The 72,089-nt window shown below is 40.8% G+C and overlaps 1 protein-coding gene and 1 non-coding gene across 2 annotated transcripts; both read left to right on the plus strand.

Moving 5' to 3' along the window:
• Positions 1-5,566: 5,566 nt before the first annotated feature.
• On the plus strand, positions 5,567-57,262 carry LANCL2 (LanC like glutathione S-transferase 2). Its single transcript, XM_059397208.1, has 9 exons — positions 5,567-5,775; positions 12,668-12,785; positions 36,823-37,030; positions 38,117-38,264; positions 39,322-39,468; positions 42,962-43,144; positions 49,949-50,125; positions 50,413-50,485; positions 55,025-57,262. The coding sequence occupies exons 1-9, from the start codon at positions 5,572-5,574 to the stop codon at positions 55,126-55,128; spliced, it is 1,362 nt and encodes a 453-aa protein (XP_059253191.1). The 5' UTR covers positions 5,567-5,571; the 3' UTR covers positions 55,129-57,262.
• On the plus strand, positions 28,399-28,506 carry LOC132017022 (U6 spliceosomal RNA). Its single transcript, XR_009404109.1, has one exon. It is a non-coding gene; the product is annotated as a U6 spliceosomal RNA (small nuclear RNA).
• Positions 57,263-72,089: the final 14,827 nt, after the last annotated feature.

A 72,089-nucleotide genomic window follows, 5' to 3' on the forward strand; every position in this document is an offset into this window, starting at 1 on the left:
CACAGTTTGGCTATTGTGGACACGGTTGTTATGAACATTGTGGTGCATGTGCCCTTTGCATAACCATTTTATGTGCATTCTTTGGATAAGTACCCAGTAGTGCAATTGCTGGGTCATAAGTTAGCTCTACTTTTCACTTTTTGAACAACATCCATACTGTTTTCCAGAGTGGCTGAACCAATTTACATCCCCATCAACAGTGCAAGAGGTTTCCCCTTTCTCCTCATCCTTGCCAATATCTGTTGTCGCCTGTGTTATTAATTTTAGCCATTCTGACAGGTATGAGGTGGTATCTCATTGTGGTTTTGATTTGTATTTCCTTGCTGCTGACTGATATTGAACATTTTTTCAAGTGTCTTGTTGCCATTTGTATGTCTTCTCTGGAGAATGACTGTTTATGACTTTTGCCCATTTCTTCACTGGCTTATTTGTTTTTGGGTGTTACGTTTGAGAAGTTCTTGATAGATCTTGGATGCCAGCCCTTTATCTTTATGTCATTTGCAAATATCTTCCATTCCATAGGTTTGAAGGCATCAATTCTTAAATTTTTTATCTTAGAATCCCTTTACACTTAAAATTTACTGAGAATCCCAAAGAAATTTTGTGTGGACAACATCTATTAATAGGTACCAATTTAGAAATTAATACTAAAAAATTTTAACTATTAATTTGGTAACATAATGTAAATTACATGCAATAGGTTAACGTAAACAACATATTTTTATGAAAGGTAACTATTTTCAAAACCGAAATAATACACATGAGGAAAGTGGCATTGTTTTACATTTTTACAAAATTTCTTTACACCTGGCTAAGAGAAGATAGCTCAACTCTCATATTTGCTTCTCTATTAAATCTGCGATGACATCTTATACCATGTTGCCTCTAGAAAACCCCACTGTATGCTCATGGGAGAATGGTAGTGAGAAAAGCAAATAATGTGTTGAGAACTCCTCTCACACCTTGACGGCACTGTCTACACAAGTCCATTTGTGCTCAGTGTCCTGGGCACATGCCTTGTAAGCAAAGAGTGACTTCCCGAGCTCCAGCTGAGTGGATTCCAGCAGTCACCAGTGGTACTAGAACAGCTGCAATTGCTTATCTAGTTTACAGAGACTTTATGTTGAAGATCATTGCGGTAAATCTACAGTAAACATCCACATCCAGAAACGTGAACCCCAGCGTGTGCTGCCGTTGGTGTTGGTCCAAAAATTCCCACTCTATGATGGATTTCACACAAAACACAATGAAGAAACTGGAGACGATAGGAGACCTCTGATGGTTAAGAGGAAAGAAATCTAAGTGGACAGTTTGATACTGCAAACCAGTTTTTCATGATGTTACCTAATTGATGTGTTGTTATTGTTGTTTTAGTTTTTATTATTTAGGTATAGTAGACACACAATGCTATAGTTGAGTTTCAGGTGCACAAAATACTGATTTGACAATTGTATATATTGTGTAATACTTAGCATGGTAAGTACAGTCACCATCTGTCACCATACAGTTATTACAATATTATCGACTCTATTCTTTATGCTATCCTGATGACTACCACTTCTGTCTACTGCACCTGCCCTGGGTTCTAGATGGGTATAGTGCAAACTGCTGCTTTCCTTCATGGCGTTTACTTTATTTGTTATATCATGGTACAAATTTGTTTAAATTTAAAGAAAAGGACAAGGGAAAAAACAACCTCGTGGCCGATGAGTTATTTTAGTTCTGTGAGCATCAGTTTCTTTATATTTCAAATAATGACATTAGAATATAGTTGTATGTTTACGTTAACATACTAAATTACTCTCAAAATTAAAAAAAAGAAAAGAAAAGAAAGAAAGAGGTAGGAAGGAAGGAAAAGAAAAAAAGAAAAACATTTTTAGCTTTACAGCTGCTCCCCAAAAGTCCCTGATGATACTTTGAGAACCAGTCATGAGCTTAAGGGATCAAATTTGTCAGTTCGAGCTGTATGGCATATATGGCTTGAAGCTGGAAGGAACCATCCTCCAAATCAACAGAGAATGGGGGTAAAGCAAATCTCCCCTCCGTATCCCTGCACCAGCCTGTTTTCCCCCAGCAAGCCAACAACCTGGACCCTGCTGGAGGGACAGAGTGTAGGGCAATCTCAAAAGCGAATTGCTGTGTAAGAAGAAGGGAATTTATTGGTCTGCCTGTTGGGGCTTCCCCTTGCACTATGCAAAGGAAAAGTCTTCATTGGGGGGTCTTGGGCAGCTCTGGAAAACACAGAAAGGACTGGAGGACTCACTCAGTGGCTTAGGAACGCAGAAAAATCTAAAAGCTTGTCATATGACACACATCTGGAGAATAAATAAAAAGATATTTACTAATCAAAATACAAGCAAACAAACAAAACCTCAGGCCTTCACATGGACTCAAGAGGTGCTCCTTCACCTGACCCTTCTGCCAGCATTCATGCTACCTAGAAGATTCTGCCATGCAGCCCTGCTCACCTTCTCAGGAAAACCTGTCTCCTACAGGAGGAAGATTCACTCCCCGTGATGTGGTTTTGGAATACAGGTGAGGTTTGTTCGGGTGAGGTCTGGAGCCGACAAGCAAGAATTCCCGATGCATCTTTGGTGCAAAATAGTGGTTTATTAAAGCATGGGGACAGGACCCAGGGGCAGAAGAGCTGCTGTCCCAGCATTGTGAGGGGTGGTTGATTAGATATTATGGGATGGGGGAATTAAGGGAAAAGGGAGGTTTCAAAAGAATTTTCCTCAAAACGCTGCTAAGGGTTTTGTAAATTGAGGTAGACTCAAGTCTTCTAGGATTTTGGTCTCTATAGGTTAACTATTTGTTTTTCATTTAGGGCAGCCGGGAGTACATGAGGAGTGTCACATATCCCATGGTGTGTGCGTGTGTGTGTGTGGGGGGGGGGGGGTTGTGCTTCTGCTTTGTCCTTAGCTTGTCTTCTTTCCCCTCATCACCTGGACCCTCTGAGTTCCCAGTCTTGAGTGATGTCCTAGTTCCAGCCAGGTCAACACAGGTGTTCCCCTCTCCCAGTTAGATTCCTTTGTTAGGAATTGCCAGTTGTCCTCACCAAGCCCAGGTATTGGTTTTTTACATCAATCCTTATAACTGTCCCCCCCTTACTTGCATAGACGAGTAGGAAAGGACACCCTAAGAATCTGGTCTGGCCTTAAGTGAATAGAAAGTTGTAACTTCAAGGCACTGACCTAAGTCTTTGCTACTAAAGAGTGGCTACTGGAGGAAGATGGTCCTTCAGCTTGACAGGGCAGCAGAAGGGATCCCCACATCTTCTGTATTAAAAAGCCTCCAGGGAACAGGAGTGTGAAGAAAGAACTGTTTACTCCCCTGCAAACTGGTGTAAGTAAAATTTCCACTAACAGCAGACCTGACAGTATTTAGCAAAATATGCCAATTCCTTAAATTGATTTTAAATTTTCCAGCCTTCGAAAATATTGGCTGTCCTTCTTTCGTGTACTTGCCATCAGTTGTCTGCAGGTAGCCACCAAATTTTAAGAATGAGAAAAAAAATGATCTTCCCTTCACAGCGAGGGCAAATGGTCACCAGACTTCCATAGCAAAGCCAGCTGTGGCTGTCTCTGCCACACCTGCCTGTGGTGTCCTATATAACACAGGCTTGCGTGAACATCTGCTGTGTAATTTTGTCTAGTGAAGTCCCTGGAAGGGGGCGAGGGCTGGTTTCTGAGGCAGCTGAACATCAGTAGTCAGGGAATTCAATATCCTTCAGGTGAACGCATGAAAACTGGGAGCAATAAGAAAATTTTCGAAAATTTCCTTTACTGAGGGTTGGAAATGAAGCAGAAAGTGGAGCCGGCCCTCAAGGGACACAGCTATACAGGCACACTGTTGTACAGCTGTTTCCTTGAACTCTGAGGATACTTGTGCTGAGTAATCCCTTTAAAATTATTTCCTCCTACATGGTTATCACGGGTGGCCATCCCATCAGCAGGGGCTGTTTTACATGCACAGCCCTGTGCACCTGGGGGAGACAACCCTACAGGCAGTCCTGGGAGGCAGACCACAGGCAAGATTTATCCCTTCCTGTCTGATACCTGTTTTCCTCTGTCATGTCAATTTTGTTATACTAATGCATCCTGCTTGGTTCCAGGGGGGTAAAAAATCTTTCTCTCCCTATGCCATAATCCTTACCTTTTTCATCCATTAACTTTAGGAACCTGAAGGGCAAAAACTATCTTTTTAATGTCAATTTTTCATCACCTAGCATCACCTGGCATTCAGTCAATACTTAAATGGGGGAGGGGAAGAGAAGATATTTTCCTCAAGGAAAAATCATTATGTGTTTGGTGCCAAATAATTAAGGTAACAAGAACAAAGAGAACCAATAAAGACTGTTGTTAACCATATTGTGATTACATAAATGGCAAGATTTATTTGCTTGTCCTTTAACTATGCATGTTACTTTCCCTGGCAATTAAGTTAATCCTGGAGAAATCTTTCAGGTCAATTAAATAGTTGGATGATTAAGTATGCTTAACATTACCTCTTGTTACCAAAGATATGTTTATTCAAACAAAGGGTCTGAAATAAAACGTGAAGAGGAAAAAAAAAAAAAAAAAAAGGCCTGTGGCTCCTCCTCCAGACACCCCCCCTCCCAACTGTGATGAATAGGAGGGACTGTTTCCCCCTGCCCCTGGGAGACACTATCCTTGCAGTGTTGTAGGCTGTTTTGAAATTCTTTTCTTTAGAAATTTTTTTCCTTAATATCAAGGAGCCGCTGCTGCTCGCGTGGCTGGCGCACCGGGGGCCGAGGACAGCGGCGGAACCTCCCGGCTGGTGAAAATGCAGATTGATGATGGCGCGTCTAGGGACGCGCTTTCCCTGGTCTGCAAATCGCACACACCTTGAATGACAGCGATTATTCTCTACAGGCTTCTCCTGCGGGAAGAGCCACGCGCGGTCCTTCGGCTTTCTCTAGAAAATCCCGAGAGGGTCTCGGACGCAGAAGAGGAGCCGGGCGCGGCGACCCCGGGAGCGATTCCAGAGCCCGGGGACTCCGGCACCTGCCGTGCGCGTCGCCGCGGACGAGCTGTGCCAGCCGCGGGTCCCTGTCCCCGCGAGGCCGCTGCCCGAGAGCCGGCGGCGGCAGCGAAGGGGCGACGCGGAGAGGCGTGAGCGGACTCTGACCTGCCCGGCGCAGCGGAGGGTCCGGCCTGAGCGCTCCCCGCGGAGCCTGCTCGCTCCCGGCTGGGCAGCTTGACCCGAGCCGGCGCCACCGGGGATCGGCGGCCCAGTCGGCGTCCGGGCGGGGCCGGGGCACCACGTGGAGCACAGCAGCTGCCGCCAGATGTGCCAGCCACCCGCCGCGAGGCAGGCCCCCCGGAGAGGCTCCCACCAGCTCCGAAGCCCCGCTCGTCCTCGCAGCTGGCGGCCTTCGTAAAGGGAGCCCTCGGCCCCCGCCGGGCAGGGTCCCGGAGAGAGGCGGCGGCGCGACACCCTCGGGCTCGCAGAGCGTTGCTCGAATCGGGGCGCCTCGGCAGGAGGTTTGTCCCCGCCCGCCCGCCGTGCTGCGCGGCCCCCGTGAAAGGGAAAGAGCGCGCGGCTGAGATGGGCGAGACCATGTCAAAGAGACTGAAGTTCCATCTGGGCGGGGAAGCAGAGATGGAGGAGCGGGCGTTCGCCAATCCCTTCCCGGACTACGAGGCCGCTGCCTCCGCGGTGTTCGCCGCCGGAGCGGCCGAGGAGACGGGCTGTACTCGCCCCCCGCCCACCACCGACGAGCTTGGCCTCCCTTTCCACAACGACGGAAAGGTGAGTCGGCGGTGGGCGCTAGCCGGGCCTTGGGCCGCGCCAGGTGAGGGGGGGTGGTGGCGATGGTAGCGTCCACCAGTCCCGCCCCGCCCCTAAGGCTCGCTGACGTCACCTCTCCGCGCCCGGTGTCGAGAGCGGGTCCCACCCTGGGAGCTGGAGGGAATCGGAGAGAGAGGGATGGCTTCTGGGCGCGCTTTCTCCGTTAGCAAGCTGCCCGCTTCCGGGAGGAAGGGTTATGGATTTCTGTTTTGTTAACAACGTGCGTTTTGATAGGCGCCTCCTGGCCTCTTGTGCCTTTGAAACACATTGATGAAGCTTCTGTTTCTTGGCACGTGGAGTGAATATCAGGGCTGTGGTGGCGGTCGACGTGCAGGTGTATTTTCTGTCACGGGCCCTTGCACGCCCTCCAGCCTCTGGAGCTGCACACGTGCCCCCTGACGATCTGTTCCTAGTCTCCCTGAGGCCGAGTTTAATCGGGTCTGGCCCCTGGTCCCTGCCCTTGGTATTTACAGCAGAGGAACACCAACCAAAATATTGTTCATAAACAGTAGCGTCATTTGAATGGGTCTTGTCTGAGTGCCCAGGACTTGCTTATTTGAACAAATGTTCACTTCGCAGGGGAAAGTAGAAATAAAGGAAGATGTGAATATCAGCATAGCTGCTCACGTTTGCTAAACCCAGACGCTTACCAGTTAACCCCTCCTCCCTCAACTGATCTAAATGTTCCAAGCCCCACTTCACCTCCCTGGTTCCCCATGTATTTTGTATTCTTATTGCCTGTCACAAATAGCTTAAGAGTGGAGAGAAGAGGTTTTCTTATATCTGGAGGAAAAATTAAGGGTCCACTGATGTTTCAAAGAAAAAGTTCTAATTCTCATCAGCTCAATAAGTCCCATGTTGTTAATTCTTGTTCTGCTCCAATCCAGTTTTTTTATTAGTTCTGGAAATTATTACATAGTTCAGTTTTATGATCCTAAAGCTAGGTGAAATCTGTATTCTAGACTATTTGTCAGAATTTTTAGCGTTGTGTATCTCTCTGAAGATGAAGCACATTTGCAAAAGCATCAGAGTAAGACAATGACTATAAATGAGCAAAGACTTAAAACAATGGCCATGGTTAAAGATGCGATGAAAGTTCATTTGATAAGGAAATGTAGTAATTTCTGTGGTGTGAAACAGTTTAAGATAATTGGACATATTGGAACAGACATCTGTACACATACACCTGTTGGGGTGGAAGACCTTGCTTTGCCCTATGGTCCTTCTAGCTGGACTTAGAATCAGATCGACATAAGAGAGGTGGGGGGACCTCTGAGGACAGAAAGGGGGAGAAAGACCTTTAGCAAGGAGGTGAAAGGGGATGTTCGGAAAAAACAAGGTTACCATATTACACAGATGAGTTCCTTAAGTAAAGGGGAGTCTCTTTTACTAGCTCTCCTATTGCAGTCTGTCCTTTCCAATGTAAATTTAGGCAGTTGTGGGGGAGACAGAGAGCTCTTCCTGCCTCTGCTGGGTTTTGATTACTTTTTTTTTTTTTTTTTTTAAGATTTATTTTAGAGCAGGGGGGAGGGGAGGCAGAGGGAGAAGGAGAAGCAGATTCCTTGCTGAGCAGGAAGCCCAATGTGGGGTTCCATCCCAGGGCCCTGAGATGGTGATCTGAGCCACCCAGCCACCCCTGGATTTTGGTTACTTTTAATTCAAAATAGTGTTCATGCAAAAGTGGCCCATCTTGACTTGGGGCTGCCTCCTCTTGACCCCTACCTACCCTGGGAAAGTTTATCATCACTTATTTGTCAATGATCCCCATGTAATTTAACATACCAAATAAACGTATTTCGTTTTTTATCTCTGCTTTACAAGGTTAAGAGACAAATCCTTTGAGATCTTCCAGGGACCCTCAGAAGAATCAGGTTGTTTTAATGTCAAACATACAATTTAGAATTTGATTTTTGGCAAGTTGCCAAAATGCCAACTCTTTGGAGCATTTGACTAAATAGGATCATAGATCATGATGAAATAATACTTAGCCATTCACATAACCACAGTGGCCACACAAGGTTTTAAAGGCAAATTCACAAGGTTGCGGATTTGAGAACAAAACTCAACTCTTATAATATTGAAGACTCAGTGCTCCGAAGTAATCAAAATCTTGATAGAGACAACATTAAGCACAGAAAATTACTTTAATAAGATATACAATCTTTGCTTTCTGGGCCGATTACTTAAAAAGTAAAGACAAACCTTTCACAGCCTCTTCATAGACCAATAGTCCAAGAAAAGTTCCTTTTAGCAGGGAGAAAACCAAATTCTAATCTTGCGCATGTCCATTTGATATTCAAACTCATTCTTTAAAAACTTGAATTCATTCCAATCTTAGCTTGCTTGCTGACACAGAAAATTCCTTTCCCAAGACTCCTTTTCCACAACCTTCCCATCCATTCAGGTTTTATCTCTTTCTTATCCTGGAACAACCAGTCATTTTACTAGGACACAGTTCCACTTCTTTTCTTTAACAAAAAAACATATCTTTCCTTATCCAAAATATTGTACTTTTTCTTAGCCTACTTTTAATACAGTTGTTTCCTTTTAGTCTTGTTATTTCTTTTAGTTTTAATTTTAGTCTTGGTATTTCTTTTAGTTTTAATGATGTGTATTGATTAGGATTCTTAACCCTTAGGGACCTTAATTTCTAATGAAGACTAAGAAGTAAACAATTATGGATTGTCTGTTCCACAAGCATTCTGTGAATTGGCTACTTAATGAATACATTTTACAATTTCTAGAAGTATATTCTTCCACATGGTAGCTTTTTCAATGGGGCAGACCTGTTTACCAGTGGCTCCACATGTCTTTCGTTCCTTTGTAATAAGCCAAAAGTAGATGAACTTAATTAATTAACTTCATTAATCATGTGTCAGTATTCCAGCACTTTGAATAAGCCATCCTAGTCTCTCTTAGCCTGTAAGATTTCTGCTGAGAAATTCCATTGGACGTTCCTTTGTAGGTTTTAATCTTTTCTCTTACTATCTTTAGGTTTCTCTCTTTATGTTGTTTTAGAAGGTAGGAGAGGGACAGTAAAGTATCTCCTGATGAGGGAAACAGAGACAGAAGAAAAGAAAATAAATTATTAAATATCATTATTACTTACAGCCCACTGACAAGTCCTTGAAACAGGCAGAGTGACATTCCTCTAGGGACTCAACTGCCCCAATGCCAACACCTTGCTAAGGGCAAAAGGCCCACTTAGCCCAACCCCCCTCCCCATCCTGTAAGTCTGCTTTAACATATAAAAATTTCTTCAGAAATTTTCCTTTATCTCTAAATCCCATAAGATATGTGTTGGCAATCATCCCCTAAATGTATGGCCCCCTGATATGCATTTGAAGGATCTCATGACTAAGGTTTTATTAAACGGTAATAAATGACCTTTTCCCAACAATGGCTAAGTGCCTTTAAGGTCCTGAAAACCTTGTTTTCTTTTTTTTGTTTTGTTTTGTTTTCTTTTTTGAAAACTTTGTTTTCAAAATTCCTTAGAGACTTATGCTATCCCTAAGCCCCCTCCCAACTTGTAGGTATATAATCACCACCCCTCATGACCTCATTGCAACTTTTTCCACCCACGGGTCCTGTCCCCACAAAACCACCTCTCTGCACCTGTGATGTCTCAAGAATCCTTTTTTGGCCCTTGGCTTCGAACCCTACCATCTTTCCTACATCATCCCCCAAATGGAGAAGGACTTTGAGACTGGGAAACAAAGCAGGCAACTTCATACAGTTTACAAGAGTTTTATTCAGGGGAACTTACTGATGGGGAATCAGGTAGAGGATGATCCAGTCACTTTGTAGTCATTCTCTGCAAAGTCCAGACATTAGTTCAGAGATTTTATAGAGGGTGGGGACACAGAAGGGCCCTGTAGAGAGACCAAAGGGTTCGCATGCATTTCACAGGACCTGCATGTATCTGATTGGCAGTTAATCTTTAATTACCTCTTATGGCATCACCTGAGCCTCAGGAAGGGGTGAGACTATGGTATCTCTATCAGATTCATGGGAAGCCAGAGCAAGCCTCCCCCCATCCTGGCCCTGATGGGCATTTCTAAGGTGTGTGTATTGATCTCCAAGGGGCCCAGAGCATGTAGCCTCGAGAGGTCATCAGGTGAACAGGAAGAACAAGATGGAGGGCCAGAGATGGAGTCAGTGTTGTCAGCACTCCTCCAGCCTGATCTTTGATAGTTTTATTATAATGTGTCTTAGACAAGGACATTTCAGATTAAATTAATGTGGTGATCTCTTTATTATGTCCCAATGTTTTCCCAGGTTTGGAAAGTTCTCTGCTATCATTTCTTTAAATAAGGTTTCTGCCCCCTTCTCTTTGTGGAACTGATTCAGATATTGTTGTTTTGTTTTGAAGATGTCCTAGAGATCACATAGGCTTTCTTCACTCTTTTTGATTTTTTTTTCTCTTTTGTCTTCAGACTGTGTTGTTTCAAATTTCCTATCCTCTCACTGATTTTATCTTATATTTGGTCTACTATGTTTTGATTCTCTGTGCTGTGTCTTCTATTTCATTAAGTTCTTTAGCTCTAGAATTTATCTTTGATTCTTTTCTATGATTTCCATCTCCTTGTTAAATTTCTTATATTGTTCATGTATTTCATTTTCTGATTTCATTGAGTTTTCTTTCTGCATTTTCTTGTAGTTCATTGAGTTTCCTTAAAACAGCTATTTTGAATTCTTTATTGGGTGAATCATACATTTTCATGTCTTTGGGTTTGGTTAGTGGAAGATTATTGTGACTTTTGGGTATGTCATGTTTCCTTAACTTTTCATTAACCTATGTCTGAGTCAGAACACATCTGCAGGAACTTTGTCCCTTTCATGCACTCTGCTCTGAGAATCTTACATGCTACTGCCTGATTTTCTTCTCCCCACTTGTAGAGCTCTGTCAGCAATGCTCTGGATGCCATGAGAGAGTGAGTCTTTTCAGCAGAGTCCCACACAGATTTGAAAACTAGGCACTTGAGGGCTCTCCCTTTCCCTTTGGGAGAAAACATGGGCATCTATTTCGCCCTATGCTGTTCCACCTTCGGGAAGGAGTGATGCTGATAAAGAAAAGCTCTTACCCGATTTAATGCACACGAACTCATTTTATTTTCCTCTATTGGACTGTTGGAACTTTTGCTCTGAAACCCTGGACTTCTGCAGAGGTTTTCAGATCTGATCTGATTGTTCAGTTCGGGTTCTGCATGCGCTTTCGATCACAGCTTGGGGGCAAGGGCGACAACTAGTTCCCAGTCTCCTGTAGGTTCCACAGCCAGTATCAAAGCCTCTGCTTATTACCTGATAGACTGGTGGGCTGGACTGCCCATGGGTCCTTGGTGTAAGGTGCTGGGTTCCACAACTCACACAAAAGCACTTCTGTTTGTGGATGGATGCCTAATTTTTATTGTTCAAGGGAGGACAAAACAAGGGATGCCTAATCTTAATGCTGCAGTGATGCTGACATCACCCTGGTTGAGGCCTTTAATGTTTATCTATTAATTTTTTCCTGAATTTACACAAGAGGTTTCTGGATCACAGATTTATTATTTATCAGACAGACTATAACCTGTGAGTGATTCCATCTGTCTCAAGTCTTCCCTGTGGGGCAACACAGTGAAACCTAGGTCAGATGTCTTCCATGTGCAAAGTCTATGTATTGTAGGCAAATAAGGAAGAAGCTGAACCTTTCTCTGCTTTTTACAAATGGAAAGGAGGCAACTGTCTTCCCTTCTCCTTCTGGGAGAGTTTCATTGGAAATACCATACTCTAAGTCTTTGGAATGTAAATAGATTTCTCTATGAAAGTGAGAAGCCCAGTTCTCTATAGTAGTACAACTCAGAAGTATATCCCTGTGTCACGGCCTCATCCCCCTGAAATATAAACACATACCTCCAGGGTCAAGTAAACCTCTCTGGATGCCTTACAATATATACAGTTGTAACTTGATTCCTAAGGTTTACTTTTAGTCTAGAATCCCAAATTTCAGGAAATTTGCCTTGAAAGCCCGAACGGTGTAGTAACACAAAAACATTTCCTCCTGAGTCTCACAGAGGAACATTTCATTATAACAAGTCAATCTGTCAGTGGATGCACAGTCATACATTTGTGTCTAATAACAGAACTACAAAATACATGAAAGCAGAAAATAATCATTAAAGGGTTAAATAGGAAATGGTCATGGATTTTAATATACCTCAGCAGTTTCTCTGGCAGCTAGATTTTACAAATCATAAAAGACTCTTGAGAAAGGCTCTCAGTGACTAAGAAAACTTGTTTCCTTAGCTCTTAGCAGCCTTGGGACTTAATATTTTGAATTTTTTTCATTATTCTGATAAGGCAAAGTCTGGTACTCATATATATTTGAACTGCATTAATTGCTAAGGGAATATTTTATATGTTTGTCATTTGATATTTTTCTTTTTATAAGGTACATCAGTAATTTTAGGTCTATTTCTGTATTGCTGTAGTCTTTTTTTACTTAGTGTTTTATATTGCAGCTCTTTCCCCCTTGTCAGTAATTTTTAAGCCATCATTCTTACTTTCTTTAACTTACAGAAGTTAACACGTTTGTGTACTCAATCCATCTTTTAAAAATTTTTTTTTCTTTGGTTCCTACAACTTATTTTTTGTAATCCTACCAATGCCTTGTAGTCCACACAGGGCATTACCTCATTTAAGAACTTAACCTACAAAATTAAGGGAGATATCCTCTCACCAGTGAAACATTGACATGGGCCAAGTAATCTAACTTCTACCTCTTCTGTTCTGTAAACTTAGATTATTAGAGTATTTATTGTAATATTGGCCTATTCTTGTGCAATTTAAGTTTCTGTATTCTTTTGGTTCTCAGATCATACATAATTTCACGAGGCGAATCCAGACCAAAATCAAAGATCTTCTGCAGCAAATGGAAGAAGGGCTGAAGACAGCCGATCCCCATGACTGCTCGGCCTATACTGGTTGGACAGGTACAAATGTGGGATACAAGTAATTGGGATGTTCTATTTTGGGTTTATAAGACTTCGATTAAAATTTTTCTTCTTTGAAAATGGTGACTTTTTACCTTTTATTTTATTTTGTAAAAGATTTTATTTATTTATTTGTCAGAGAGAGAGCACAAGTAGGCAGAGAGAGAGAGGAAGGGTAGCAAGCTCCCTGCTGAGCAGAGAGCACGATGTGGGGCTCAATCCCAGGACCCTGAGATCATGACCTGAGCTGAAGGCAGAGGCTTAACCCACTGAACCACTCAGGCGCCCTAGATTTTACCCTTTAAGTGAAAACGTGAACTTAATCAGTGATGAGATGTTTTGGAGTTTTATTTCTAAAGAAATCTTCTCCACTTGAAATTTGATATGTAGTATGTCCTATTTTTATAGCATTATTTATTTGACCGAATATATGGGTATCTGTGAAAATGCATAATAAGAGAAAACTTGCCCTCAGGTCAGTTTTTTGTTTGCCTTTATTCCTTTGATCTTTGGGACAAGTTGTAGTATGTGATTTCTCCATTATGCATAAACCGTTTAACCTCTTGCTTGTAGTCATTTGACTCATTTGTACACCTAAAGATTTTGATTTTGAATTTGGTGATAACAATTGAATAAGCAACGTGTAATAGACACACCATACCTCAAATAACTCGATTTCAAAATTAGCTTGCTTTATCTAATCTTTACATTCTTATTATTTTACTATATAGCCAGAACATTGTAATAACTCTTTAGGGAGTGTAAAAGAAATAAAAGAGCCTCTCCTGAGAGATGAGACTACAGTATGATTACTGCTAATAACAATTTACGTATCAATTTGTAGCCCTTGTTAAGTTATTACAGTTTAGCCAATGAACAGCACAGACTTAAGTATTCATGTTAGAATCGCTGAGAACTGATACCTGCTTTTGCAGTGTACAAGCAAACATGATGGCCCTGATCTTTTTTTGTGTGTTCATTTTTATAATTTTTTCTGTGCTGCTTTATTTGTATTTGCCTGTTCATGTTAATATAACATTTACGTAATGACATGAAAATTAAATTCTTCAAACTGTTATACTCAGGAAGACATGGAGGTAGTTCAGCTTACAGAACCAAAGAAATTCACCTTTAAATGTAAATTTAGATCATTTTCGCTAACTTAAATGCAAAGTAGGATTTTTTGAAAATATTTTATTTATTTATTTTTGAGAGAGAGCCTTTAAGTGGGGGGAGGGGCAGAGGAAGGGAAGAGAGAGAGAGAGAGAGAATCTCAAGCAGGCTCCCCGCTGAGTGCAGAGCTCCACACAAGGCTCAATCTCATGACCCTGAGATCACGACCTGAGCCGAAATCAAGAATTAGATTCTCAGCTGACTGAGCCACCCAGGAGCCTCAAGATAATTTTAGCTAACTTGAAGTTAAAAAAGCAAAGAAGGATATTTTTATTTATTTGTTTGTTTTAAGATTTTTTTTATTTGAGAGAGAAAGAGAATGAGCTGGGAGGGAGGGGCAGAAGGAGAAGGAAAAACAGACTTACCACTGAGCAGGGTACCCAATACAGAACCGGAACCCAATGCAGGACTTGATCCCAGGACCCAGAGATCATGACCTGAGCTGAAGGCAGAGACTCAACCTGACTGAACCACCCAGGCACCCAAGAAGAATATTTTTAAAGGAAAAATAACATAGTGATTATTAGCACAGTTCCCCTAAGAAATTTTTTACTTAAAACATTTCTTGTTGAAATAGGGGTTTTAAGTCCATGATTATTAGGTTCTAAGTTAGCTATGTATCAGAAACACTCAGAGAGCTTTATAATAAACAACATATTATAAGCCTCTCTCTCAGAATGATTACATAGTAGAGGAGTCCAAGAATCAGTATTTCTTAAAAATCCCCATTTGTTGTTATCTTTTGGATTCAGTGTTAGAGCCATCATGGAGGTATTTGGTGTGAATGGTTAAAAGTATTATTTAGGGCTTTGGGATCCGAGTAGCACCATGGAATCTACTTACACCCATACCTCCTCTCTCTTTTCTCCTAAAATTGTACAATACAAGAAGAAGGAATGAAGCACCCATACCTTTTTTTTTTTTTAAGCAAAGTTGTGAGATAGAGAATACACTGAATAATAATGTATGAAAAACAAATAGAATCCAAACAACTGAGAAAGCCACAGTGTTGTCCACGGGAGGAAGCCAGATGACCCACAGGTGGCAAAATGTATTCTGCAATTCCCCCTCTCCCAAATCAATAAATAGTTATTCTCAGAAGGATGAGACACACCCTCAGGGGGAATTTTTGAGGTCATATCTGAACATGAAATGGGTGAGGAAGAGAGGCAGAGAAAAATGGTGTGGAGAGCATACAGGGAACAGAGGTTATAAAATTCTTTTAAACCGCATTATTCTAAAAAAGGATTGTTGTGAATTATGTAAGATAAAATAAATAAAGGGGTTTGTTTTATGAGGCAGGAACTTCATCCCTGGTGGCGCTGGCTAATAGTGTAGTCAGAAAGGAAACGTCAGTGGGGGAACCCTTGTGCAACAAAGAAGGATCTGAGAATCAAAGGAAATCCAGTCACCACAAGTCATCATATACAAATAACCTGTTTGTCACTTGGTAAGAAGAGGATGCCCTTGAGATTAAAAAAAAAAAAAAAAAACTGGGAAAGCTGTCCTAATACTTTCCCTCTTTTAGAGGGTCTTGATTCAGAAAAATTCATCTAATTCAAACTTAAGAAAAAATTCAGTTGTGTACGTAATATTAGGAAAAAAGGAATATAAATTTCATCAATGGAAGAAGAAGAAACACCAGGAAAATGCCATTATGACGTGGAGAAAAATTGTCCCGTTTTCAACATGAATTTTGGAACTTAATTAAGCAAATGGATCGCAAAGCTGAAATAAAGGAACCCAGGGAAGAGATGGCCAGACAGTAAGATGATGTGAAATAAGAATTGAAAGAACTAAGAAAAGAAATTGAAGGACAAGGGAAAGTCCCTTCAGAAACAAGGTCCAAATGACAAGGGGCTGAAGGAGGAACTGATGCTCCAGAAAGCACAGCGATACCATAAAAATGGAAAAAACACAAGATCTGGTCTGGGGTGTAATGAGTTTAGAAGTTGTCACTGCATCCTATCAAGTCAAAAGCTGAACAAACTGAAAGATTAACACTTCTTAGATCCGTTACCAAAGTGAGGTCATAGGGCAAATGTCTACACCAAAAATGAGAGAGAGAGACACACACAGAAAATCACAATTTACTGGAGCAGAGATCCACAAGAAGGAACATCCATGGAAACTGGTGTGGGGATAATAACTTTAAACTTCATTTGATGAGAAGAAAATGCCTCTAGATGGACCCAGTTACAAGGACCCTTCTTCACTTTTTCAAGTTTAACTCCAGGAGTCCTCCCAGGTTCTCACCGTAGATACTAGAGAAAAATCCCTTTGTGCTTCCGGAAAGGGGAGGAAAGTGGAACCATTTTGAAATATGCCAGAGCATTCTGTTTTTCTTCACAAGACCCGCCCTCCGGAGAAACTTTTACTAGAACCTGACCTACCAGAGTTTTACTGAAGCTAGACTTCCCTAACTCTACCTTCTCTGTCTGGGCCTTTCACATGGGAGAAGGGAAGTACCCAGCTCCAGCCCCCTGTACCTATCCTGTCCAACCTACAGGAAAGAAACACTGAGAAGCACTAATAAAGGTCATAGTCCAAGGGCACAGCTTCACCAAAAGACCAGTTCCTAATCATAGGACCATAGAATACTGCTACTCCCCTGTTCCTTACCACCACATTATTGAAGGACTGGTTATTGCAGTTTCTTTTACCCAATACATTAAGTCCACCTTGCAAATTTACAAGGCATACTAAAAAGTAAAATAGAATTTGAGATGACTAAGTAGACGTCAGACCCAGAATCAGATACAGTAGTAATGTTGATATTATCAAACCAGGAGTTTTCAAATACTATGATTAATAATGCTAAGGATTTTAGTGAAAAGTAAATATGCAAGATGATCCAACATTTCCATTCAACACGCAGTGCTCATCAAAACCAATGCACCCCTTAATCCCCATCACCTATTTAACCAGCATCCCCCACTGACATCCCTACTGGTAATCATCACTTTGTTCTCTATAGTTAAAAGGCTGTTTCTTTGTTAGCTTTGCTCCTTTGTTTTTGCTAAATTGCACATATGAGTGAAATAACATGGTATTTGTCTTTCTTGGACTTGCTTTGCTTAGCGTAATACTGTTTAGCTCCATCCATGTCAATGCAAGTGGTAAGGTTTCATTCCTTTTTATGGCTGAGTAATATTCCACTGTATATATGTATACCACATCTTCTTTAGCTATTCCCAGTTGATGGACACTTGGGCTATGTCCATATTTTGGCTCTTATAGATAATACTGCTATAAACATTGGGGTGTGTGTAACCCTTCAAATTAGTATTTCTGTCTTTTAGGTAAATACCTAATAGAGCAATTGCTGGGTCATAGGGTAGCTCTATTTTTAACTTCTTGAGGAACCTACATATTGTTCTCCAGATTGGGTGTTCCCACCAACAGCGTAAGAAGTTTCCCCTTCCTCCGCATCCTGACCAATATCTGTTGTCTCTTGTGTTGTTGACTTTATCCATTCTGACAAGTGTGAGGTGATAACTCATTTTAGTTTTGATTTGCATTTGCCTGATGATGAGTGATGTTGAACATCTTCTCATGTGTCCATTGGCTATCTGGATGTCTTCTTTGGAGAAATATCTGTCCATGTTTCTGCTGGATCTCTGCCCCCTCCCCTCCACTGTTATCAAAATCTGCTCATATTTTGATTGGATTGCTTGTATTTTTGGTGTTGAGTTTTATAAATTCTTTATATATTTTGGATAACTAGTCCTTTATCAGATATATCATCTGGACCAGTTTAGTTTTGTTGATTGATTCCTTTGCTATGCATAAGCTTTTTATTTTGATGTAGTCCCAGTAGTTAATTTTTGCTTTTGTCCTTGCTTCAGGAGACATAACTAGAAAGAAGTTGCTATGATTGATGTCACACAGCCTACTGCGTATGGGATTCTTATGGTTTCAGCTCTCACATTTAGGTCTTTAATACATTTTTAGTTTATTTTTGTGTATGGTGTAACAAAATGGTCCTGATCCATTCTTTTGCATGTTGCTATCCAGTTTTCCAACCACCTTTTTGTTGAAGTCTTTTTCCCATTGGATATTCTTCCCTGCTTTGTCAAGGATAAATGGACCATATAGCTGTGGGTTCATTTCTGGGTTTTCCATCCTGTTCCATTGATTTATGTCTGTTTTCATGTCAGTATTCTGTTTTGGTTACTACAGCTTTGTAATAGAAGTTGAAGTCCAGATTGTAATTCCTCCAGTTTTGCTTTTCTTTCTTGGGGTTACTTGGGCTATTCAGGGTCTTTTGTGATTCCATACAAATTTTAGGATTGTTTGTTCTAGGTATGTGAAAAGTACTGTTGGTATTTTGTTAGGACTTGCATTAAATGTGTAGATTTCTTCAGGTACTATAGACATTTTAACACTATTTGTTCTTCTAGTCTATGAACATGAAATGTCTTTCCATTTCTTTGTGTCATATTCACTTTCTTTCATCAGTGTTTTACAGTTTTCAGAGTACAGACCTTTAATCTCTTTGATTAGGTATTCATAGGTATCTTATTATGTTTAATGTAAACTGTAAATGGTATTTATTGCTTAATTTTTCTTTCTGCTGTGCCATTATTGGTGTGTAGAAACAGTACAGATTTCTATACATTGATTATATATCCTGCAACTTTACTGAATTCATGTATCAGTTCGAGCAATTTTTTGGTGGAGTCTTTGGGTTTTCTATTTGGAGTATCATGTCATCTGGAAATAGTGAAAGTTTGATGTCTTCCTTGTCATTTTGGGTCCCTTTTATTTCTTTGTGTTGTCCAGTTGCTGTGGCTCGGACTTCCAATACTGTTAAATAACTAACAGTGGTGAGAGTGGACACCCTTACCTTGTTCCTGATCATTAGGGAAAAGCTCTCAATTTTTCGCCATTGTGGATGGTAGAGGCCATAGATGGCTTTGATTATCATGAGGTATGTTGCCTCTAAAACTGCTTTTTTTCATCTTGATGAATCCCAATAATTTATTTTTGTTTGCCTCTGACAACATGTCTAATAGGCAGTTGCTATGGCTGAGTTCAAAGAGGTTTCTGCCTTTGTTTCCCTCTAGGATTTTGATGATTTCCTGTCTCACATTTAGGTCTTCCATCCATTTTGAATTTATTGTTGTGTATGGTGTAAGACAGTGGTCCAGTTTCATTCCTCTGACTGTGGCTGTCCAGTTTCCCAACACCATTTGTTGAAGACCCTTTTCCCCATTGGATCTTCTTTCCTGCTTTGGCAAGGGCTAATTGACCAGACAGCTGTGGGTTCATTTCTGGCCTCTCTATTCTGTCCCATTGATCTGTGTGTCTGATTTTGCTTCAGTACCATACTGTCTTCATGATTGCAGCTTTGTAAAATAGCTTGAAATCTGGAATATGTGATACCTCCAGTTTTGTTTTTCTTTATCAGAATTGCTTTTGGCTATTTGGGGTCTTTTCTGGTTCCATACACATTTTAATATTGTTATTCTAGCTCTGTGAAAAATGCTGGTGGTATTTTGATAGGGATTGCATTTAATGTGAGATTGCTTTGGGTAGCACAGACATTTTAAAAATGTTTGTTCTTCCACTCCACGACCATGGAAATCTTTCCATTTCTTTGTGACCTCTTCAATTTATTTCACAAGTGATCTGTAGTTTTCAGAATACAAATCTTTTATCACTTTAGTTACCTATTCCTAGGTATCTTATTTTGGGGGCACAACTACACAGGGACCGATTCCTTGATTTCTTTTTCTGCTGCTTTGATATTGATGTATAGAAATGCTATAGATTTCTGCACATCAATTTTATATTCAGCAATATTGATGAATGCACATATTCTAGCAATTTTTTGGTGCAGTCTTTTGGATTTTCTACATAGAACGTCATGTCATCTGCAGAGAGTGAAAGTTTGACTTCTTCCTTGCCAATTTGGATGCCTTTTATTTCTTTTTGCTGCCTGATTGCTGAGGCCAAGACTGCCAGTCCTATGTTAAATAGTAATGGGGACAGTGGAAATCCCTCTCTTGTTCATGACCGTAGGAGAAAGGCTCCCAATTTTTCCCCATTGAGGATGGTATTAGCTGTAAGTCTTTCATATGTGACCTTTACGATGTTGAGGTATGTTCCAGCTGACCCTACTTTGTTGAGGGTCTTTATCCAGAAAGGATGCTGTACTTTGTCAAAAGCTTCTTCTGCATCATCAACAGGATCATATGGTTCTCATCCTTTTATTGATGTGGTGTATCACATTGACAGATTTTAGAATATTGAACCACCTCTGCAGCCCAGGCATAAATCCCACTTGATCATGGTGAATAATTCTTTTAATGTACTGTGGATTTGATTTGCTAGTATCTTGTTGAAAATCTTCATATCCATATTCATTAAGAATATTGTTCTGTAATTCTCCTTTTTAGTAGAGTCTGGTTTTGGAATCAAGGTAGTACTGGCTTCATAGAATGAGTTTGGGACTTTTCCTTCCATTTCTGTTTTTTGGAACAGTTTAAGTATTAATTAGTGTTTAAATGTTTGGTAGAATTCCCCTGAAAATCCACCTGGCCCAAGATCTTTGTGTGGGGGGAGATATTTGATGACTGAATCTATTTCTTTGCTGTTTATTGGTCTGTTCAAATTTTCTATTTCTTCCTGTTTCAGATTTGGTAGTTTGTAGATTTCTAGGACTTTGTCCATTTCTTCCAGGTTGCCCAGTTTATTGGGATATAATTTTTCATAGTATTCTCTTATAATTATTTGTGTTTCTTTGTTGGTTATGATCTCTCCTCTTTCATTCATGATTTTATGTATTTGGGCCCTTTCTCTTTTCTTTCTGTTAAGTCTGGCTAGGGGTTTATCAATTTTATTAACTCTTTTGAAGAACCAGCTCTTAGTTTTGTTGAATTGTTCTATTGATTTTTTTTTTTTTTGCTTTTATAACATTTATTTCTGCAGTAATCTTTATTATTTCCCTCCTTCTGCTGGTGTTAGGCTTTATTTGCTATTCCTTTCCTAGCTCCATTAAGTGTGAGGTTGGATTGCTCATTGAGACTTCTTGTTTTTTGGGATATGACTGTATTGTAATATACTTCCCTCTTACGACTGTCTCTGCTGCATCCCAAAGGTTTTTGAATGTTGTCTTTTCATATTCATTTGCTTCCATGTATTTTTTACATTTCTTTAATATCTTAATTAAGCCATTCATTCCTTACCAGGATGTTCTTTAACCTCCATATATTTGTGGTCTTTCCAAATTTTTTCTTGTGGGTAACTTCCAGTTTCATAGCATTGTGGTCTGAAAATATGCATGATAAAATGATCTCAGGTTTTTTGTACTTGTTGAGGGTTGATTTGTGACCTAGTATGTGATCTATTCTGGAGAATGTTCCATGTACACTTGATAAGAATGTGTATCCTGCTGCTTTAGGATGAAATGTCTTGAATATAACTGTTAAGTTCATCTGATTAAGTATGTTATTCAAAGCCATTGTTTCCTTGTTGATTTTCTGCTTGGGTGATCTGTCCATTGCTGTAAGTGAGGTGCTAAAGTCCCCTACTATTCTTGAATTACTATCAATGAGTTTCTTTATTATTAATTGTTTTATATATTTGGGTATTCCAAGCTGGGAACATAAATATAGAATAGAATAGATATTCTTGATGGATATAGGTCTCTTCATTTATGATATAATGCCCTTCTTCATCTCTTGTTACAGTTTTTACTTTAAAGTCAATTTTGTCAGATATAAATATGGCTACTCGCAGCTTTCTTTTGATGTCCATTAGCATGAGAGATGGTTCTCCATTTCTTACTTTCCATCTGCAGGTGTCTCTAGGTCTAAAATGAGTCTCTTGTAGGCAGCTTATAGATAGATCTTGCTTTTTATCCATTCTCATACCCCTTTGTCTTTTGACTTGAGCATTTTGTCCATTTACATTCAGAGTGATGATTGAAAGATGAATTTAGTGTGATTTTTTTCTGGTGGTATTCTGTGCTCCTTTCTAGTCTTTGTTGCTTTTGATCTCCCCCTTCCCCCCTACTCCAAGATTCCCATGTAATATTTCTTTCAGGGCTGGTTTGGTGAGCATGAACTCCTTTAGTTTACCTAGGAAAGTTTATCTCTCCTATTCAGGATGACAGTCTTGCTGGGTAAAGAATTCTTGACTCCATATTTTTCCCATTCAGCACATTGTATATTTTCTTCTACTCCTTTCTGGCCTGCCAGGTTTTAGTGGACAGATCTGCTGTGAACTTGATGTGTCTTCCCTTTTAGGTTAAGGACTTTTTTTTTTACTCTTGCTGCTTTCTGGATTCTTTCCTTGTGTATTTTGCGCATTTGACTATGATGCACATTAGTGATTGTGAACTTCTTTTGAATTTCTTGAGCGCTTTCTGTGCTTTTTGGATTTTGATGTCTATGCCCTTCCCCAGATTAGGGAAGTTTTCAGCTGTCATTTGTTCAAATAAACCTGCCCCTTTTCCTCTCTTCATTTTCTGTCTTCACTGTCCATTACCTATCTTTCCTTCTTTTTTTTCAGGCTCATTGTTTTTCATAATTTTATTTTCTATATCACTAATTTGCTTTTCTGCTTCATCCATCCTTGTTCTTATGACCTCCATTTGGGATTGTATCTTAGTTATAGCATTTTTAATTTTAGCCTGATTAGATTTTAGGTTTTTTTTAAATCTATGCAGTAAGTGATTGTCTACTGTCTTCTATGCTTTTTTTTTAAGCCCAACTAGTATTCTAATAATTGTTTTAAATTCTAGTTCAGACATCTTATATCTGTATTGATTAAATCTCTGGCCACGAGTTGAACTTCCTTTTTCGGGGGGAGAATTTCTCCATCTTGTCATTTTGGTCCAGAAAAGAAGAAAAAAGAGGGAAAAAATCATAAAGGATAAAGAAAAATATAGAAAACAAAACAGAAACAAAAAAACTAGATCCTAGGTGTGTTTTGGTCTGCTTGTTAGTAGGATCTAGAGAACAATATAAAATAGATAAAATAATGTAAAAGTAAACAAAAAATAAAAAAATATAAAATATACACATATAAATAAATTTAAAGTTAATATTAAAAAAGAGAAAGAAATAATTGAAAAAATAAAATAATTACAAAATAATAAAATGAATAAAGAATGAAAGTAAAAAAGGTCATTATATCCTTCTTACCCCTGGAGCTCAAGCTTTGCAGCCCTCTGTGATGAGGAAATTTAGTGTAAATAAGTTGTTCATGCTGGTCTGAAGGAGATGTCTGCTGTAACGGATTCTCAGGCTGACTTGTTTCAGTGGGAAGTGCACCCCTCCAGGGCGCAGGGTTGCAGGCTGGCTATAAGCTACTCTGGCCTCCACAAGGTGGTGCTCTTTTCCTCCCTGGAGGCTGCAGCACTGATGAATATGGTAGTGTCCTACTTTCTAGCCCTGGAGGTGAAAGTTCACCTCCACACTCTCCAGTGAGCCCTCACAGAAGAACAGTCAGCCAGTCCTGTGTCCTCTGTTTTGATCAGAATTCTGCATTCACCTTGGCTGTGTCTGAGGTTTTTTTATCTCAGGTGCAGGACCAAGTTTCAAAACTCCGAATTGTATGGGCTTCTCCAGAGCCGACCCACACTGTTCCTCCAGGGGAGTGTATCACCATGCTTTCACCATTTGCTGGACCGTCCTGGGAGAGTGACCATACAGCCACCCAGTGTTTCTCAGTTTATGTCCAAACAGAGCAGAAAGCCAGCACCAATACTCGCTGCTCTCAGCCACCTTCTGTGCTCCAATGTCTGGGCACAGGACAGCAGTCAGGTGCCACCCATTCTTGCAACCCAGGGGCTTCTCAGACCACAGGGTCACACCTGGGACTCTGCCCTACTTCACCACCAGAGCATCTTTAAGCCTGGCACGTTCCCCACTAAAGCAGACTTCTAAAAGGTCAGATTTTGCTTAAAATACATTGCAGTGGCTTCTGTAAGTAGGCTTTATCCCTGCCACTGTATCCATAGCTCTATCTCTCCCAACTCAACTCACAGCCCCTCCTAACTTCCAAAAAATGGTCGCTTTTCTACTTGTAGACTTGTAGTTTTTGTTCTCTCAGACTTCTGATTTCTTGGGTATTCAGAATAATTTGCTATATAACACTGTGTTTGAGGTACAACACAGCTTAGGGTCCCCCTAATCCTCTGCTACCTTAACTCCTCCCCTATAGTGTCCTTCTTTGTCTTGTTACAGTCTTTGGTTAAAATCTAGTTTGTCTGATAGAAGTATTACAAACTCTGGCTTTCTTTTGTCATCTGTTTGCATGATAAATATTTCTCCATCCTTTCACTTTCAATGTGACTTTAGGTGTAAAGTGAGTCTTTTCAATTATCATATGGTTTCACTCCTATGTGTAATATAAGGAACAGCACAGAGGATCATAGGGGAAGGAAGGGAAAACTGAATGGGAAGAAATCAGAGAGGGAGACACGCCATGAGAGACTCTTAGCTATGGGAAACAAATCGAGGGTTGTAGAAAGGGAGGTGGTGGAGGTGGATGGGGGGAGGTGGATGAGGTGTATGGCCCCTTGGTGATGGGCATTAAGAAGCGCGCGTGAGGCAATGAGCATTGGGTATTATATGCAACTGATGAATCACTGAACACTACATCAAAAACTAATGGTGTACTGTATGTACTGGTTGAATTTAAAATACAGTGAGTTTTGTAGGCAACATGATGAGTCTTGTTTTTTTAATGAATTCTGTTATTCTGTGTGGGTTGGAGCATTTATCCATTTAATTATTGATATGTATTTAGTGCGATTTTATTACTTGTGTTGTCATTCTTTCTAGAGATTTTTTTTCTGATCTTTTCTTGTCTTTGTCAATTTTGATCTCTCCTTTCCACTCAAAGAGTCCCCTCTAATGTTTCTTGCAGGACTGATTTAGTGGTCATGAACTCCTTTAGTTTTTGTTTGTCTGGAAAACTCTCTCCTTCTAGTTTGAATTATAGCCTTGCTTGGTAAAGTATTCCTGGCTACATAATTTTCCCATTCAGCATGTTGAATATATCATTCCACTCCCATCTGGCTTGCCATGTTTCTGTTGAAAAAAATCTCATGCTAGCCTTATGGGTTTTCCCTTGTAAGTTAAAGACTTTTTTTTTTTTTTGTCTTGCTGCTTTTAAGATTTTTTTTATCACTATATTTTGCAAATTTAATTGCAGTATGTCTTGGTATTAGCCTTCTTTTATTGATTTTGTTGAGAGTTCTCCGCATCCTGTATCTGGCTTTCTGTTTTCTATCCCAACTTAGGGATATTTTCAGCTATTATTTCTCCAGATAAATTTTCTTTCCCCTTTTCTCTCTCTTCTTCCTTTGAGACTCCTATAAGAAAGATATTTCTATATTTGATGGAGTTCCCTAAGTCTATTCTCATGATGCATAGTTCTCTTTTTCTCTTTCATTCTACCTCATTTCTTTCCATTACTTTGTCTTCCAGGTCATTAGTTTGTTCCCCTACTTCTTCCAGCCTGCTGTTTATTTCATTAATTGTGTGTCTAATCTCTTTTTATTGAACTCTTCATCTCTGATTGATTCTTTTTTAACTTTTATCTCTGTGGTAAGGATCTCACTGTTGTCTCCTGTGTTTTGCCCCAAGCCCAGTGAGTATCCTTATGACCATTGCTTTAAATGCTCCATCAGGCATGTTACTTATATCTGTTTTACTTAGATCTCTTGCCGTGGCCTTATCTTGTTCATTTGTGACAAATTCTTCTGTTTTCACATTTTTCTAAATTTCTGCCTTCTTCTCTGTGTTAGAAAAACCAGTTCTGTGTCATGCTTCTGAATGTAATGGCTTTATGAAATGTGTTCGTATAGTGCCCAAGACCTGGCACTTCAGGGAGTGTCTCTGGTGGGTGCTGCATGGACTTTACTGCTGTTTTTGGCTTCTCCATTCTTCAAACCAGTAGTTTGCTGTGGGCATGTTTGTTGCCTGGCCTGAATGTGGCAAGTTTTAACTAGGTGTACTCTTCTGCTTTTGAAATGAGACCTGTCACCACCTCCACTGGAACTGAGGCCCTGCAGAACTCATTGTTTTGGAGATGTGTGGGCATGAGTTTGTGCTGGTCTTTGGAGCGAGGGCCCTCTACACTGGGACTGAAGGAAGTGTGACTGGAAGGGCAGTCTCCCCAGAGCACAGGGTTGTGGGGCTTCTTGGTGCAAAAAGTTAGGCAGACAGTGTTTACACCTTGCTGCTTCCTGCAAGTGACTCTCTTTATGCTTCGGGTCAGGAGAGGGAAATGGTGCCAGCTAGCTCCTTTGAGAGGCATCTCCCTGAATACAGCTTTTCAGGGACATGTTCCAAGAAGAGCAAATAATCTCTACTGTGTGCCTCAGACATTCTTCTGATCGCTTTTTCTACACTATCTGCCCCTCGGGTTGTTTGCTTGCCTTCCTTCCATGATTTGCACAGCGCCCTCTAGGCTCTATTGCATCTATGTCAGCTGACCTTTAAAACAATAGGTTTTAAGCCCCTCTGGCTGCAAGAACTCACGAAATTAAGCCCCTCTCATTTTCCAAGTCAGCGGCTTTGGAGAAATGTTCTTGTGCATCCCCCTGTGTGCTTCTCTCTCTTGCCCTTCTCCACCACCTGTGCTCCCTCCTTCCCACAACACTCGTGATCCATTTCTCTCATGGTTCAGAAACCGTCTTTCTGCACTTCCTACCTCTTTCCTTCCTTTAGTTTTGGAGTTTGTTCCTTCAGTATTTGGGTTGATTTCTGAGGTATTTAGGATGATTCAATAGTTACCTAGTTGTATTTTTCAGATGAGGAAAGTCTAGGGTCTTCCTACTCCACCGCCATCTTTGAAACCCTAGGACAGATGGAAATTCTAAGAAAAAATGAAACAGATGTGCTTAGAAATCATATGTACTATAAGAGAAATGAAGAATTCCTTTGATACGTTTATTATTAGGTGAGGTATAGTTAAGGAAAGAAATAGTGACCTTGAAAATGACATAGAAACTTAGAAAACTGAAAAGGAAATTGAAAAAAAGTATAAAAAAAAAAATACCCAGTAGAGAATATTCAAGTACAGTGGGACAATGACAAAAAGTACAACATATATGAAATGGGAATATCAGGAGAAGGAACAGAAGGAAAAACAGAGGCGATATTTAAAGCAATAGTGACTGAAAATTTCTAGAGATTAACATCATACACGAAACCATAAATCCAGGAATCTCAGAGAACACCAAATAGCAGAGATGCCTTCCACTAAAAAAAACCTCCACAGATAGACCAAAACCAAAAACTTGACATAGGCATATTATATTCAAACTTCATAAAACCATAAAAAAAAAATCTTGAAAGACAGAAGGGGGGAAAAAATCCTACTTACAGCAGAGCAAAAAAAGAATTATACCAGACTTCTTTTCATCAACCATATGAGCAAGATGAGGGTGGAGTGAAGTATTTAAAGTACTGAGAGGAAAGAATCAGGGTCCTGGTAATCTGTAACCTGCTCAATTAACCTTGAAAAGGTAGTGAGAAATTACAACCTCAAATAAAAATTAAGGGAATTTGTTGCCAGTAGACCTACTAGCAAGAAATGTTGAAACAAGTTATTCTGAGAAGGAAAATGATATAAGTTAGAATCTTGGATCTACATGAAGAAAAGAACAACATCAGAGAATGAATAAGTAAAAGTGAAATAATTATTATTTTTTTCTTAATTGCTCTAACAAGTCAAAATATACAAAATAACATTTGTGTGAAATATTTGTTCAAAACAATAACACTGTTCAGTCATGTATGTATATATATCTATATATATATAGATATATATAGATACTTCTGAATGCTTAAATTCATGTAATATATATAAGTAAATTGAATGACCTCAAGATTTGAGGGATGAGAGGAAGGAATTAGGAATATTTTGTTATTATGAAGTGCTGGCTCTATCCTTGAAATGATACAGTGTGATTTGAGAATGGAATAGAATTAAATAAGAAAAACCACATTATCATATCAATAAATGCAGAGAAACATTTGACAAAATCTAGCACCTATTCTTGATAGACTATCTCTGGAAACTTAGGAATAGTTCTTCTATTTAGTGAAGAACATCTACAAAGAGCCTAAAACTAACATCATATTTAATGATAAGACACTTGAAACTTTGCTGCTGAGCTCAGCAACTAGACAAGAATGTTCTCTCACAGAATAGCTTTCAACATTATACCAGAAGTCCTAACTAATGCAATAAGATTATAAAAGGAAATAAAAAGGTATACAAATTGGAAAGGAAGAAATAAAACTTTCTTTGTAGATGACATGATAATTCTATGTAGAAAATCAGAATAATGAAAAAATCCATGAGTAAGTTATTGCACGATTACAGGTTATGAGGTTAATATACAAAAGTGAATCACTTTCCTATGTAACAATGAGTAAGTGGAACTTGAAATGAAAAAACAATACCATATGTGCTCATTTTGACACCACATACTCTGAAGTTGGAAAGATACAGAGAAGGTTAGCATGACCCCTGGGCAAGGATGACACAAACTCATGAAGAAGTCCATTAAAAAAATAATAATAATACCATTCATCTTAGCACTCCCCCAAATGAAATAGGTTTAAATTACAAAAAGTCTACAAAGTCTGTGTGAGGTAAACTACAAAAGTCTTCTGAAAGATGTCAAAGGAGAGCTAAATAGATATTCCGTGTGCAGGGATGAGAAGACTTGCGTCTTGCCAGTTCTTTCCATCTTGATCTATAGATTCAGTGCAATGCCGACTAAAATTGCAGCAAGTTATTTTGTAGATATTGACAAACCGATTCTAAAGTTTATATGGAAAGGGAAAAGATCCAGAATAGCCAACTCTGTATTGAAGGAAAAGAACAAAGTTAGAGGACTGATTTTACCCAACTTCCAAGATTTATTATAAAGCTATGACAATCAAAGCAGTGTGAGTGTGCTGCAAGAAGTGACAAAAAATGGATGGCTAGAAAAGAACAGAGAGCTCAGAAGTAGACTCACTTAAATGCAGTCTACTATATACAGTTCACTGGTCTTTGACCATGGAGCAAAAGCAAAATGGGGGAAGACAGTCATTTTAACAAATGACGCTGGAGCAACTGGGCATATACGTGCAACAAAGTTAATTTAGACATCTTTCAAAAGTATTAGTTCAAAGTGGATCATAGGCCTAGATATAAAATAGAAAACTGGAAAACTAGAAAATAACTAAAAGAAAACCTAGATGACCTTGGGTACGGCAATGACTTTCTGTATATGACACCAAAGACATTATTAGTTAAATAAATCAGAATCTGGTCTTTGCTAAAATTAAACACTGCTCTGTGAAAGATAATGTCAAGAAAATGGGAAGACAATTCACAGACTAGATGAAAATTTTTGTGGGGCACCTTGGTGCCTCAGTCAGTTTAAGCATCTGCCTTTGCCCCAGGTCATGATCCCGGGGTCCTGGGATTGAGTCCCAAGTTGGGCTTCCTGCTCAGTGGGGAGTCTGTTTCTCCCTCTCTTTCTGCCCCTCCCCCTGCTCATGCTCTCTCTCTCTCTCTCTCACTCTCTTATTCTGTCTCTCTCAAATAAACACAACTTTTAAAAAAAGAGAAAATATTTGCAGAAGACATATTTGATAAAGGGGTTTTTTTTTTTTGGAATATATACAAAGGACTCTTAAAACTCAATAAGAGGGGAGCCTGGGTGACTCAGTTGGTTAAGTATCTGCCTTAGGCTCAGTTCATGATCCCAGTGCCCTGGGATTGAGTCCCGCATCAGGCTCCCTGCTCAGTGGGGAGCCCGTTTCTTCCTCTCCAGCTCCCCCTGCTTGTGCATGCTCTCTCTCTGTCAGGGAAAAAAAAAAAGACTCTTTTACAAATGCACAACATAACTAAAAGGCCCTCACCAAAAAATAATACACATGTGAAGTAAGTATATGAAAAGATGTTCAACATCGTATGTTATTAGGGAAATGATAAAATCCAAAACATTGACAATACCAATTCCTGATGAATGTGGAACAGCCAGAGCTTTCACCTATTGCTAATATATATTTATATATTTTTTTTCTTTTTAATTCTTAAAAATTTTGAAATAGAAGAGTATGCAATGAGACCGAATGGGGACTTTAAAGGGTAACATAAAAGTTGCTGTCTGGCCCTTTACAAAAAAGGAGAAGGGGTGGGAGAAAGTAGCCATCCTATGGTAGAGGACCATAATGAAGATACGATTAAGGGAACACAGGCATGAGCTTATAATGACATTCATTACTTTTAATTATATAATTAATATCAGAAGTTTGCAGATATATAAACAGAAGTTTGCAGATAGGGGAAGAAGGCACAGAAACATTATAAATAAGGTGGAGAAACCACTGTAACAGGAAATTTTAGAAGCCACACTCCTTTTCACTGTGTATAAATTTATTCACAATGTAAATGAAATGGAAATTCTGACTACATAGTCTACCAAACCTCTCCCCAGAAGAGATTTAATATCTAAGTAGACAAACTTCCAAATAAAAACTTGAAAATGGTGTTCAAGATCTACCCCAAAATTTCACTGGGAAATTTTACCAAACCTTGAAAGAACAGGAAATCCCAAGGAAAATGGCATTAGCAAGATGGTGGAACAGGAGTTTTCTACCAACTTTCTCCCAAAGAACACTGCTTTTGGCAATCACACACAGATGAGAGAACCTTTGTGGGATCTAGGAGTCCAGTAGACAAGTTGGGCACACTCACTGGGAGAAGAGAAAAATCTGAGACTGGGAACACTGAAGAGAATAAGCAGAACAGTTTCCTGTTTCCATGTCACCCATCTCCAGGGTGGCACAGCTTAGGGCTAAAAGACAAACTTGGTCTGCACTTTCCCCCACGGGAAAGTGAGAACATGTGAGTGAGTTTGCAGCTTCCACAGCTATCAAAGACATCTTCTTTCTCACTCTCTCAGAATACAGGGGTGATCTACATGACTGAGTGGCAGGGAGACACTGGGAGCATGGCAACCAGTGTTCAGAACTCAACAAGGAACGCAGGTCTTACTAACCACGCATTCCATTAGGAAGCCTGGCCACAGGCTACTGGGGACAATTGGTCTGTGAATCCTCCCATCTGACCCACAGGCATCTCTGACATTTCATTCTCCTTACCCACGTGGTGCTCCACCCTGTAACTGAATGTGCCTCTGAAGGCAGTGAGTACAAGTCTTTGTGGACAGTTAGAATAAATAGAAATACAGCTCAACCCTGTAGAAGTAAAAGAGAGCTTACAAACTTGAGCATTTAACACTGTTGTAGGGAAAACAAACAGGAGAGTCCTAGCATGTATCCTGACTTTGTGGAATTAGGAGCAGTCATACAATCATTATAATTCACTCCTAAGACAGAACAAGACATTTGGAGTAGGCATATATGTAGAGAAGGTATGATAAAAGCCTTAGAATCCCTAGCAGGGCTGACAGAGGCATCCCACCCCCACCTCCAGACACAGTTAGTAAAGACTGGAAGAGGTGGTTAGTTCTTCAAATGCTAATACAACAATGTAAGACCTAAAGGAACATGAAAAATCAAAGAATACCAGCAAAAGGACAAAATAATTTTCAAGTACCTACAAAAGAAATGGAGAGCTACAATTTGCTTGAGAAAAAGCTTAAATTAATGGTTTTGAAGAAGTTCATTGAGCTTCCAGAAAACACAGGAAGACCTCTCAATGAAATCAGGAAAACTATATATAAAAGAAGAAGTTTAACAAGAGATAGAAATCATAAAAACAAAAAAAGAACTGAAGAGGAATTGGAGAGCTGAAGAATACAGTGAATGAAATGAAAAAATGCAATAGAAAGCGTCACCAGGAGACTGAAACAGAACAAAAGACTCTGAATTTGAAGACATGTAATTAATAATTGTAAAGTCAGAGGAGAAAAAAGTTACGAAGAATGAAAAAAGAGTGAAGAAAGCCTATGTGAATTATGGGATATCATCAAGTGAAACAATGCATGTGCATTAGAGGAGTCACAGAAGGACAAAGAGGGAGAAAAGGACAGAAAGCGTATTTAAAGAAATAATGGCTGGCAACTTTCCAAATCTCAAGAGAGAAATGAACATCAAAGTTCATGAAGCCTGTAATTCCCAGTATATATTCAACCCAAAGAGTCCTTCAGTGAGACACATTGTAATAAAATGTCTAAAACCAAAGACACAGATAATTTTGTAATTTTGAAAGCAGTAAGAGACAAAAAAAACTCCTTATGTCACAGGAGCACCCATCAACCTATCAGTGGATTTCTCAGCAAAAACCTCATAGGGTGGGAGGAGAGTCCTTAAAGGAGAAAAACGCCAAGCAAAAATACTATACCCAGCAAAGCCATCCTTTCAAAATGAAGGAGCGACAAAGGCTTACACAGACAAAAGCTGAGGGAGTCCATTACCATAAGACCTGCCTTACAGGACATGCTGAAATAGTTCTTTTTTTTTTTTTTTTAAAGATTTTATTTATTTATTTGACAGAGAGATCACAAGTAGGCAGAGGCAGGTGGGGGTGGGGGGGGGGAGGAGGCTCCCTGCTAAGCAGAGAGCCAGATGTGGGGCTCGATCCCAGGACCCTGAGATCATGACCTGAGCTAAAGGCAGAGGCTTAACCCACTGAGCCACCCTGGTGCCCCCTGAAATAGTTCTTTACGCTGCAATGAAAGGATGCAAATATGAACAAATAAAACACTGATAAAGGGAAGTGTATTAGTCAAATTCAGACCCTGTAGTGTAGATCACTTTACCACAAAAGTCGAAGGACAAAAAATATTAAAAAGAACTATAGCTATGACATTTTTAAATGGATATATGATATAGAATATGTAAATGTGACATTAGAAACAAAATGTTGGAGGGAGTAGAGTTTTTGTCAGAGTTAACTTATCAGCTTAAAATAGAATGTTATATGTTATATAAGCCACAAAGGAAAAATGTATAGTATTAGTCAAGCAATTTTTAAAAAGGAACCAAAGTGTACCAATGCAGAAAATCATCAGACTAGGAGAAAGAAAGAGGAAGGAAGAAAATATAAAACAGCCAGAATATGAGTAATAATATGAATAAGATGGCATATGTAAGTCCTTACATATCATAAGTACCTTAAATTCAAATGGATTATCAAACCAAAAGAAACAGAGTGATTGAATGGATAAAAAACAAGATGTAACAATATGCTGCTTACAAGAGACTCATGTCAGCTCTAGTGGACTGCAGAAAGTGGAAGAGCTGGAAGTGAAGAGACGGAAAAAATAACATTTGATGCAAATGAAAACCAAAATAGAGCTGGGTTGGATATACTTATGACAGAGAAAATATACTTCAACTTCAAAAACTTCTAACAAGAGACAAAGATAGTTGCTATGTAATGATAAAGGAGTTAGTTCATCAAGAGGAAATGAATATATACGTGTACCCAGAGCGGTTAGGCAAGAAAAAGGAATAAAAGCTGTCCAAGTCAGAGAGAAAAAGTGAAATTGTTTCTGTTTGCAGGTAGCATGATCTTGGAGGGAGAAAACCCTAAGGGTCCTGCCAAAAAATTGTTAAAACTGATGAACAAATTCAGTACAAAATTAATATACAAAAATTAGTTGTGTTTTTAAAGACTAGCAGGAAACTTGGAGAATGAAACTAAGAAAACAATTCCATTTATCATAGCATCAAAGAAAAATCCTTAGGAATAAATTTAATCAAGGAGGTGAAAGACCTCTGTGCTGTAAATTGTAAGACATTGATAAAAGAATGAAGAAGATATAGATAAAATATCCCATTGTCATGGATCAGAAGTATTAATATTGTTAAAATATTCATATCACCCAAAGAAATCTATAGATAATATAATTTCTATTAAGTTTTATGGTATTTTTCACAGAAATCGGAAAACAAAAATCCTAAAATTTGCATGGAACTACAAAACAACCAAAATAGCAGTAACAGTCTTGAGAAAGAACAGAACTGGAGGCATCACACTTCTGAATTTGGAATATATTGCAGAGGTATAGTAATCAGAACAATATGGTACTGGCATGAAAACAGACACATTGCTGAGTGGGACAAAATAGAGAGCCCAGAAATAAACCCAGCATAAATGGTTAATATCCTTAACAAAGGCAACAAGGGGACACACAATGGAGAAAAAAAAATTATCTCTTCAATAAATCATATTGGGGAAACTGGAAAGTCATGTGCAAAACAGTGAACCTGGACTGCTATCTCATACCACTCTCAAAAATTAACTCAGAATGGATTAGGGACTTTAAATGTAATGCCTGAAACCATGAAACTCTTAGGAGAATTCATAGGGGCTCCTTGACTCAAATCTTGGCAATGATTACTTTTATATGATACCCAAAGCTTAGGCAACAAAAGAAAAAATAAACAAGAGGAACCATGTCAAACTAAAAAGTTCTGCACAGCAAGGGAAGCAATTAACAGAAAAAGTAATTTTCTTTTGGGAGAATGGGAGAAAATATTTGCAAACCATATTTATGCTAAAGGGTCAGTATCCAAAATGTATAAGAAACTTACACAGCTCAATAGTAAAAATGATAATAATAATAACAATAATCCAGTTTAAAAAAATGGGCCAAGGACCTAAGTGGATATTTTCCAAAGAACGCATGCAAATGGCTGACACATTCCTGAAAAAGTGTTCACTAATTATCAAGAAATGCAAATCAAGACCATAATGAGATATCACCTCATACCTGTTAAGATGGCTTTTGTTAAAAATAGAGGAGATGAAAAATGATGACAAGGATGTGGAGAAAGGGGAGCCATAGTATACTTTTGGTGGGAAAGTAAATGTAAAGAATTAAAAATAGTACTACCAGGTGATCCAAGCAATTCTACTTCTGGGTATTTTTCCATAGGGAGAAAATTTAATTTGAAAAGATACATGCACCCCTATGTTTATTGCACATTGGACCCTGTGCTGGATGTGGAGCCTGCTTAAGATTCTCTCTCTCCCTCGGCCCCTCCCTATCTCTAAAATTAATTATTTAATTAATTACAATATTTAAGTGTTGAATACATCTATAACTATAGGTTTTAATGTTCACAGGCTGACCACATTATCATTCTCTTTTTTAAGGATTTCTGGGTCAATCGTGAAGTACTTATTTGTAAACCTTTTATAATAAATATGTTTGAAATTTGTAGGTACTTCACTTTCAGCTTGCTTTCTATATGTTTATAATTTCAATTTCTTGAATACAGAAACAGCTTAAATACAGGACACTTTTTTTTTTACGATTTTATTTATTTATTTGACAGACAGAGATCACAAGTAGGCAGAGAGAGGGGGAAGCAGATTCCCTACCGAGAGCAGAGAGCCCGATGCGGGGCTCGATCCCAGGACCCCGGGACCATGACCCAAGCAGAAAGCAGAGGCTTTAACCCACTGAACCACCCACGCGCCCCTATAGGACACTTTTTAAGGCTTACAAATAGGGTACTTTTATATCTAACTTAACAACTTTCAAGAAATAGATAATGAGAAAAGGACTTTTCAGATACATGTAGAGAGAGAGCTGTTAAGCATTTGAAAGTGAAATAGGATGCTCCGAAATGGAGAATTAAAGAAAAAGAAACTACCTATTTAGAGAAATTTAAAAAGCAAAACACACAGCAGAACACAGCTGGTAAAGCACGCCGTGTGGTGCACTGGAGACTGCTGGAACGTCACGTGCCAGTTACACTCAAGTGAAACATCACAACAAAATAAAAAGCAAAATGAAAACTAACAGAAGTGAGCGTAGGATGTTAGACAAAGAACATAATATGAGAGAATCCCCATCTAACATGAATAAATGTTCTCTTTGTCCTTTTCACCATCCTATCATTTCCTTCAGTACTTTCTCCATAACATTTTATTAAGCATATATTTATACAGATCCTTTTTTTTTTTTTACTTAGCCATCATAGTGACTGGAGGCCAGGAATAATAGCAGGCTTCTTCCAGAAGCTATATAGGTCATCCTCTGGAGATTTCCAGAAGATGACCCCTCTCTGGTTCACCTAAGTGTCTGGATTTGTCCTTTAAAATAGGAAGGTGACGGGGCACCTGGGGGCTCAGTCGGTTAAGCATCCAACTCTTGGTTTCAGCTCAGGTCGTGATCTCAGGGTTGTGAGATGGAGCCCCCACAGGGGGCTCACACTCAGCTCATGGTCTGCTCTCTCCCTAAATAATAAATAAATAAAAATTTTGAGATAGGAAAGTTGCATAGGTGATAAACTCTGTCTTCTGTGTTTGTTACCTTACTCTGCGTCATATGGCTTATTCCATAAACTGTGAGTTGTCTCACTGGTCGGTTGGCCATTTGGATAGTTTGGTCACTAAAGACAATTGAAAAATTGTGAGAAATAGAAAAATTTTCTAATTTTTTAGAAAGGGTCCTGGGATTAAACCCCGCATCGGGTCCTGCTTGGTGGGGAGCCTGGTAGGTCTGTAAAATTTAGAAAGTCATGATTTAATTTGGGGTAAGATAGGAAGAAGTGATTATATGAGAAGTAGAAAGGAAAGGATCCAGTTAGCTTAAAATACAGAGAAGGAGTAAAATCTTGAAATGAATGTACGGAAAATGGGAATGTGTGGGCAGTCTTAGGTTTTTACCTTGTCTAGGAGGTACTGAATCACTCTAAAAGAGCAATTAGCAAAAGAAGGGATTTAAACTCAGTTCAGGTTTTTCTACCCTGAGAGGTTTTTTCTTTCTGTTTTTAAAAGATGTGCCAGGTGTAATTAGTTTGCTGATGTTCCTTCAGAAACAGAGGGTTTGTGTAAGTTTTTCAGGTGATCGCAAAATAATGTCTGGAAGGTAATAATGCTTTTCTTTGGGGCCGGGGGACTTTTCCAGGCATAGCCCTTTTGTACCTGCAGTTGTACCGGGTCACCTGTGACCAGACCTACCTGCTCCGATCCCTGGACTACGTAAAGAGAACCCTTCGCAACCTGAATGGCCGCAGGGTCACCTTCCTCTGTGGGGATGCTGGACCCCTTGCTGTAGGAGCTGTGGTGTATCATAAACTCAAAAGTGATTGCGAGTCCCAGGAATGCATCACAAAGTGAGTCTTTAAAACTGGAAGTATTTACTCTAACTTCTCAGATCAAGGTCTTCCTGTAGGAAGTCATTCAAAAAGAAAATTCTTTTTTAATTCATCTGCTATTGCCAGCAGGTCTTTCCAAGAAGTAAAGAGGTTTGCATATTAACCTTGAGCCGTGATGATAAGATCACGTGCCTCCTTTCTATCAAGCTTGCGTCTGCCTTAATTTTGGGAGAAACAAACATGTTTCTTCATGTTACTTTGATCCTTTTCGTAATTAATTTTTGGTTGCCTTCATTGCACAAAAATTAGCTTATATGCCTTAGATCTGCTATCATAACTAAGTTATTTTTAGGTTCAGTTGTTTTGGAACAGCCAGTGTAAACCTTTTATTGCCCCTCTGGTTTATATTCTGTTTTGGAAGAGATAGAAGTCAGACTCCACTCCCCTGGTGCCTGGTGGAGTATCTGTTGATGTTTCTTTTGTTTTTTTAAGATTTTATTTATTTATTTGACAGAGAGAAATTACAAGTACACTGAGAGGCAGGCAGAGAGAGAGAGAGAGAAGGAAGCAGGCTCCCTGCTGAGCAGAGAGCCCGATGCGGGACTCGATCCCAGGACCTGAGATCATGACCTGAGCCGAAGGCAGCAGCTTAACCCACTGAGCCACCCAGGCGCCCCTCTGTTGATGTTTCTTGACTGATAGACTGAGTTAAGCTAATTCCCAAGCATTGACAATATTTTAGTACTATTTTCTTTTTTTTTCCTTTTATTTATTTATTTAGTACTATTTTCTCTTAAATTTTAAATCACCTTCTTCTAATTCTGATTTCAAAATTGATTATCATCTCTCACATAGGTTAGGCTAGTATCAAGGTAGATATTTTGAACAGAAAGGTGTGTTGTCGTTACTGTGATATCTGAGAGGGAGATGATTGTAGTGGAGAAGTTTTTGTTGTTTGGGTTCCATTTGTTTGCATTCCTTAAAAATCAGTTTTAAATGAAAAATAAATAACAGGAAACTTCTACAGCGATAGGGTTACTAACAGTTTCCTGAAGAGGTGTTTCCAACATTCTCTGGGAAAACGGAATTGTTTTTGTTGGATAGACTTTTGCAGCTTCAGAGGACCATTGTGTGCCGGGATTCAGACCTCCCCGACGAGCTGCTCTACGGACGGGCAGGTTACCTGTACGCCTTGCTCTACCTGAACACGGAGATCGGTCCAGGCACCGTGTGTGAGTCAGCTATTAAAGAGGTACTGTGGGGTTGGCATCAACCATGGGCACCCCGTCATATCTACCATCCCAACCTACCATTACGGGCTGGACACTGCTTCTTGGTAGGAGTCATTTCTTAAGGGATCTCATATAGGCAATATGTAGCTCCTTTTTTCTCCTTTCTTGGAATTTTTTTTTTTTTTTAAATCTGTCCCCCTCTTGGGCCTGTTAATTCACCTGTCTTTACTAGAACCAAACAGCAGCAGCTTCAGAAAGATAGGATATTTATTTCTCTTTCCTAATGCATCTGAACTGGTAGGCAGTCCCAGCACATACAGCTCCAGATCTGGGTTCTTCTCTTGTATCCTACCATATCCTAGGGCCATGCCCTTGCCTGCCTGCCCACCCAAAGCTAATTGAGTACCCATCAGCTCAAGACAGGGGAGGAAGTAGAAGATAAGCAGCTTCTTTTTTAAGGCCACGATCCAGAAGTTGTCTGCTACACTTCTGCTCACTTCCTACTTCCAGAAATAGTCAAAGGACTGTGTCTGTCTATGGCCAACAGGCCAGACACCCAGCTAGAACCTGGAGCACTGTTACTGAAAGTATGAAGGGAGAAAGGAGAGGAGGGAACATTTTGTGCCTTTGCTACATAGTCACTACAGACAGGCTCTTCTTTTGATTTAACTAAACTCTGCAGGCCACAAGAGACCTCATTTCATTAGCCTTTCCATAAATAAGGCTAATCCCTCCAGCCTTTCCTAGAAGATATAGTGCCAGTCCTTTGGGGAAACGTTGCAGATACGAGGCAACTAAGTAAGAGTTTTTATAGGAAGTTTTACTAGATTCTAGTAAACTGTTCTTCCCAAGAACTTTCAGTCTCATTGTTTGACTTCCTCATTTCTTTTTCTGTCCTGAGATTGTCTTCTGATTTTTCTCTGCTTGTATTTATTATGAACTAAAGGTAACAGTCGTGGCTGCTGACTGCTTGTAGATTTTTAGATTAAGTGATCAATAGAGAGTTGTTAGTGTCAAGGAGATGAAAGCAGGGTCCATGTAAGTTTTCTAGACTAACGCTGTCGCCTTATCTCCTAGGTGGTCAGTGCTATCATTGACTCCGGCAAGACTCTGTCAAGGGAAGAAAGGAAGGCCGAGCGCTGCCCGCTGCTGTATCAGTGGCACCGGAAGCAGTACGTGGGGGCGGCCCACGGCATGACAGGGATCTACTACATGTTAATGCAGGTGGGTGAGAGCACTCGGAAATGCTAAGACAGGGGCCACGGTATAAAGTATCTGGCCATGGGGTGCCTGGGTAGCTCAGTCGGTTGGGTGTCAGCCTTCTGCTCAGGTCATGATCCCGGGGTCCTAGGATCGAGCCCCACATCGGGCTCCCTGCTCAGTAAGGAGCCTGCTTCTCCTCCTCACACCCCCCCCCACCAGCCCATGCTGTCTTCTCTCTATCTCTGTCTGATTCTCAAATAAATAAATCTTAAAAAAAAAAAAAAAAAGAAAGAAAGAAAGAAAAGAAACTATTTGGCCAAAGAGTAAATGGGGATGGAAATTTTAGTGTAAGTCAAGCAGGCTGATATAAAAGAAGGATCCTCCCTTGAATCATGAAAACCTAAGCTCTGCCTCATGGCCCCCCGACAGTGAGGTGCCGAGAGCACCTTCTCCACTCGGTTTTGTGCCGAGTCGGGTCTGTTGCCCGCATTCCTCCTCTGTCAGCGTCCTTCTGCGCACTGCAGTAGTGACTCTGAACAGAGGGGACCCACGGAGCAGAAAGGGTCTCCAGAATCCCAACGGAGACAGGGGCTTTTTCATGTTCACACATCCCAACTTGCTACCAGCTGTGTTCTAAACCTGTTCTAAACCTATAACTGGTTTGTCGTGGTTATGATCTCGTCTCTCAGTCGTGCCTGCCATCTGGAGTGGTCACTGCTGCATCAGGCAGGCAGAGAACCCCCCCGCCACCCGCCAACACCGCTTCACCCTGCTTCAGCCTCCCGGTCTCTGGTTCCCCTCCCTGCTTTTTACACAGCCTTTTCTTTTTTTCTTTTTCTTTTTTTTTTTTTAATTAAGCCTTTCTTTACCACACCCATAACAGAGTAGTTAATTAATGCTAAAAAATCACACAGCTAGTAAGTCAAGGAACATGGATTAGCATTTGGATTAAAACTTTTTAACTAAAAGCGAGAAATTTTTTACTTCAAATTCCTTTTTTTGAACCTACTCTACCACTAAAAGAAATCCATATCTACATGGGACGAAAATCCCTTTTCTGGTAATTAGTTCTCTTTGTTTATTGTTGTAGGAAGCAAAGTGTACATATCCCAGTTTATGAATTTTCTTTATGGTGCAGACACGTTTTCAAAGTAACTGGGTTTCCAGAGCTCATTTTAAAATAGCGCTATTAGTTTGGAACACTGGTAGTTTGTGTATATTTTCTATTTCTGCAAAAAATGTGTTAACACTAGCCTTTCAAACTTTTTTTTAAGATTTTATTTTATTTATTTGAGAGACAGAGATCACAAGTAGGCAGAGAGAGTGGGGGAAGCAGGCTCCCCTCTGAGAAGAGAGCCCGATGCGGGGCTTGATCCAAGGACCCTGAGATCATGACCTGAGCCGAAGGCAAAGGCTTAACCCACTGAGCCACCCAGGTGCCCCTGAAACTTTCTTTTTAAATGATGCCCTTAGGGGAATGGAACCCTATGAAAACCACACCAGTAAGACAAAACCTTAAAGTTTAGATGTAGATATTTAGGTTCATTTTTTTGGATATCAGGGGCTTCCTTGAGAGAAACGCAAGTCACAAAGTTGTCCCCTTTATCTGTTTTAAAGTGAAGAATGTGAGAATACACTTTAGGCTGTAATTCAGGCAGGATTCTGTATAGAAATCGATGTCAGTTTTCTTGTAGCAATCACAGGCCGCAGTGTGCTACACCAGCTCCCAAGCCAGAGCCAGGTCTCACCTGTCCGCTCAGCCAGGCACTTAACGCCGCTCCTCAGAGCAGCGGGGAACTGCGTGGTGCTGTAGGTTCTGCTGTGCGGTTTCATTGGGGAGGCTCTCAGAAGAGGCCGCACAAAAACTGAAAATGTGACTTAAACTCGCTTTCAGGATGGCAGAATAAAGACATTTCTCCTCTTGAAAAAGAGCTCAAAACAGACAAAAAACAAAAAACCCCAGAAACCCAACTTCCTTGATGAGACTAGGAGACACTCTGGGGCCCCAGAGTACACGTACATAGACTGAGAGTAGAGGAAAGAGCAGCGGGGGACCAGATGGGACAGAGGTGGATCATGCATGGGGTCAGAGAAAGATGCCCTGGAAGCCAGCGCGTCCGCGAGGCAGCACCCGGGCCCCGGGGACCAGAAGTGCCGTTGCTGGGGGAGGCAGAGCTGAACGCCTGTGCATACAGGGGAGGTGTGGGTGCAGGAGGGCGGCTTTGAAAATCTTCACATGGAGCCACTGAATCTCCATCAGCGAGATGGCCCGCGAACTGACTGTTCCTCCCCTGACTCCTGCTGGAGGTGGAAGGGTCTGGAGCAACTGAACCAGATCCTGCAGCTTCAGAAAGGCCAGTGTAGAGACAGTTGAAATGAAGCATAGAACCGAACACAGGGGCAGGTCTGTGTGTCCACCAGGTTCTGGGCGGCCCTCCCTGCCCCCACGGGGATTGAAGTTGGGCTGTTGTTGTTATATTTTGTTATTGGAGGAACTGCTCGGTTGAAAGGTTGCCTAATGTAGGAGTTTCAGAGCCCCCATTATAAATGTTAGCTGGCTGTCTAAGATGGCTCTTAGTCTCTACTAATTTGGCCGAGCCACAGTGACCAGGTAAGTGGTTAGACATTTTTCTGGATATTTCTGTGAGGACATTTTGGGTGAGATTTACATTTAAATGGCATTAGAAGGTGAGGAGGGACAGTAAAGTATCCCCCGACTGAGAAGACACTTGGAGACCAGAAAATGAAGCAGAGACTACAGAGTTTTATTCAGGGTGACTTTCTGACCGGGGGAGGGCAGCAGAGGACGATCTACAGCAGCTGCCTAGTTATTCTCTGCGAAGACCAGACCTTAGACCATAGATTGTGTAGACGGAGGGAATGTGCAGAGGGCACTGTAGTGAGGTCAGAGGGATTGCACACCCTCAAAGGGTTTGTAGGCACCTAACTGACAACTGCCCCTTACGGAGATCTTGGGGCCCCCGTCTGTGCATCAGGAAAGGGCAAGACTGTGTTACCTTGGACAAATTCATGAGAGGCCAAAATAAGCCTCCCCCAGTCCCTGCCCTGGTCACCATTTCTAAGGTACATGTATCAGTCTCCCAGGGGCCCAGAGCACGTAGCCACAGCAGAGGTCACCGAGCGAACAGGAACAAGATGGGGGGCCGGAGATGGAGTCATAATTGTCAGCACTCCCATAGATGCTTACACTTTTAGTAAAGCCGTTTCCATAATGTGGGTGGGCCTCATTCAGTCAGTCAAAGGCCTGCCCTGAGCAAGAGAGAATTCTCCAGCAGACGGCCTTCAAACTTCGGCTTCGACCTCAAAACAAATTGAACTAAAGAAAGGTCCCCCCCAAGTCTTAAATAACCAGATAATTGAATTAATTTGAGCTTTATATGCTTCTCGGTATTCCAGGTAATTGAGGCCTTGAGGCTTTGCTATAGTAGCTACAGTACAAACCCTTTAAAAAAAAGTAAGGAAAAATAAATGTTTTGCTTTCCTCTGTTTAAAGCCAGCAGCAAAAGTGGACCAAGAAACCCTGACAGAAATGGTGAAACCTAGTATCGATTATGTGCGCCACAAAAGATTCCGCTCTGGAAACTACCCGTCATCACTGAGCAATGAAACAGATCGCTTGGTCCACTGGTGCCACGGCGCCCCTGGGGTCATCCACATGCTCATGCAGGCCTACAAGGTCAGTGTCGCCGTTCGTGTCACACGCATTGGATATTTGGAGATCCACTTTCCTCTACCAGGCTCTCAGTCTGGTTTTGGCCAGCCCATTTGATTGCAAACAAAAAACCCTTTACAATCGATGTTTTTACAAAATTAAGTCTCCCTATTTCACTTTATCTTGCCCCGGCAGTTGGAGCTGTGAGTGCATGTGTGTGTGTGTTTTTTTTTTGTTTTGTTTTTAATTTTTAAATTTCTTTAATAACATATAATGTATTATTAGCCCCAGGAGTACAGGTCTGTGAATCGCCAGGTTTACAGACTTCACAGCACTCACCATAGCACATACCCTCCCCAATGCGTGTGTGTTTTAACAGGGATTATATTGTGTAAAAGAAAGCCTGGGTGGCAGCAGAGTAAGGATTTACATTCTGCATGTGAATATCCGAGAAGGCAGTAGGCACTATTATAACCAAATGCTTTTTTGTTGTACTTCACATCATTTTATTTTCTTGCTTGAATAAGCTTCATTCCTGGACGACGATGCTTATTTGGGGCCCTTTAAATTTGACCTTCAAATTGTTATAAAATCATTCATAAGGGAGGATTGTGATGTTCAAAGTTTTACACATATGGGGTATTACAAAAAAAATAGGCAGTACCTTTACTGATTAATTCTGGTAGTCTCAAGATAATATTTGGGTATAATATTAGGAATATATTTGATTTCTCTCCTAGACTAAGAATTAACCTTATAAGTTGAAAGCAAACAATGCTGCTTTTTTTTTTCGTTGTCTTTAAGTATGTTTTCATAGTATTTTATTACATAGAAGTTGAAATTACAAACAGCTTACTGTATCCTGCAATATTTAAGTAGTTTAGCATTTTTTGGAAAAATAATACACATTTAAAGAAAAAAAAAGTTTTCAAGCAAGTTTTTTAGAAGACTATACCACGTTTTATTTTATTTTTTAAATTTCTAATTTGAGAGCACCTGGGTGGCTCAGTCGGTTAAGCATCAGCCTTTGGCTCAGGTCATGATCCCAAAGTCCTGGGATCGAGTCCCACATCAGGCTCCCTCAGCGGCGAGTCTGCTTCCCCCTTTCCCTCTGCCCCACTGTCCCTCGGACTCTCTCTTTAAAATAAATAAATAAAATCTTAATTTTTTTTTTCTTTGAATGTAGTTGACACACAGACTTGTAGTACTTCGTACAACATAGTGATGTCACAATTTCTACATTATGCTCTGGTCACCACAAGTGTAGCTGCCGTCTGTCACCACGCGATGCTACTACAGTCTCATTGACTCTATTCCCTATGCTGCACCTTTGATTCGTATGACGTATGCATTCCACCATTGGAAGCCTGTTAGCTTCCACTCCCCTTCCCCCATTTTGTCAATCCCCCCACAACCACAAGTTTGTTCTCTGTATTTACAGGTGTGAGTCTGCTTTTTGTTTGTTTATTCACTTTTCTTTTTTAGATTCCACATGAGTGAAATCTGATGGCATTTGCCTTTCTCAGTTCGACTTATTTCACTTCACATAATACCCTCTTGGTCCATCCATGTTGTACCAAATGGCTATGATCTCCTTTTTTATGGCTGAGTAATAGACACACACACACACACACACACTTCTTATCCATTTGTCTATCAGTGCACATCCAGGTTGCTTCCATATCTTAGCTATTATAAATAATGCTGCAGTAAACAGAGGTGCATAATCTTTTTGAATTAGTGTTTTTGTTCTCTTTGGTCAAATACCCAGTAGTAGAATTAATGGATCATATGTTATCTCTAGTTTTAAATGTTTGAGGGACCTCCATAGTGTTTTCCACAGTGGCTGAACCAATTTACATTGCCATCAATAGTGCACCAGGGTTTCTTTTTCTCCCTATCTTCTCTAACACTTGTGATTTCTTGTCTTTTTGATTTTAGCCATTCTGACAGTGTGAGATGATACCTCATTATGATTTTGATTTGTACTTCCCTGTTGATAAGTGACATTGAATATCTTTTCATTGTCTGTTGGCCATCTGCATGTCTTCTTTGCAAAAATGTCTAGTCAGGTCCTCTGCCCATTTTGTAATTGCATTTTAAGCAGTACTTCTTCTGTAATTTTATCTTTTAAATGCATCTTTATTTGTAATATTTGGTGTTGGAGATTGTTCATATATCAAGGTATATAATAGTAACCATAATAATTGATTAGGGTTTTGGCATAAACTCTTTTTTTTTTTAAAGATTTTTATTTATTTATTTGACAGATCGCAAGTAGTCAGAGAGGCAGGCAGAGAGAGAGAGAGGAGGAAGCAGGTTCCCCACTGAGCAGAGCCCGATGTGGGACTCAATCCCAGGACTCTGAGACCATGACCTGAGCTGAAGGCAGAGGCTTAACCCACTGAGCCACCCAGGTGCCCCTAAACTCTTTAGTTTTAATAGAATCAGTGAAGCAAAATTCATATTTCTACCTAGAAATAACAAAAGAATTAGTCCCCGAATCAATTTTATTTTCCCTTGGTGGCTAACCATAATAATTCAGAAAAATTGTGGGAATTGTTCATGATATTGGCTAATTTTTCTGAATTTTTTAGTCCTCCTACAACAGTAATACCTAAAATATTCAAATATAAAAGTCAGGTATGAGCATTTAAGAAAATAACTCAGAAAGTTATGATTTTAGAAAGTGCAGTGAAATATACTCTTTGGAAATAAGAACTTAATGATTCATCTTAACACAACCTCAGTCTTTAAATTAAAACAAAATTCTGTTCAAATCGTTGCCTCCCTTTTTTTAGAGCTTTAGAGAGACTGTTGCAACTTCGGTGACACAGAGATAGATCTGCCGTTTTAGAATTGTCCAACCCTAATGAGTGTATTGTGAACAAACAAGGACTCTTTGATATTCAAAACAGATGTATGACTTTGATGAAAGTGGAACCTTTTGCTTCTGGGGATCTCCCCTGTCCCCACCCGAGTCAGTGGTAAGCAGGTAATTAGGAGCCCCGACATCCAGCGGGGCCATCATCCTGAGAAGGCCCATTTCTCCTGGTGCTGTTGCCTGTCCCTGCCGTCTGCTTCTAGCATTGCTGGTCAGATGGGGAGCAATGCCACAGATGTCCCAGAGCCCCTGCTTCCTGTCTGGCTTCGGCTCAGAGTATCATTTGAATGTCTGGCCCTGCCTTGCTTACTCTGAAACAGAAAGTTCTCTCTTCTCTTAAGCGTAGAGCAGAGACATGAATATCCCATACTCAGTCACTAAAACTTGATTTTGTCCATTTCCATCAAGACTCTCAAACCCGAGGTAGGCGAGAAGAAAATCAGCTCGAGGCTCCCTTTTCTCTCGCGTTATTGTTAACTCAGATTCAGAGCATCTGCATTCACTAAAGCAGTCTCAGAATTAGGAAGTGCTTACATTTTATATAAGTTTTCACTATTTTCTCTTGCTGGCATGTGAACCCATAAGTTCTTCAAGAATGCTTACCGAATCACAAGGTTTTCAAGTATTTGAAAAAAATATTAATATCCTTCACAGATAAAACTATAAACTGAATCTAGTTTCACTTAATTTGTTTTCCCTTCCCAGAAATGCTGATCATGTGCATAGTTGGGTGTCCTCTACTTTGTATGAACACATATTGTTAATTTGAAATTATGGAGTATTCTAGATGATCCTTGAAAAATGTCAGGGTTTTAATAATATTCTATGCTATATTAGGAATTATAGGAATTGCAGATGATTTTCTAGCAGCTTACATTTCTGGACCCTATAGCTAGAAGCTGCTTTGCTGAGCAGTTCTTGATTATCTGACAATAGATTACAGGTGTTGGTAACAAATTCTACCTTCGAACTACACAGATGGGCCCTCCGGTGTTAGCATTTGTGTGGATTCAGCCACTATCAACAAATGCTAACAATGAAAATTGTACTTGGAAAGGTATTTACGAATATGCTGCCCAGGAAAACCATGTAAGTCATACCACAGTGAGATAATATACTCTTGATTCTGTGAAGTATGAAACCATCCTGCCTTCCCCACTCCTACCTACGTCCCTCTGCTGGAAACCCCACATCAGAGCCGTATTAGAAGTGCTCTCTGATGGCCGGCTGTTGAGCTTACATCAAACATGCTTTCATGTAAACAGTGTTCCAGAAGCTCATTTGCAAGTTGATTATTTTGAAACATGGACTATCTTGGGATGCCCGTCAGAATCAGCTGGAGATCCCTTCAAATTGCACTTTCTTTCCTTCTTCCTCAAGATTGGGAGACCTTCCTAAGTTTAAGCATCACTTACATCAATCTACCACACTTCATCCGTTTGTTTTCCAGTTGTTTCTAGTTTTTTACTCTTTTACGCATAAGCTGCTATGAACATCACTTGTACGGGCCTTTTTGTAGATGCGCGTTTTCATTCCTTTGGGGCCAATACTAGGAGTTGAATCGCTGGATCAGAGTAACTGTAAGAAACTGCTAGACCTTTTCACAAAGGGTGTTGTTCCTTTTACGTTCCATCGACAACGTAAGAGAGTTCACATATTTGGCAACACTTGGTATTGAAAGGCTTTTTATTTACATTCTGGCGGATATTTCATTGTAGTTTTTGGGTTTTTTTTTAAAGATTTTATTTATTTATTTGACAGAGAGAGAGACAGAGAGAGAAGGAACACAAGCAGGAGAGTCGGAGAGGGGGAAGCAGGCTCCCCACTAAGCTGGGAACCAGATGCAGGGCTTGATCCCAGGACCCTGAGATCATGACCTGAGCTGAAGGCAGACGCTTAACCCACTGAGCCACCCAGGTGCCCCCACTGTAGTTTTTAATAGATAGCAATTTTGCCTGTGTTCCTGGCTCATTTATATATCTTCCTTTGTTGAATGTCTGTTCATTCCTTTTATCCACGTTGTTTTATTCTTTCTTTTATCTTGTTATTGAGTTGTAAGGATTCTTCATATGTTCTGGTTACAAGTCCTTGTCAGATAGATGTTTTAGAAATAATTTTGTAGTTTCCTGATCATAATGTTTGTGGTATCTTTTGATGAATAGAGTTTTTAATTTTGATAAAGTCTTATGTGTTTTCAAGTTTTTTATGATAATTTCTTTCTGTATCTTGTCTAAGAAATTGTTAACCTAAAAAATAAAAGTCAGTTATTTTACCAGCAAAATGAGCCTATTCAAGAATAGTGGATAATCCCACCCCCTTCTACATTTTGGGACATGCAAGCTATAACAGAACCATAGGCAAGTCCAACAAACAAAGGAGATGAACATTATTTTATGGAGAAGGAGGAGGAAGGGGGGGAGAGATTGTTTTGAATGTAAGTCCACTGGACAAAAGCAGGAGTTCAGGGTCATGGCGGTTTCTCATTGGCTGAGTTGCAGGGCTAGCCGATTCCTTGTAGGAGACACCGTGATCTCCTGATGGGGCCTAAAATTGATGATTCTTTCCTCTTTCCTGTTTCCTTTTCTGCTGGGATCTGTAACTGACAAGTCTTCCTGGAATTGAGCAGGTTTTCCTTCTAACCTCCTGACCCCACTTCAGTGAGTTTTCGCCCTTTTTTTTTTTTTTAATATTTTATTTATTTATTTGACAGAGATCACAGGTAGGCAGAGAGGCAGGCAGAGAGGGAGAAAGGGAAGCAGGCTCCCTGCTGAGCAGAGACCCCCCCCCCCCAATGCGGGGTTCGATCCCAGGACTCTGGGATCATGACCTGAGCCGAAGGCAGAGGCTTTAACCCACTTGAGCCACCCAGGCGCCCCAGTTTTCGCTTTTTTAATGGTCACCGATTTTACTTAGCCACAGATTATACAGATAGCATTCTTCCCTGCCTGCACGGATTAAGATTTGGAACTATGAGCTATCTTGAGTTTTATATATTACATGTATGTTTCACATATTAGGTTTGTATATGTGACAGAAGAAGAGAGTCTTTTTTTTTTTTTTTTAAGCATCAGGATGTCTGAATGTCCCTACATTGTTTATTGAAAAGACTTTTCTTTTCCCCCATTTGATTGATTTGGTGTCATTAATACTCATAACAAGCCACTGAGATGAAGACCTTGTATCCTTGCATAGCTGGGAAAACTGAGACATAAGAGGTTGAGCGACTTGTCCAGGGCCGGGCCACACAGTTAAAAAGGTGACAGAGCTGAGATTCTGACACAGGGCAGTGTGACCCCAGAGCTCACACTCAGCTGCTCTCAGGAGTCAGAGTCTCACTTCTGACCCTGGTAAATAGATACCACATGAAGAAAGTAAGTGAAATGCAAATGTCTCTCTCCTTCCCCTTTGACCCTCGCAGACAGGGATACCCGTTGTTCATCTTGTTTTTTTTTGAGGTCGCTGCTAATCAGTCGCAGGTAGATGAATCCTGTTTGCTCCCCCCAAGGAGAGCGTCTCTGATGACGCTTTTGCCTCTAATTCATTTACGCGCACATGGACTGAGCTAAGCAGGGGGAGATGCGGACAGGTTCTGAGGGCAGGACTAGAGAAACAAAATAAATGAAATGTGGGGAGAAAGAGAAGAAAATGTAAAAGGGAATTGGAGGAGGCACAAACAGCTTCCTCTCACCGGGCTTTTGTCCTCGCTGAGCTCATTTGTCTCTTTCCGTCCAAACCACTCATTTTACTTCTGCAAAACCATGAACCAGGAGGACAAGGGGAGGAGACTTTGGGTGGATTAAGATGGTGAGGCTCGGTACACGGCGTTGCTGGTGGCGTTTGCTCTACCCCCAGAGCCGTGTCACGTTTCCTAACGTGTCATCGACTAAGCAGAACGGGAAACTAGAAACATCTTTTCAACACCGCTTTGCCTTTTCATGGCCCAGGTCTTTAAGGAGGAGAAGTACTTGAAGGACGCCATGGAGTGCAGTGACGTCATCTGGCAGCGAGGTTTGCTTCGGAAGGGCTATGGGATCTGCCATGGGACCGCCGGCAATGGCTACTCGTTCCTGTCCCTGTACCATGTCACACAGGATAAAAAGTACCTTTATCGAGCTTGCAAAGTAAGGAACCTTTACTCAGACAGCTTTTGAATACTCCGGAGCCTGCGCAGAATCAAAAAATACAGCTTCTCCCCTTCTCTTAGCCCATTTCTTGCAACTCTGTGGTCTCCCCTGTTTCTCCTGCCCCGCCCCGCCCCCCCCCACCGTACCCCTGGCCAAGCTGGGCCATGTTGACTGCTCTCTGTTGCCCGAGAATCTTCTTCCTTGAGTTCTTGGTGAATTCATGCGGTGTCTTTCATGCCTTTTCACTGAGTGAAATCTCTGCTCTTAAATATGTTTCCTCGTAGTTTGCCGAGTGGTGTCTAGACTATGGAGCACACGGGTGTCGCATTCCCGACCGGCCCTATTCTCTCTTCGAAGGTAAGAGCGAGCAGGAAACGCCAGGTTTAAATACGTGGGTGAGTGAGTTTGGTGCTTCTGCCTCTCTCTGCACTGGCTCTATTACATTGGCTCCTAACTCGAGTAATAACTCCACAGCCATGAAATAACTGTGAACAATGTAGTTTATTGCTGAAAGTTGTATGGATTCTCTCTGCCTTACCTAATTCATGTACCCGTGAGTGTCCTTCAGATATTTCTCAGTGGTGGAAAATATGTGCACACAAGATGGAATGTTTGCTGCTCAGTAATAGAAGAAATAAGTTTACTCCTCTACATATTGTCTGTAACAGTGTATATATAAAACCGATCTATTCACAGGAAACTGGTTACTTAAATGTGTTTAATTATTTCAGGTATATAAAAAAGTATAAATAATTGATCTTAGTAATTTGAAAGTATTTGTAGTTGGAAAAATGATAGCATAGAGAAGAAAGTTCTGAAAAACAAGCAAAGACAGGAAATGAACAAACACAGTAAGTCTGTTGCAAAGCACCATGTGTAGAATATAATTCAGGAAAACAAAATAGAAACCCTACAGAGAGGACTCATACATTTTTTGTATTTGTATTCTATGTGTGTATGTGTGTGTGTGTGTGTGTGTGTGTGTGTGTGTGAGGGAGAGAAAGAGAGAATTAGATAATTTGTAATGCCAGCCACAGAAATCAAAGGTCAAAGGCTAAATGGTATTAGGATAAATTGTTGATGAATTTTAATTACTTTAGGGCTACATTTTATACTAACTCTGAAGTAAACTTCAGAAGGAATAAATGATTGAATATTTTTTTAAAAACCAAACAATAGATGGTGTTGCATTTTGTCAAATGCTTTTTTCTGCATCAGTTAACATAATGTTTTTTTTTCTTTTAAATTTATTAATATATTGTGGATTACATTGGTTGATTTTCGAATTTTAAACCAGCCTTGCATCTCTGGGGTAAACCTCACTTGGTCTTAACATATTGCTGAAGTGTATTTGCTAATATTTTGCTGAGGACTTTTGCATCTGTATTCATAAGGAATTTGGCCTAGAGTTTTCCCTTGTTTTACTATCTTTGTCTGCTTTTGGTATCGAAGTAATATCGACCCAATAAACAGTATCCTTTGCTCTTCTGTTTTCTGGGACAGATAATATATTAATTGGTGTTAAGTGTTTGGTAGAATTCTCCAGTGAAACCTTGGAGTAGAGATTTGGGCAGGGGATAGTTTTAAAACTATAAGTTCAGTTTGTTTAATAGTTTATCAATTTATCAACAGTGTCAATAGTATCAAGTTGGGGCGCCTGGGTGGCTCAGTGGGTTAAGCCGCTGCCTTCGGCTCAGGTCATGATCTCAGGGTCCTGGGATCGAGTCCCGCATCGGGCTCTCTGCTCGGCAGGGAGCCTGCTTCCCTGTCTCTCTCTCTGCCTGCCTCTCCGTCTACTTGTGATTTCTCTCTGTCAAATAAATAAATAAAAAAAATCTTTAAAAAAAAAAAAAAAATAGTATCAAGTTATCAGTTTCATATCTGGTAAGTTTCAGTAGTTTGTGTTTCTGTTTCACCTGCTCTGTGAAGCTGGTGTGTGTCACGTTGATGTATGTAAAGCTAGTGCCCCTCTGTTTCCCTTCTGGTGTCTGAACTGTCTGTGGTGGTTGGCCCTATTCTGTTTCTGCTTAATCATATATTAGAAAAAAAAAAAAAAAGCAGAAAACAGAGCACTTGCTATTGTCTTATGCAGAATAATATCCTTTTAATATTCAAAGCCATCATAATGAAAAAAATAATTCTCAGAAAAAATTTTCAGTCTTTTGTATCATAAAAATGCAGCATTTTTGCATCAGCTTTAACAGAGTTAATACCCAAACTCTCAGTGGAGTTCATTCAAGTTTATTAACAGCAGCTCCAAAGCCCGACTAGGTCAAATGTACCACTTCCCAAAGGCTGGGAAGTTAGACTCATCTGCTCCTGGTGCCTCACAAGTGCCAGCAGTCGGGTCAAAGTAGATCCTTGTGGGGTGTGTGGAGAGTAGTTCTAGTGTCTTCGTGGAGGTGACTAGGCCGAAAGAGTCACTGACACCTGTAACCCCTTCTGGAGCTTTCCCCGGCCCAGGTGCTGTGACTCGGTGAGTCTGCTACCCCACCACACCAAACAAGAAAACAAAGGTCATTCCAGCATGGACCACTCTAGGGAGTCATCGGTCATCATCTTTTCCTATTGGGTTCTAATAAGTCAGTGAGTTTCAGATTTCTTGGGCTACTGGAACCCTTTCTTCAAACAAAACCTTACAGGTTTAGTCTGAGAACAACGAAAATGTAGGAAAACAGCGAATGACACACACAAAATATGAATGAATTGCAAAATCATCGAGGAAAGAAGCCACACAGAATAGGCTGTATGCTTTGGGATTCCTTTCAAAGGACATTCTGAAACAGGCCAAGCTAATCCGTGCAGGCGATGGCGGCCTCTAGGGCAAGAGAGGGACAGACTGGAACTTCCAGGGCAGGTGATGGAAGGGTGCCCTATCTCTTGATAGGAGTTTGGTTTACACGGGTGTATGCATTTGTTGGAACTCAGAGGAGTCCACTGAGGACTTGTGTGTTTTGTTGCTATGAATTTTACATCAAAAGGAAAGCTATAAACAAAGATCCAATAAGGGAGGAAATGTTCTGATTGAAGAGTTGCATTTGCTAATATTTTGCTGAGGACTTTTGCATTTATATTCATGAGGAATTTGGCCTAGAGTTTTCCCTTGTTTACTGTCTTTGTCTGCTTTGGTATCAAAGTAATACCAACCTAATAAATGGTATTGAGAACTATCCTTTGCTCTTCTGTTTTCTGGGACAGATAAAATATATTAATTGGTGTTAAATGTTTGGTAGAATTCTCCAGTAAAACCTTGGAGTAGAGATTTGGGCAGGGGTAGTTTTAAAACTTAAGTTCAGTTTGCTTAATAGTTTATTTTTTTAAAAGATTTTATTTATTTATTTGACAGACAGAGATCACAATTAGGCAGAGAGAGAGGAGGAAGCAGGCTCCCCGATAAGCAGAGAGCCTCATGCGGGGCTCAATCCCAGGACTTTGGGATCATGACCTGAGCTGAAGGCAGAGGCTTTAACCCACTAAGCCACCCAGGTGCCCCTGTTTAATAGTTAAAAAGGGGCCTAGAGGCTGGGGCCAGCCAGCTAGCAGGCTACCTTGCCCACCTTCCTGTAGATCAATTTAAAACTCAATCTTGGTGCAGACCACAATGATTTGCAGTGATTTTGATGAAAACAAAGTTCGTTATATATATATATTTTTAAAGATTTTATTTATTTGAAAGAGCAGGAGGAGGAGGGGCAGAGATAAGAAGACTCTCCCCTGAGCACAGAGCTTGACATGGGGCTCCATCCCAGGACCCTGAGATTATGACCTGAGCTGAAGTCAGATGATTAACCCACTGAGCCACCCAAGCACCCGAAAACAAAGTTCATTTTAAAGTGGCATTTGTGTGTGTGTGTGTGTGTGTGTGTGTGTGTTTGAGAGAGAGAGAGAGAGAGAGAGAGAGAGAGAATAATGGAATATTTTTAACCACAAAAAAAAAAAGGAAATTGGGGCACCTGGGTGGCTCAGTGGGTTAAACCTCTGCCTTCAGGTCAAGACATGGTCTCAGGGTCCTGGGATCAAGTCCCATGTCCGGCTCCCTGCTCAGCAGGAAGCCTACTTCTCCCTCTTTCTCTTCCTGCCTCTCTGCCTACTTGTGACCTCTGTGTGTGTGTGTCAAATAAATAAAATTTTTTTAAAAAATGAAATCTTGCCATAATGCCATAGATGGAGAAGGTCAAATGTCCCACTTCCCAAAGCAAACCAAATCCATCAGAGAAAGATACCGTATGATTTACTCATATGTGGAATTTAAGACACAAAACAAAGGGAAAAAAAGACAAACCAAGAAACACTCTTAACTACAGAGAAGAAACTGAAGGTTACCAGAGGGGAGGTGGGCGGGGGGGGGGGGGGTGGACAGGGGAAGGGGATGAAGAGGACCCAGGATGAGCGCAGAATCATGTATAGAAGTATTGACTCCCTCAGTGGTACACCTGAAGCTAATGTTAAAATTTAAAGTTTTAAAAATTAAAGTGTCATTCCTAAAACTTAAAGGAGATTTAAAAAAAAAAATGCAACCTTTTGTTTGGAAGAATAAAGCTCTGAGAGAGGAAGTTTTATAGTTGAAATAGCACAACAGCAGCATTGTAGCTTTGTAGGAAGCCATTCCGTGAGATCATCTTAAAGTTTCAAGATATGAGATTAAAGCCCAGAACCCAAATTAAAAAAAGAAGAAGAAGAAGAAGAAGAAGAAAACTGGTGTTATCTGCTGGGTGCTAATGTAAGGATTTCTTTGTTTGTTTGTTTTGTATTTTTTTTTTATTAAGTCATTGATAAAGTCCTCGGCACCTTTTCCATCATCCCGATAGCACCTGGTAAAGGAAATGATTAAAGTTCACTTGGTTTCAGACACTCCCTAATGGCCTCTAATAAAGGGACCCACATTGTACTTTGCAGGCATGGCCGGCGCGATTCACTTCCTCTCCGACATCCTGGCACCAGAGACCTCCCGGTTTCCGGCATTTGAACTTGCCCCTTCGCAGAGGAACACAAAGATGTAGAGAGACTACTAAGACACCTGTTTGGACCAAAAGCCAGATTGCTTAGTGCCTGCCACGGAACCAACTATGAATCCTGAAGAAGGCAAGAAAAGGAGAGAGAGAGAGAAGCAAACACCTTCACAGGCCCCCTTTGTTGCAGAGACCCTCAAGTTAGAGCATGAATGACAGAAACCATCCCATCAGCGTTTTGTAACAGTGTTCCCCTCCCCGTGTAAAATACGAATTCTTCACATCCGGCCTTCTGTAGCACTTGCATGTTTCTTGGTGTGTGTTGTGTGTAGGTTAAGTTGCTCCAGACAGGAAGCCCTGCTCTTTCCGCGAGCCCGGAGCCGACCACGCACGAGAGGACGGTGGCAGCCACTTCTCTGTACATAGTATTTCAAGGGAGGTGTCCTCTGTGTTGACAAGCAGGAATGGTCAGGTGGTGTCCCTCTTACAGATCAGGAAGTTTCTCTGAGGTGATATCCTAGTGATACTTTGTCAGCACTTTCTGTGAGTACCTTTCAGACAAGCATGAGGGGAGACTGGTCCGAAGACTGAAATTAACAGGACAGATGGAGGGGTGGGGGTTGCACCTTTGCACAAGCTAGCTGAATGCTCCCCCTTTGTGTTCTGTGTTCACCCTTAGTGTTTTTAAGAAGCCAGAGGGCATGCATGGCAGCTCTACTGGGGCTCCCTGTTCTCAGTAGAAGCTCCGGGCACCTGTGTGGCGTTCCAGAGGCTCCTTTCAACCCCATCCAAAACGGCCTGTGCCCTGGCCAGTGGACGTCGTGATCCCACAAAACAGTCAAGGGAAGCCTTTTCATGAGCATAATGTAAATCAAGTAGGAGTGACTAAGCACTGGCAGTTGTAGATTTGGTTTACATTATTAAAACAGACGACACCTCAATTTTATCAACATCGTAACCTATTATAAGTTCAGTGGATACAGTTCCAGGTGGTGATAAGCAGATACTCATCTGTTCCCTTGTCCTTGCAATTAAGCTTACTTCAAAATTTGATAAGTTACTGCAGTATAAATTTGGGAGGAATACAGTCATTTTTTGGCCTACTTTTGGGTGATTGAAATCTCACATTTGATGAAATATATTAAGTGAAAAAGGACTAGTCTGCATTTATACATATGGGAAACATAATCTAACCAAGAAAATTATGGTATTATCTGTCTGACCTGTTTTATCTAAAAAAAAAGGGGGCATTAATTTTGATTAGCATATTCTCAATAATTCTTTTGGATTTCAGTTTTTAGAAGAGTTTTGTCATCACCATACCAGTGGCCTAGGACTTTCCATGTACTTGTCCTCTTGGGAGCTAGGGCACGGGTCATAAAAGCCTAGACAGGCTTCTTCGCTGGTCTGCTCCTTGCCTGTAAGGGTCTGTCTAATCACTCATCAGCCCTGGTTCCCTCTCCTTTCATAAAGGAGCAAGAATATCAACGTGGAAGACAAATCTTCAGGCATATCCAGTTAGTAGGATGTTGCTGACCCTTTATTTGCGGGGCTGTGGCCTCCTAGCTTGTGACCTTCATTTTCTAAATGAAGCCTCATGGATCCCTTCATTGCAGACATTGTTCCTAAGTCGTGACCATCCTCTCTCAAGCGAGGTTGATGGCTTCCCGGGGTATAAATTCTCATGGTTATAGTGTAACCAACTTCCCCGGCCCGCCCAGTGCTTCTCCGGTGGCCAAGCACCCCATTCCTAGTCAGACTCTGCAGTCCTGAACCCGTTGAGGGAGACGGTTTGGCAGGAGAGCTCCCCTGATGACACAGCGGAGCCCAGCAGCCCTGCTCGCTCCCTCCCCACCCACCTCCTCCAAACCACACATGGGAGCTCAGGAGGTCTTGCCTGCCTCGAGGCTTCGGCTAAAAGCTTTTGCCCAAACTTAATTCTTCAGGGGAAGCCAGTGGGACTGCAATTGGGATGCCCCCAGACACCTGCAGCCCGTCCTGCCTCAGCGAGGGGGAACACGTGGAAGCCCTGATTCGGGGCACGTGTCTCCAGACCGGAAACAGCAAGGGGGACTCACTTCCCCGGGCATCTCCCCACGTATGAGAAGTCAGTGTTAGGCTTCTTTCCAACTGATGTACTGAGGGAAAGACAAAATATTTATGGAATAAATGGAGCTTTTATTTATGGGTTTTCCTTCTTTAATCAGCTGGTTTGACACCTTCCTGCTTACCCACCGGGTGGTAACAGCTGTGCGGTTCTCGGACTGCATCGTTCCCCTTCCTGGCATCTGTCATGTAGCTGCTGCCGAAGGGACAGATGCCGGATCAGTCCCTGAAGGCAGAGGCAGAAGCGCACCCACTTTGAGGAACAGAGGACTTCTGGAAGTCAGTTCAGCGGTTCTACGTGTTTGAATTCAGATCTCAGAACATTTCCCAGTGATCTCTTGATTTGTTTGTGATCTCCAAGATGTGTCTAAATTTAAAAACTATGTGTATGCACAATACCATTTTAAAATTTGAAAGAAAAAAAGGTGATGGCCACAAAACGTGTGTGGGGTTCTTTGGTTTTGTTAGTAAAGACAGTTTTACGATGACAACTTGTGGGCTCTTCGTTTGTTCCAACCTCTGTCTGCATGTGACAGTGGGGTTGGCTAGGAGTATTGGTCACCGTTCTGAAGATTTCACTCTTCAACTTACACATGTGGCAATGGCCCACATCACAATTTACTGAATAATTCAGTTGAACAGTAACGGACAGTGTCTACACATGCATTCTGTTTTTTTATCTCAAGGCTCCGTGAAAGCTGGACAATGATGGTAAGAGCATCTCACTGCACTCACTGTCCTTAATGGTGACAAATGGTGACAAGGCTGCTGGAGGCAGGCACTGTTACACCTGTTTTACAAGTGAGAAAGCTGACAACCTTGCCCAGGATTAGCACTAGAATGGAGGACAGGTAGGTTTCCAACAGACCCACACCATTTTGCACCCAATGGTCATACTCTGACTTGCACCCAATGCCCCTTCCCCTAGGTGCCCCCTACAGAAAGTACAAATTAAAACCTGGGGGAGACTGGCTTTTCAAACCATTTCTTGAAGTTATCAAATGCTCTATCAGCTGTTGGGAACTAAAAGGGGGATAAAGAACAGGTCCTGCTTTTCTGGCTTCAAGGAGCCGAGTCTCTCCAGTAGTGGGAAGGAGGACCCCACTCCCTCTTGGCACCTGCACTAAATGTTCTGAGACCGTGCGTGCCTGAAAGATGCCTTGGTTCTTCTCTGGCACAGAAGTCACAGATGGTTTATAGAATTCTGGACTGGAAATCACTGGTGAAATTTCAAGGCATTGCTGCACTGTCTTCTAGCTTCCAATGCAGCCTCTGAGAAATTCATAGCCATTGTGATCCTCGTTTCTTTATGTGTGATTTTTGCATGTAATTATTTTGCAAGCTACAGATTTCTTCTCTATATGACAATGAGCCAGTCCTGGACTCTTGGTAAGTCCTTCCAGCTTCGCTGGAAACTTGTGTCTTTCAACTCCAGGACTTTTCTTAACTTCTTAATGTTTTTTCCCCTTTGATTTCCTTGTCTTTTTCTTGAACACCTGTTATTTGGGTGTTAAATCCCCATGATGGACCTTGTTTTTTCCCTTTTCACATCCCCTTGTCTTTTTGCTTTACTTTCCAAGAGATTTCAACTCTATTATCCAGTCCTTCCTTCTATTGAGTGTTTCCTTTCCTTATGTCCAGGGGTTTGTATTGTTCTTAGGGACCTTTTTTTTTTTTTTTTTTTTTTTTTTTAAAGATTTTATTTATTTGACAGAGAGAGATTACAAGTAGGCAGAGAGGCAGGCAGAGAGAGAGAGGAGGAAGCAGGCTCCCTGCTGAGCAGAGAGCCCGATGCGGGACTCGATCCCAGGACCCTGTGATCATGACCTGAGCCGAAGGCAGCGGCTTAACCCACTGAGCCACCCAGGCGCCCCTCTTAGGGACCTTTTATGTCTATTGTCTTCTCTTTTCTTGGCTGCAGTATCTTATCTCCCGGAGGATGTTAACTTACTCAACAAGTAGTCAATACGAGCTCATTCAAGACCAGTCACACTATTCTAATAATATGGAGAAAATATGGAGAAATAATATGGAGAAAAGATAAAGCAGAATAAAAGGGACTGATGGTGGTGGAGAGACGAGAGACTGTGACATCTGAGCCAAGACATGAAGAAAGTGGAGAGATTGGCCAGATGAATGCGGAAGAGCACCCAGACAGAAGGCAGACCAGTGAAAAGGCCGTGGGGTGGAAGCATGCCACTTACGTTCATGGAAAAGAAAGAAACCCTGGTTGGAGCAGAGTGAATGAGGAGGAGAGTGATAGAGGACAGAGGAAGACTAGGCCTGGAAGGCCGTTCTCAGGAACTTGTCTCTCACTCTCGGGGATGTAGAGAGCCACTGGAAAGTCTTAAGCAAAGGAAGGATATTATCTGTTCTATGTTTTAAAGGGATCATGTGGGAGAATGCAGGGGATTAGCAGGGAAATCAGAAAGCTAGTCCAAGAAAGAAATGATGGTGGTAGCTTACCCTGTTATAGTTGGAAGCAGCAGAGTTGGTGAGAAGTGGTCAGAATCTAGATGTATCTTGAAGCTAGGGTCTATAGAATTCCCTATAATCTGGTCCAGAGTAGAAAACAGTAGACGAAGACCACTCCAAAGTGTTTGTCCCCAGTAACCAGAGGCTGAGATATGAAGGCAGGAAGATGAGGACTCAATTTTGAGCATATTGAGTTTGAGATGCCAAACACGAAAAGTCTGGAGTTTTTAAGACCGAAATCTGGGATGCACCTGTCACTTTGGAATCATATCAGTGTTATTGAAAGCCATAGGCTTGGATGAGCTCACCCAGAAAGTGAGGATAAAGAGAACAGGGAAGAGAATAAGAGGTCAAAGAGCCTTGGGCCACACCAGTATTAAGAAGTTAGGAGAAGAGGGGCACCTGGGGGGGCTCAGTCGGTTAGGAGTCTGCCTTCGTCTCAGGTCATGATCCCAGAGCCCTGGGATCAATCGGAGTCCTGCCTTGGGCTCCCTGCTCAGTGGGGAGTCTGCTACTCCCTTTCCATCTGCTCCTCCCCACTAATTATGCACTCTCTCTCTCTCTCTCTATCTCAAAGTTTAAATACATAAAGTTTTGTTGTAAAAGCAAAGAAATGGGACTATAGCTGGTCAAAGAAATAAGATCAAGAAAAGACTTTTTCAATTCAGAAAAATAATAACATGCTTGAAAATTAATGGGTGTGAACCAATGGGCCGGTTAAAAAAGAAAAAGTGACATTGTACAAGGGGCAGTGCTGGAGTGATGTCCTTCAGAAAGAGAGGAGGTGGAAGCCAGTGCCTGAGTGCAGGTAAGCTGTGGACAGGAGCCTGGCCACTGTGCTGTGGTCAGCAGATGGCACAGATGCTGGTGGGTGGGTGGGAGGTGGTGGGAGCTGTGGGAGTTCTCTTCTGATTTCTTTGGTCTTCTCAGTTGAAGTAGGAAACTTCACTTCTGAGTGAAGATGAAGGAGACATCAGTGTTGGGATTTGAAGAGAGAAGAGCAAGTGAGTATTGCCTAGGTGAGTGGAAGGAGTGGTTCCCAAATTTCGACACACTCAGAAAACACTTGAAGGATTGGTTAAAACACAGATCACTGGGCTAGTGTCGAATTCCCTAGGTCTGGGGTTGGGCTGGAGAAATTTTTTTCTGGTAAGTCCCAGATTGACAGCAATGCTGCTGATCTAGTGACCCCATTTTCCAAAAAAACGCACTGCTGCTCCTCCCCCTGGCTACTGGGGTCCAGATTCAGTGGACCTGCAAGTACAAGCTCATGAGCACAGGTGAGAACAGTCACTGGGCTGGGAGTTTTTCTTCAGCCATGTTCAGTTTGCTTTTTTAGTTTATCTGAGTTGCTTTTTTCCATTTGTTGGCTTCAGTTTTCACCTTTCATATTTTAGGGTTCACTGACTATATGCTGCAAAAAACTTCCCAAGGTTTTGTTGGGAGATTTTCTAAAGATTTTATTTATTTATTTGTTAGAGAGAGAGCGAGCAGGAGCACAGGCAGACAGAGTGGTAGGCAGAGGCAGAGGGAGAAGCAGGCTCCCCGCCGAGCAAGGAGCCCGATGTGGGACTCGATCCCAGGACGCTGGGATCATGACCTGAGCCGAAGGCAGCCGCTTAACCAACTGAGCCACCCAGGCGTCCCTTGTTGGGAGATTTTGATTGCTGATTCAATTTCTTTGTTGGTTATGTTTGTTAAAATTTTCTATTTCTTTCTGTTTCAGTTTTGATAGTTTATATGTACTAGGAATTTATCCATTTCTTCCAGATTGCCCAGTCGCTTGGCATATAATTTTTCATAATATTCTCTTACAACTGTTTGTATTTCTGTGGTGTTGGGTGTGATCTCTCCTCTTTCATTTCTGATTTTAAGAATTTGGGTCCTTTCTCTTTTCTTTTTGTTAAGGCTGGCTCAGGGTTTGTCAATTGTATTAATTCTTTCAAAGTACCAGCTCCCAGTTTCATTGATCTGTTCTCTTTTTTATTTCTATGTTTATTTCTGCTCTAATCTTTATTATTTCCCTTCTTCTGCTGGCTTTAGGCTTCATCTGCTGTTCCTCTTCTAGTTCCTTTAGGTGTAAGGTTAGACTGTGTATTTGAAACTTCTCTTGCTTTTTGAGGTAAGCCTGTACTGCTATATACTTCCCTCTTAGGACTGCTTTTGCTACCTCCCAAAGGTTTTAGACATTTGTGTTTATGTTTTCATTTGCATTCATGTATTTTTTTTTTATTTCTTCTTTATTTCCTGGTTAACCCGATCATTCTTTAGTAGGACGTTCTTTAACCTCCATGTATTTGTGGTCTTTCCAAATTTTTTCTTTTCATTGACTTCAAGTTTCATAGCACTGTGATTCAAAAATACGCATGGTTTGATCTCAGTCTTTTCGTACTTGTTGAGGGCTGACTTGTGACCCAGTGTGTGATCTTTTCTAGAGATTGTCCCATGTGTGCTGAAAAAGAATGTATGTTCTGCCGCTTTAGGATGAAATGCTCTGAATGTATCTGTTAAGTCCATCTGGGTCAGTGGGTCATTCAAAGCCCTGTTTTCTTGTTGGTTTTCTTTTCCTCCCCCCGCCTTTTTTTTGTTGTTGCTGTTGTTTTTGTTTTTTAGGCTGACAACTGACATTTTTTTAGTGAGGAGACTTGGTTTGGGGAGGGGATTTGCTGGGATGGACAAGAAGCTGCCATCTCAAGGGATTTTCTGGGAAATCAGGTGTTCCTCCATGCAGATTTCGGGAAAACACCCATCATGGATGAAATCCCCAGAGGGCAGTGCTATGACAGCCAAGCAGCAGGAATAGGGTTGCCTAGAAGAGATGGGCCCCTGGGACAGCAGGTCTATGATATCAGTATAGATGGCTATGACATCAATATAGATGGTTGGAAAGCAGCAGCTGTACCTGCTCACCGGCACCATCTGGGCCCACCAGGAACTTCTCAAAGTTCTAGGCATTGTTGCTGCAGCAGATAGAAGGGTCTCTCTCTTTTCTTTTTTTAATCCATTCTGACACCCTGTATCTTTTGATTAGAGCATTTAGCCCGTTCAGAGTGATTATTGACATATTTGAATTTAGTGCCATTGTATTACCTGTAAAGTCATTGTTTCTGTAGATTATTTCTTTCTTTCTAGTCTTTATCTGCACTTGTGTTTTATCTCAGGCACACAGGCTGAGTTTCTAAACTCCAGATTTTAGGGACCCAGGGCAGCATAGACCCATGCTGATCCCCTGGGGGAGGGTCTCACTGTGCTGGGGCTGGTGCCGGTTTGTCCCAGAAGGATAGTCCTACCAACACAGGAGGTTGGAGTTTAGAGTAAAGCACAGCAAAACACAGGCTTCCAGGTTAGCTGCCCTCAGCAGGGGTCTCTGCCCCTGTGCTAATGAATGCAATGACACCCACTGGTTCTGTTGTCCCTTGAGAAACAGTGCCACACCTCCCAAATGCACTCCAAGAAGGGGAACTATCTCTTCCAGTGTGACCTTGGGGATCCACAGACTGTGCTGTCTGCTCCCAGGCCTCTGCCCTCCTCCACAGGAACACGGACGGCTGCACATGCCAGGCTCCACACTGGCCATGGCAGGGACTTCTAAAACTCCAGTCTTTGAGCTCCACTGGTTGTAAAACCTCGTGATAATCAGCCCCTCTTGTTTTCCCAGTTGGTGGTTCTGGAAAAGTACTTTCCTTGTGCAATTCCCTGTGGTGCTGTGTTTTTTTTTTCTCTCTCTCTCCTTTTTTTTCTCTCTCTCTTTTTTGTCTCCATGATCCAAGGCTCCCTTTCTGCTGCAGCACCCATGATCCTTTTCTTCCCCAAATCATGAGTCTCTAGATCTTCTCCTTCCACAATGTGGCCTCTTTTCTCCCTCTAATTGTGCAGTTTGTTCTCTTGTCTTCAAATTGATTTCTTGGGTGCTCCTAATGATTTGATATTTATCTAGCTATGTTTGAGGGATGAGGCCAGCACAGGGTCCCCCTAATACTGTGCCATCTTAACTCCCTCAACTCAAAAACTGCCAAGTTAAGAAAAGAGATTGAAGCTGATGGAAAATCTGGCCCATGTGGTATGATCTCATCGCCCTCTCAGTTGGGGAACTGCTGGGGCCAGTCCCTACTAAGACTAGCCTCCTGCCCTCAGGTGGCCGGAGGAAGTACGGACAGTGAGCTGGGTGGCCACCTTCAACAGATGGTCGTCTGACCATCAATTAGATCAAGTGTCCTCTGGGCCAAAGACGAGAACTCTTTCCAGAAAAGAAGCTTTCAAAATTCAGTTTTGCTAGGGTTGGGAACAGGGCTGTGATGCCTTTGGGTAGGTGGAGCAAGCATCTGGAGAACTGACTGGGGGTTTAAACCAACTAGACTCAATCTTCTCACTGCCACCCAGAGGCCCTGGAGCTCTCAGTCCCACAACCTTGTGCAGGGCCTGGGTAACTGGCCAGGTGGCTCTTGTTCTCCTTGCTGGGGGTTCTGGACTCACTTTGCTCCTCCTCCTTCCACAGCCTTTCTCTGCTCAGTCATTTATCACTCATCCATCCACTCTTTGGCTTCCCCAAAGGCATGGCTTTTTCCTCCCTCTTGATCTCATACTCTTTGTCGAGAGACACTGGGGGCTGGGGGGGGGGGCATGCTGTACTCCAGCAGACCTTGGGAGGGAGCCCAAGGGTGTCCCTCAGCCATGCCACTTCACTCTCCTGAGGTTCCCTGGCTGGCCTGAAAGGCCAGGAGTGGCCCAATATTTTTGATCCCTCAAGAGTTTCAACCTCTATCATTTTCCTGGGACTCTTCCTAAGCTACACTAAGCACTGCCCAGCCACCATAATCATCACAGATTGAGCAGACTTGAAACACCCTTTTACTCAGTTGTCAGCATCACTATCGTGTGTTCAAACAGACTAGTGAAGGATGGGCATCGCCTTCCACACTGCACACCCCAGGCCACTCTGGTTTTCTGAATTTTTCTTACATTGAATTGTTTTTGCTAACATCTTAATTTTGTGATTTTTGTCCCCTGGGGAAAGCCTGTTATTTTTGTCAAATGGGAAAACTCATAAATGAATTTTGAAGAACTTCATAAATGAAGAAGTCAAGTGTTTGCAAAACACCATCGTTTCTCAATCATTTTACCATCACAAATAGCCATTTCTGAAAGAACAGACCTTGAAGGTCAATAAGGTGGCTAGGGTAGGTGGGAAGGGAAAGGACATGGGAGCTGCCATGGGCGTGCAGGACAGCTGAAAGCACTCCCCGTCTACCTCCCCTGCTTTGAAAAGTATTCAGCCTTACAGACGAATGCTGATATTCCTGTACTCCCCATCTGGAGAGAAGTCGTAAAACTAAAGTACCTTGGGGAGATGGAGGTACATTTTATTCAGTATCTCATCAACATTTACAGATACTAAGATTGGTCTCTAACGTCAGACTCTCTGGGTTCCTCTCTGGGCTCTGCCACGTTTAGTACTTTACAGTGTTGTTTGGGGGACTGAATAAAATAATCCGAGCAAAGTGGCTAACACAGTACAAATATTCACAAAATCAATGTCACCTTTTCAGTTAAATCAGGAATGATTCTCTAAGGGAAGAAGTTTTTAATAATGCAACTGAGGTAGCACCACCCCAGAAGTAAGCCAGGTGAGGCAGCTTTTACCACCCTTTTCCCATTCCAGCACCACTTCCCTGCTGCTTGTGGCGAGCACCAGACCTCTTCTCAGCGAGCTGCCTGCTTCTCCCACTGAGGTTCTGCAGCCTCAGCACCCCCCCCCCCCCACATATGGCGAGCTCTGCCAGAAAGATGTGGTATTTAATTTAGAACTAGCACATTCTGAGTCACTGGTAACGTTCCCAGTGGCCCACTCAAGGGATATAGCAATTGGGATTCTTCACATTCTTTCTTCTAGGCTCTCATATCTTTTAATGGGTTTAATCACTTGAGTGCTTTTCATTTCTAACATACCATAATAGTATCGATCACTTATTGAGCTGGGCACTGTGTGGAGCACTTGGCAAGCATCACTATATGCAGTTATCCCATTCAGGCCTTCCAAAAGTCTGTGCAGAGGCTTCCAAGCCCCATTCTACTAGCTGGGAGGCAACTCAGGATTGGGAGAGCTGCCCAGTGTCACGGAGTTGTAAGGCAGAGAGTCAACCAGACCCAAATTTATGGGAGTAGCATCAGATGTTTCAAGGTCAAGGATAAAAATGGAACTGATTTCCATTCTTGCTGAAGGGTGAAGGCAGTAAAGGAAGATAAGCTAAGTAAGCTTAGTAAGCTCAGTGGACAGAGACAGCAAAGCAGCAGCTGAAAGATGTGCTCAAAATTAAAGCATTAAAATCAATCACATGAGCTCCATATTCTTGTTTTATATCCTACTCAAAGAAGCACGATTCTCACTGGTTCACCCTATTATACACCGGAGGGAACAACAGAATGTAAATGTTACTGCTTTGCCCTTAATGAGTCTAGGCAATGATCATCAGTGGCTATCTGGAGACAAAGCAGACCTTCCATACCTTCTGATAGAGATATACACCACCACCTCTCAAGCAGACCTTCACAACACAACAAAAAAGAATCTGAATCTTTTCAAGTTTCTGTATTTACTAGTCTATAGGAAATACAAGTATCATGGAGATGCTTTTAGCAAATTCCAGACTGTGGATAGAGCTGCAGGATAAACAACCTGGTTTGTTTTACAAAAAGATAAAGAGATGGAAGAGAAAACTGTACATTCAAAGAGGTTTAGAAATCCATTTCATGGTATGACTTTATTTGGATCCTGATACAAATAAATTATTTGTAAGAAACTGCAACACAAGACTAGAGCTAAGGTATTTTGTTATGGCAGCCCAAGTGTATGAAGACGACAATCTCAGGTATTTTATTTAAAACTACAGAGGTGGGGCACCTGGGTAGCTGGGTAGCTCAGTAGCTCATGACCTGAGCTGAAGGCACAGGCTCAAGTCATGATCCTGGGGTCCTGGGATCGAGCCCCGCATCCGGCTCTCTGCTCAGCGAGGAGCCTATTCCGCCCCACCCCCGCCTGCCTCTCTGCCTACTTATGATCTCTGTCTGTCAAATAAATAAATAAAATCTTTATTAAAAAAAACTACAGAGGTGATGATTAGAAATAAGTTAGACTGACAATAAAAATGCCTAAATAATAAGAGAAGTGAAAGTTGAAATTTTTTTTAAAAATCCAAATATTTCATTGCAGCCTATAAATGGATAATGTCTGTAGCTGGTAAATCAAAACAGCACTGTGACCATAATATTTGGATAGAGAGTTAAGCATTGGAAGAATAAAATATATAAATAATTGAAAATGATTGTCTCTGAAGACTACTCCATGGAAAGAAGGAGCAGTCCCAATGGTGGCTGCTTTCAGCTGAAGGTCAAGAATGAAGACATTATGGGAAAACACACTTCAGTAAATCGGAGAGGCACATGGTGCATGAATGAGAAGGAAATACCTCGCTTCAAAGGCGCATGGAAAATGTTGCAGTCTGCACTCAGCTTAAACAGCCACCATTATGGGGGAAAAGCAAAAATAAATATTGGGACACAAGTAGCAAACTGCACTACAGATGGGAAGAATACAATCCCCTTAAATATGAAGAAGTGAGAAAGCAAATGCGTAACTCCGATGTGAGCACCTCTGGTGGTGATGGAGAGAAGAAGGAACAGAATGAGTAATAGCATGCTGCAAGTACAAGAAGGGAAAAGGGGATGAGGGAAAGGAAACCTGGAGGCTGTTCTCAAAAAGGAGAACAGTGGGAGAACACAATAGTTGGTCAGACCACCAGCTACAAATCAGAGGAGTGAATGAAAAAGAAATCCACATTTGGACTTTCTAAATATGAGAAGCTCTGACCCACCAAAGGGTGCCTTCTCAATGCCAGAGACTGGTAAAACCTTGAAAGATTAAAGTCCAAGAGAATCCTCTGTATTTCCTTTTCCTTTGATGTTACAGGTTTTTTGAATACATTTTTATATAGAATAACTATAGGTACATAGCTTGGGATCAATCTTGAGAAAGTGCTGGGAGTCGATTTGTGATGTTTTTTCTTTGGTTAAAGTTCAGCAGCTTACTTCAACATTATATAGAAATACCATGTGATAGCAGCAGCTGGGTGACCTAGTTAAGTGTCTGACTCTTGATTTTGACTCAGGTCATGACCTCGGGGTCATGAGATGGTGCCCCATGTTGGGCTTCATGCTCAGCAGGGAGTCTGCTTGAGATTCAGTCTCTCCCTCTCCCTCTTGCCTGTCCCGTCTCATGTGTGCAATCTCTCCCTCTCTCTCTCAAATCTTTAAAAAAATATATGTCATGTGACAGAGAAAACAAAAGGCAATTCTACTAGGGGGTAGGTGTAGATGGGATTTTATCATTTACCTTTTGCTACATTCCTACATAAGGAAATAGACAATCCAAATAAACATGTATCTTTTAAGGAAGTGGAATGAATAATTAATCATCTTGCAAAAGAGAAAGCACCAGGCCCAGATGGGTTCACTAGTGAATTCTACCAAATATTTAAGGAAGAAAATAAACTATTTCTCTATAATCTCTTTCAGAAAATAGAAATAGGTAATACTCCCTAACTCTTTTCTTTAGGTCAGTATTGCCCTATTACCAAAACTGAACAAAGACATTTCAGGAAAACTACAAACCAGTATCTCTCATGGACATAGATAAAAAAATATTTAATAAAATATTAGCAAATCAAATCCAACAATGTATAAAAATAATAACTATACACTCTGACCAAGTGGGATTTATCATAAGTACAAAGCTTGGTTCAATATTACTGAGTCAATTAATGTAATTAATCACATCAACCGGCTAAAGAAGAAAAATCACATGAGCATATCAATAGATGCAGAGAAGCATTTGACAACATCCAACATCCAATCATGCTAAAAACTCTCAGCCACTGGGGATAGGGGAGAATTCCCTTAAGTTGATAAAAAAAAAATATGCACAATAAACCTATATCTTACATAATGTATAATGGTAATAAACTCAAAGCTTTCCTACTAATGTCATCACTGCCCTTCAACATAGTCTTGGAAACACCAACTAATGCAATAAAGGAAAGGAAAAAACGTGTACAAGTTAGGAAAGAAGAAATTAAACCGTCTTCCTTCACAGATGATACAATAATCAGTGTTGAAAATCTGAAAAAATCAATAAAAATCAAATAAACCTCCCAGAATTATTATTATTATAAAGTTGTAAGATAAAAGGTTAATATACAAAAGTCATTAGCTTTTGTATATACCAGCAATGAACAAGTCAAATTTGAAATTAAAAACACAGTATCATTTAATTTAGCATTCCCTAAAATTAAAAGCTTAGATATAGATCTAACAAAACATGAAATTTTGGGGAAAAATTATAAAAACCAATACAAATTTAATTAAATGGATAGTTCATATTCATGGATAAGACTGAATATTGTCAAGATGTTAGTTCTTGCCAACTTGGTTGGTAAGAAATCCCAGCAAGTTATTTATAGATATTGACAAAATGATTGTGAAGTTTGTAGGGAGAGTCAAAAGACCCAGAAAAGCCAACACAATATTGAAGGAAAAGAAGAAGGTCAGAGGACTGATACTACCTGACTTCAATTTGCTATGAAGCTACAGTAATGAAGACAGTATACTGGTGAACAATTAGACAAAAGATCAATGAAATAAAATAGCCCAGAAGTAGATCCCCACAAATAAATACATCAATGGATTTTTTACAAAGAAGCAAAGGCAATACAATGGAGCAAAGACTGTGTTTTCAACAAATCATACTGGAACAACTCTATCTACCCACAAAAATAGTGAATCTAGAATCTAGCACTTCCAGCCTTCAAAAACAGTGAATCCAGAATCTAGGTTTTATAGACTTCAAAAATAGTAAATCTAGAATCTAGCCCTTATAACCTTCAAAAAGGTGAACTCAAAATAGATCATAGACCTAAATGCAGAATGCAAAAACCAGAAAAACTATAAGAGTTTTTATAATGACTTTTACATGCAACTCCAAAGGCACAAGACATGAAAGAAAGAATTGAACAGTTAGACTGCAATAAAATTAAAATAAAAAACTACTGCTCCATGAAAGATGCTATCAGGAGAATGAAAAGATAGCACACACTATGAGAAAATATTTATAAAAGACATGTGATAAAGGACTATAATCTAAAATATAGAGAGAACTCTGAAAAACCAACAATAGGAAAATACACAACCCAATTACAAAGTGGGCCAAAGACCCTAAATGGACACCTCACCAAACAAGATAAACAGTTGGCAAATAAGCATATGAAAAGTGATTCTACATCATATGTCATCAGGGAATTACAAATTAAAACAACAATGGGACACCACTGTGCACCTATCAGGATGGCCAAAATCCAGAACAATGGATGCTGATAATGGGAAAGTCTATGTATATGTGGGGGTGGAAATAATGGGAAATATCTGTAGCTTCCTCCTAATTTGGTTATGAACCTAAACTGTTTTTAAAAGTATAATCTTGGTTTCACTTACTTGTGGAGCATAAGGAATAACATGGAGGACCCTGGGAGATGGAGAGGAGAAGTGAGTTGGGGGAAATTAGAAGGGGGAGACAAAGATGCAGAGCAAAAGGAAGTCTTAACGAGAATTATAAAATGACACAGCCACTTTGGAAGGCAGTATGGAGATTACTTAAAAACTAAACCTACTTGTACCATATGATCCAGCAACTGTACTCCTTGGTATTTACCCAAAGGAACTGAAAACCTATGTCTACACAAAAGCGTGCATGTGAATATTTATGGAAGCTCCGGATATTTACAGAAGCTCTATTTGTAATTGCCAAAACTTGGAAATAACCAAGATGTCTGCCAGTAGATAAAATGATAAGTAAACGAGTATATTCAGGCAAGGGAACATTATTTAGCACTAAAAAGACATGAGCTGCCAGGCCATGAAAACATATTGAAGAAACTTAAATGCATATTACAAAGTAAAAGAAAGCAATATGTAAAAGCTTCATACTGTATGATTCCAACTGTATGACATTCTGAAAAAGGTAAAAATCTGGAAACAGTAAAATGGTAAGTGACTGCCCAGGGTAGGGACTTGAGAGATGAATGGAGCATGGAACGATTTGTTAGAACAGTGAACTGTTTGATGCTATAATGCCAGACACGTGTCAATATTAATTTGTCCGAACCCACAGAATGTACAAACCATGAATGAACCCTAATGTAAACTATGAACTTGAATGATAATGGTGTGTCAAAGTCAACCGTTATAAAAAAATGGACCACTCTGATGGGGGATGCTGATAATGGGAAAGGCTACGTATATGTGGGGGTGGGAATATTTTAGGGAATATCTGTACCTTCCTCCTAATTTGGTTATGAACCTAAACTGTTTTAAAAAGTATAATCTTGGTTTCACTTACTTGTGGAGCATAAGGAATAACACAGAGGACACTGGGAGATGGAGAGGAGAAGTGAATTGGGGGAAATCGGAGAGGGAGACAAACCACGAGAGACTGTGGACTCTGAGAAACAAACTGAGGGTTTTGGAGGGGCAGAGGGTAGGGGAGGTTGGGTGAGCCTGGTGGTGGGTATTAAGGAGGGCACGTATTGCATGGAGCACTGGGTGTGGTGCATAAACAATGAATTCTGGAACACTGAAAAGAAAAAAAAAAGAATAGGAAAAAAAATTTTTAAAGTATCTTTTTAAAAAGAAGTAGAGGAGATACAGACATATGTATACAGATACATATATGTAATTACTGAAAACTGAAAAGAAGAAAATTGGAATAAGACTATGAAACTACATGCAAAACTGAATGATGTACTATAGAGCAGTACAATTAGAACTCAGTTCTTTTTTTTTTTCTCACACTGAAACCATTTGCACCATTGCAGAACAAAATTCACTTATGTGGCTCTCAGACAAAAATCCGTTAGATTGTCACCTATTTTCAACAAGTTAACCTCTATCCTTACAGAGGTGTAAAATGTAGTAATCAATAATCAATAATAAATGAAAAAAAGAAACTGCAAGACAATCAGGAACAATATAAATATTGATTGGATCTTTAAAGATATTAAAGAATGATTGCTGAGTTTAAGATGATAATGCTACATGCTTAAATAATTATAGACAAAATGTCTGATATTTGCTTCAAAATAATCTAGGGAAGGGCCACAAGTAATACAGATGGGTGACACAAGATTAGTCATGAATTTATAATTGCTGATGGTTTGTGATGTGTACCTAAGAGTTCATTATTCTAATCCTTGTTTTGATGTCTTTTTAAAAAAATTTCCTCTAATTGGGATCTGAGATTGGGACCATGGAGATACAATGATTTGGAGAAGGATGGTGGGAAACTAAGTCTCTGACACAGAAGATTAGTGGTTGGACAAGAAGGGATA

The sequence above is a fragment of the Mustela nigripes genome, chromosome 4, assembly GCF_022355385.1.
Source record: "Mustela nigripes isolate SB6536 chromosome 4, MUSNIG.SB6536, whole genome shotgun sequence".
In the NCBI taxonomy this organism is placed as follows: Eukaryota; Metazoa; Chordata; class Mammalia; order Carnivora; family Mustelidae; genus Mustela; species Mustela nigripes.

Excerpts from the sequence above, each read along its gene's own strand:
- LANCL2 (XM_059397208.1), top strand. The coding sequence starts at position 5,572 with ATGGGCGAGACCATGTCAAAGAGACTGAAGTTCCATCTGGGCGGGGAA. Across the intron at positions 37,031-38,116 it reads TCCCAGGAATGCATCACAAA|ACTTTTGCAGCTTCAGAGGA; the intron begins GTGAGTCTTTAA and ends TTTGTTGGATAG. Across the intron at positions 50,486-55,024 it reads GCCCTATTCTCTCTTCGAAG|GCATGGCCGGCGCGATTCAC; the intron begins GTAAGAGCGAGC and ends TGTACTTTGCAG.